Source organism: Centruroides vittatus, unplaced genomic scaffold, assembly GCF_030686945.1.
Source record: "Centruroides vittatus isolate TY-2023 unplaced genomic scaffold, ASM3068694v2 contig_711, whole genome shotgun sequence".
NCBI classification, from domain to species: Eukaryota; Metazoa; Arthropoda; class Arachnida; order Scorpiones; family Buthidae; genus Centruroides; species Centruroides vittatus.
Window position 1 is genome coordinate 330,950 of NW_027122451.1, and position 72,089 is coordinate 403,038.

The window sequence follows — 72,089 nt, forward strand, 5'->3', positions numbered from 1 at the left end:
CTAATGTAACATTGTTTACGGATTCATTATACGAGATAAAATTGCCTTCTCGTAAAAGTAATTTTATCTCTTGTAATGAATCCGTAAACAATATTACATTAGTAATTAACTAATGTTTAATCAGTACACATACATTTAAAGAAAAGCATTTTATTGTAATGTGATTTTACTAATTGAGTAAACAAATCTAATTACGTCTTATAGCTTTCTCAGCATTGGTACATGTACTGTACAACGATATGCCTTCTATTGATAGAAAATTACGTATATACAGTAATCTTCCTCTGTAGGTGTCCTCCTGTCAGGAGGCTTCTCTTGAGCACTCTTCATACGTTAAGTATATCCAATTCCTGATGTTGAACGGTAATCTTACAATGTCCGATATCAAGACAGAGTTTTGCTCGTAGATTAATAATTTTAGGAGAAAAAGACAGGATATTTGCCATTTAAATCCAACAGATATTTAACTAATACTCTGAACAATGAAGAATTTTAAAATGTTAAAACTCAAGGAAGAGAATGACTCAGAACATTAAAACAGAAAGAAGGATCAATGAATAAATCATCCATATTGTAAGTTATAAAACATTAATTACTTATAATAATTTTTAATAGAGTAGAAACATAATACAGAAAAAAAATTTAAGATTTTTACACAGTCTTCTAAAGCAGAAAGATGAAGTATTGTGTATCATATATATTTAGACCTATAATCTGTAGCATAAAAGTATATGGATTAGATTTCATCGATTCGTGCCAATGTGTGGAGCAACAGAATAATTCAAGAAAAAAATATTTCAAATTTTATGCGAATTTAGTTGAAGCGTATCTTTGGTTAAATAGTCTGGCACTTATGTTACAAGTTTTAATACCGGATTTTTATTGCGTTCAAGTTATGAAGGTGTTTAAAGAGCATTCGAATGTAGCTTCGTTGATTTTTCTATTCATTTCTGTATATATTTCTCTACAATTTAGCATCTTAAAAAGAAACAAGATAAATTTACATTACTCGAAATATAATTACGAAGAAGAATACAAAATTGCAAATCGTATAGAAATGTATTTAGTTGCTTATTTAACTTTCGTACTCTTGACTTTGCTGCTAATGTCCTTAATAACCTCTGTAATATTTTACTCGGAGATAAAGAAACAAAATGGAAGCGATTTCGAAGCAATGACGTGTTCTATTAACACTGAAATATGGCTGACGTATGTAGCAGGACAAATTCAATCTCTCTTATTTGGATTTGGTTTAGCCCTATTTGTGTTTTCAAAACGATTTGTAAAATTATCCGAAGAATTAGAAGAGACAGACACTGGAATGGGCATGTTGACTGACCGCTTACAAAACATCATAGAAAAACACACAGAATTATGGAAAGTTTATCAAATGATTAATGAAACTTTTTATTGGCTGATTCCTTTAATTTACACTTGTCTCCTTTACATCACTTGTTTCTTTACTTACGGAGCTATTTTTGGACAGATAAATTTCAATATTCGAATAATTATGATAATCATTTCTTTAACACTTGATTTTGGATTCATTATTTCATCTTGGTTCCTTTCAAATTCAATGGTAAAGGTAAGTATTAATGATTTTTGTATTTCAAGAATAATATAATTTGTCAATTTTTAAGAAAAATTTTTGTGTAAGAGACAGAAGTATTCATTTGTAGGCAGAGATCTGAAGATAGTCTGTAAGGAATGTCTCCAATGTCCCACAAAATGTATATTCATTTGTAATTCTGTTTGATAATTTGGAAGTCCACGAACATTATCGTTACACGATGATAATAGTATTTAATTATGAATTTATAGTGATTAAAATTTCTCTACGTTATCATTTTCAGAACGAATGAAAAGTTCCTAACGCCATTAGTATTATTTACCGAGAAAAATGTATTAAAGATTAATCGTTATAGAAATTAATACTTTTAGAAAAAGAAATTGTGCAAAAGTAATGCACCAAAGAATGCTTCTAAGCACAGTAAGTTTGTCCCACAGTAACCCACAAGTTTGTCAAGTTAAGCCACTTGTTGCAGGTTTATTTTTATTTTTATCAGGGAATAACCATTGTTCAGGGAACACCACCACTTGGCTATTGGTGAAACGAAACATATTGGTAGTTTAGAGATTGTTACTATCGTTTCAATATGAAAATTCTCACTTACTTACCTTTTATATAATGTTAATATTTCTCTAATTACTTACGTTTGTTATTTATGAGTATTTCTAATTTTTCGCGAAAAATATATTTAATATTTCTACATTATCTTTAAAATTTCAGATACACGACGATTTCAGTTCAGTTTGTAAAATGTATTCCGCTAATATACAACCAGAATTCAAGTTCAAGGTTAGATTTTAATTTATATTTCGTGGGGTATACATCAAGTAATTTACAATTGTTTTAAAATTTTGCGTAGATAATTGATTTTATGAAAAGATTTAAAGGATTGCCAATGGGAATTTCTGTTGCCGATTTCTTTTTCATAAAGAGAAACTTCCTGATAAGAGTAAGTTAGAAATATTATTTTTAGTTTGTTAAAAGTAATTTCTTCCTATTTCTGGCAGGTGGTGAGCGCTCTTTATTCCACTTTCTCTTCTATGGTGCAACTGAGCGGTGTTTTGGACAAAAATACCAAATGCTCAAGAAGCTTTTTACGAAGTAATAATACTTACAATTAATTTAAATTTACGTATCGATATACTTGAAATAAACACTGAATTTAACAATGAATTAATTGAAAGTATGAAAAATCTATGAAAAATATAATTATTCTGAATAGAGATTCATAGCATTACAATGTTGGATGCTAAGTAATATCACCATACAGAGAAAGAACCAAATATAGACAATATTTTGTGCAATTGTGTGTAAATTTACCCTATTGTGCGCTCCTGTAGACAATGACTGCATTCAGCAGACTCAATTCCGGATCTGTTGGGTATTTTTCTGCTGAACGCCGTCTACAGTAGCGCTGTTTTAAAACATGTTTAGTGTTTAGAGGTCACATTTACACTGTCTGTCGCTAGCTGCAACTGACCAATGATGGCTGCTTCGTGTTCTAACGCATACGCCACTCATCGTTCAGCAGGTGTAACTACGTAACAGCTATCTATTGAAATACCTTTGCTCAGTTACAACTGTTGACTCTGCTGAACGCAGCCAATGCGAGGAACAACGAGAAAGCAAACATATCCGAAAAGAAGTACTGTACCAACCACTAAGTACTAAACGCCATGTACCGGAGGCCAATTGGAAACAGAACTTCGAAACAGAAATAAACCAATTGTCTAATCATCAAGACAAATCCTAAAAATGGCTGCATCACACGGCTGGTGACTCAACCTGGTAAAGTACCAATGGGAATGTCTGTTGCTGATTTGTTTTTTATAATGCAAAACTTGTAAATAAAAGTAAGTACAGATATTATAATGATTTTATAAATTTCACTACTCATTTTTCTACTTGTTACAGATGGCCAGGGCACCAAATTCTATCTTGCACAATGTTTCAATTAGGCTAAGTGATGGAATGAAACAGAAATATTCGAGCAGTCCTGCACTATTTAATCATAATAACAATTAGATTTGTCGATAAACTGTTAAAATTAACAATATTTGATGTGAATATGCACCTTACAGGAAAGTTTAATAAATCGCATTATTTTGGATTTAGATTAACAGTGTTATATTATATGATCCAACACGCAGAACTGAAAAATATTATTTACTCTCAATTCATTCTATACGTATGTTTTGACGAAGGGGGCGGGAGAGAAGTCAACTTATGACTAAATCCGACTCCTCTCTAACCACCTTTCCCACCACTTTGGTCTTTTCAACACCATTCTTCCTTTGTTTTAAAATTTTACAATAAAAACTTTTATTGTTTAATCGAGACCCTTAATTTTCTCCTTTCGTGTTGTAAATAGAAATTTTTTAGATCTCGTTAATATTTTCGTTCGGACGTCCAAGTAGACCCCCATTGGGGTCCCTACATGCCTATTAAGGTTTCTGTTTAAAATTCTAATGGAGTTTTTGGTTTAGTAAGTTATATTGTATTGACACGATTATATTAAACTATAAAATATGAATGTGTATACTCAGGTAAACGTTTTATAAAGTTCGTATTTTTTTTAGCTAATTACGTGTACATCATCCAAAAAAAAGGCTTTATGAATTTGCATTTTTATATTCTGTAAACGCAAATCATTAATCTTATAATATAATTGAGATGGGTTGATAATAATAATAATAATAAAATCAGCAAGTGCACGGAACCCGCCCAGGAAATAAGGCATCTGTGGAGGATGGATAGGGTGCTTATTGTACCTGTTGTTCTCTCCTGTAAAGGTGTAATCCGCACACACTACACAAAAGCCTGGGAACATTACAATTGAATAGTAATACATGCATCACACTACGGAAGGCCACTGTATTGAATACATGCCATATTGTTAGGATATTCCTGAATACAGACACACCCACTGACACACACATTTAATTTTATTTTTGTTTCGGTTGCTATGCCTTGACTTTTGTCCGGCATAGTACACAGCCATCGGTGTCAACCAAGCATAACTCACAAAACCCATAATGATAATAATAAGCGCAGAGCCCAAACGGTTAGGAGTTGAAAATTGAAATTTGGTACACAGGGTACGTCACGAGAATGTGCACTAAGAATGGATTTTTCGAAATCCCCCCGCGGGGAGAGGGAGAGGATTAAGGTCTATCCTAAAAAACTCAGCTTATACTGTACTATTTTAGATGCGATTTTTTATTTTTAACTGCGTTTTTGTAGGGTACACCATGAAATGCACATTAAGAAGGGATTTTTGAAAATTCAACCCTCTGAGGGAGAAGAGAATTAGTTTTAGTCAGTATAAAGTGTAAATAATAAAGAAAGAAAGTAAATAGTGGTACATATAGCATACATTTTGGAAATTAACTCTTTCCAGCCTGTGGGCACTTAGAGGACCTCTTATAACAAGCCCATTATGGGTTCGGCCAGGCCCACAATGGAGCGGCCGGGTGGTGAGGGACGAAGACCGACATATCCGGATGCACCCCCCCTTCCGAAAAATTCCTGGGGATTTTTCGACCCGTCCAGATTCGATCCCAGGTCCCCAAGGGCAGCTAACCTAGACCGCTCGGCCATCCTGTTTGTTTATTAGTAAGATGAATCTGAAAAAGTTACACTGTACTATTAATGACAGCAATAGTCATTTCGGTTAATGTTACCTATGGTTCCAAGATGGCGGCTTATCTGATTCCAGCAAGGAAACAGTAGGGACGCACGTTCCTACTTTCTAACCTGTTCTAATAATTTTGTTGGTAATAATTATGGTAATTTATTAGAATAGGTTATGTTAGGTTAGAACGTGCGTCCCCACTGTTTCCCTTCTTCTATTTGCTGGAATCAGAAACGAGCCGCCATCTTGGAACCATAGGTAACATTAACTATAATTTCTAATAATAATCACAAAGTAAAAAATAATACTTTATTTATTTCTATACCAAACTAGATATAGTTTAGCAAATATTACTCTTAAACCTGACACCTGCAATTATATTGCGTCGTTTGTTTTATGCGATTTATTGTCTTATATCTTGAAAGTTGATGCGAGAACGAATTTTTAGGTCTAAATCACAACCACGTGACCGCACGAACGTTAAATCGCGTGATCTTCACGCACTATCTGGCCCCACCGATTAATTTATTTAGCCGCCAAAATGATCGCTAAAGTCGAAAAATTTCCCTGTAAAAAATATTTTAGGTTTGTCTGCACCGCCAGGAGAAAGGCGGTTTGTACGAAATTTTGTTAACGTTATTAGGCTAAACGGGATTTGATACGATAAAGATTTACTTGTATACGAAGCATGCAAATTTAATAAGTACAACATCTAAATTAAATTATAAAATGATTCGGATACGAAATAATAGAACGAATAAACAATGCAAACAATTTGAATTATAGAATAATAATATTTAGTCAATTGTTAGAAAACCGCCAAAAATTCCAACAAGAAAACCTCTGTTTGTACGAAAACCCTTCGATACGACTGTGCCAAAAGAAGATCGCACCAAACGGACTCTTAAAGCGCTTGAAAAACGAGAAGAAGAGTGAACGTTCGTTGATCTGTCCGAAGTGCGTTTTGAAAAAATGCGACTAAATCGACATCGTCACATCATTTAAAATTTCAATGAATAATTTTGAATACAAATAACGCTTCGTTTCGGAAAATTAAATTGAAAAATTTCTGAGTTTTGAATCATTAAAATTTGATTTTATTATTTACGAATAATTTCTTTATTTACGGCAAATATATGTACGCACATTATACTCATATTTAAATCCTTTGTACATCTGTTCGTAATAACAACTTTTTATAATTCAACGGGCGATTATTTATCGTGACACAATGCCGGGCTGCAATTTTTAATCGTATTTTTAATTTATTTAATTTAAAATATATGCTCTCCACCTCAAATTAGTAGTAATTCGCCCCGTACATTGTACTTTTTCTATTATCGATTAAGTTATGCTCCTTTCAAAGGAAAGTTTTGAATTGAAATAACGTGACTTCCGATTTGTACCGTAAATTCTTATATACTCAATCGGAGCCTTCTGCCAGTACGGATTCCACGACAGTCTCGAATTCCGTCTTTCTAACCCCGTTCTCAAAATTCCGGAACGACAGACAGACAGACAGTGGGAATTCATAGGTGTACAATTTTTTAAAATTGTAGCCTAACAACAATTTCGCGGGAATACAAAATAATTTCTCGATTCGGATAGTAACACGAGAGCGGGAGAATTTATCGCTTCGTTGGGTTGGAAAACGAAAAGGGACACCATTTTAGAAGTTCAAGAAATTGTTTTCTTTTTCTTACAATCTTATTTTATTTTATAGTAAAAGATTGGAACCGTGGTAAAGGAAAAACAAAGCGTGCCATAACTACCGGGAAGGATGTCTTCAGGAGAGTACTTTCATAGGAAACCAGTTCCCATTTGGAATAAAACCAGAAAAACACAAGACTAAAAGAAAACTAATCAATCTTCCATGCAAAAAATGCGATAAGAGACAAATTTCCAGATTAGAATAAAATAAAATTCTGTAAATGCCTTTGAAGCCACCAACGCGCTCAAATAAAGTCGCACATTCGTATCGGTGTTTGGCAACACTTGTCAAACCGAAAGACGAAATACACAATATCTCATTAGAAACAGGAATTAGTAGACGAACATTTGCTATCGACTTGGATAGCGAAAACCAACGAGTTAGAATATACTACATAGAGTGGCTGTAACGTTGGTTACAGCGCTCTTCGTGGGAATGACAGGTACTATTGACAAGTTAGAATATTCTAACCTATACACAGGAGCGAGTGCAAAATTGGGTAAACAGTTGTCATTATGAAAAAAAAACGTACAGGGAAAAAATAGGAAGAAAAAACATTTAATTTTATGTACAAATTAAAATCACAGGTAAGGAATACGAACTAATAAAAGATAATAAACATAATAATAATGAACACCAAACATTTGTATTTCTCAGATTCTCAACTGTATAAATACTTTTGCACTTCCCTGTAAATAAATGAGAATGATTGTTTGTTTGTTCGCTATACACTCCTAGGCTGTTCGACTAATTGCTACGAAACTCGGCAGTTAGGTTCAGATACTTCTAACTTAGATATTGTCGTACATCACATTCCAAAATATTGATTAGATTTTTATAAATTAATTAATTTTTATCTACATTCGATTTGCTGAGATGCACCTAGCTCCATCTATTGGCCAAAAACTTAATATAATAATAATCTAAAAATAATTCTTACAAATTTACGACCACCCTGCATTTGCTGAGAGAAAAATTTTAATTACTAACGTTCCCGGCCTACTCCTGTAGACTATCATCAATTTTTGAAAATCGTTTTTAAAAATTGCTCCACAAACAGAACCTTTAATTTAAATTTTAACCTTTGAAGAATTCAAAATAAATATTTAAATATAAACGAGTGAACTAAATAACTTATGAATAATATAAAATCATCTTTAAAAAAATATAGGCCTAAATATACAGAAAAAACTATGAGAATATAACACACAAGCTAAATATGATTATAGGGAGGCTCATAACAAAGGAATTTATAATTCTTACAAAAATATATATATATATATATATATATATTATTCACTTAATCACTGCAACAATGATATAGCGGAAAATATATGTTATACTATTACAGACAGATTACAGATAGAACATAACACTTGCCTGCGTGGATTCAAAAGTATTTAAGCCTGTGAAAAGCTTATAAGTATTTAATTTTCCACATTTAACAACTCGAGTTTTTTATTTCTGGTCGGTACTTTTTTAATTCTAATAAGTACTCTCCAGTAACCGAGTGGATAAAACTCCTGTAGTTAGTTTGTCGTGAATTCGGGCACGGCCAACTGGCTGATCACGTAAGGTTTTCCGGGCTTTTTTCACGTTAATAAAATCTAAATAGGGTCCAGTTTACCATAAAAGTCTTCCCGGGATGAATCCCTTTCGGGTTATTGCTCAAAAGTCGCGTTGCCGTAACTAAATAAACCAAACTAATACTAACAAGTGATTATTTATTGTGACATCGTCACAATGCCGGGCTACAACGTTTCGTCACAGTTCTCATAGTGGTGGTCTTGCCCCTGTACATCATGCTTTCCCTGTTAGCTAGATGACCAACACGACTTTATTGCTAACTTCTTTCAGGTAGAATTTTGAATTAAAGTGACGTGACTTTCGGTTCATACCAGAAGTTCTTACAATTGACCTAGGTTTCCTGCCCATATTCTTTCCACATCTGGTCTCGACATTCAACACCCTAATTTCTTTCTCGAATTACTCCAACTCCCTTCTGCAACAGTGTCTTTTGTTATCGGACCAGCAGTATGATGGCATTCGAATTAAAAAAATTACGTGATAGAAGGTACCATTGAGCACAAAATATGTTTCAAGTGGTTTTCTAGGGTACAGAATTTAAATATTTGGTCCGTTTTTACAAAATTTGATTGGTTGACAGCTTACCATTTGACATTCGGCTATGAATGGAACAGTTTCGTAGAGTTAATATTAGGAAAAAATATATCTGAAAAACTTTAAAATATCGAATTTTCAATTGGTGTCTACCTTCTTAATGAAATTGTGCCATTTCGTACCGTCTGAGCATCACGATAAATGTGACAATGACAGGCTAATCTCACCAAACTGTTTATATGGTTTTTGTTTTACTGTTTGCTATATTATAGTATTTGATTTAAATAACCGCAATTTTAATAACCGTGTAAAATAACCGGGGTAAAATAACAGGGGTAAACCCCGTGTAAAACCGGGTTCATCTGCTAGTATTGATATATGATAAACATAATCATATATACTATATGATAATGCTTATCATATAAGCATTATCATATAGTATCTTTATATATAAGCATTATCATTTATCAATATATACTATTAATAAATGATTCGTTATCGTTTCTTATTTTTCCGGAGAGGAGGAGAAGGCGGCGGCGGCGTCGCCGATCGGCCATTGCAACGACGCTATTTTTTTTTCTAAGTAACATTATCAAAGCAAACAATTCGTAATACGTTATTAGAAAAGCCTTACTGTCCTTAAAATTTGTTATTATTTATAGTCGTCTACGTGGACGTTATTTATTAATAGGACATTATACTGGTGTTTAAGGATTGGCACAGTAATGAGAGTTAATTCAGGAAAAATTTCTTTATTATATCACCTGTAGTAGCTATATTGCTACTACAGGTGATATAATAAAGAAATTTTTCCTGAATTAACTCTCATTACTGTGCCAATCCTTAAACACCAGTATAATGTCCTATTAATAAATAACGTCCACGTAGACGACTATAAATAATTAGTAATACGACTTAACAAGAATAAGAATTGTCATATTTAAAAATGAAATAGAAATATGAAATACAGTAGAGACTCGTTAATCGGAACCCCGGTAATCGGAATCGCCGGTAATCGGAACGATTTCCAGTCGGACTGTGTCGTGCTGAATCGAACGTTTTTGATACTAAATTTACTTCTAAAGTATAATTTTAATGTTTTTATATTCTTCAATATATTTATTTTGTTTGTACAAAATCCAGAAATAATTTTTAACGATACGATAGCCTCGATTATTATTATAAAAATTTTCGTTAGGCTTAAAATCGACGAAAATTCAACACGAAGCGACGCGCAACGGAGAAAAATTCAACACGAAGCGACATGCAACGGAGAACAATTTGAACATCGGACAGGTTAATGTGTTTTTTCGTACACAATCGGAAATCGGAACAAATTACTAATCTGAACAACCCCAGTCCCCAATTGATTCCGATTTTCGGTTCTCTACTGTATAAAAAAAAGACAATGAATAAATTACACGAAAGTAAAATTTTTTATAAAAGTCTTTTTTTTTATATTTTCTTATGACTCAACTCATCTCCTTAATTTCCTCTAATAAAGAGAAAGAAAACGATAAATTTGTATCCTTATATAATATTTATATGATGAAACAATATATATTTAGTAGATTTTTCAGAAATTGTGGATTTATTTCATCAGGAACCATTTATACAGGCCAAATATACATTGATAAGTACTGCATATATGATGACGTGGAATAAAAACCTCATAAATCATCAACATCACCTACCGGCTAAAACAGTACGTAAAGTTCGCCCATTAAAATCCGAAAATACACATAATTAACACTACGATATTATTAAAGTTTACGTGTCTAAATCAAATTTTTGTGTGTTTATTTCTTCTCTGAAATTATGTAAATTTGGCGTTACAAATTATTCATTCTAGACCATCGATACATAAAATTAAATTAATATTTTAGAATAGAATATACGTAGTTGATAATTCGATATAATGGAAACTTTGTTAATAACTTAAGTGTCGAGTGACGCAACTAATTCGTGTCCAAATATTTCAACCGCTTTTGATTTAGTTTCTTTCCTGTATTTTTTCAAATTTCTTACGACTTTACCGATTTCTTTAATCTGCTCAGTTTCTGATCCTCGGTGGATATCGATAGAAGTTGTAACCAAATCGACTAAACCCCATATTACAAATACGGCATTCAAAACACTAAGACCTATTCTTACTGCCAGCCCCGCCTCTTTCAAAGCAAGCATGAATAATCTTCCTGTTTCTGAAATCGATTTTACGATCCGATCAGCAGAAACTGCTGTTTTAGCGATATTTGCAAGAGGTCCTGCTTGTAGTACATTCCTTGACGGTGTAGCTTTGATTATATTCACCATATTATTATCGTTCATAACATATTTGACTAATTGAATAATGAGAGGTACTTTCAACATAATTTCTTTATTCGGCGCCATTTCTTCTAGTTTTGAAAGAGTTGGACACCAATCATCTAACGATTTCTGTGTGCTCGTATTCACATTTTGTATACAATCGTCTAATAAAAATTTCAGTATTTGGTAATGTTCTTCGTCTAATTCTTCTAACAGATTTTGGAATCGTGTCAAAAGTTGACTGTATTCATTTGCTGTACTCTCTACTTCTTTTGTAAAACTGATATGTGTATTAAATATTTCATTGACTTTTTCATATAAGTTTTTAGAAAGAACATAATTGGTGACGGTGGATCCAGCTGAAACGACTCCTCCCGTTGTGGCAGTAGCAATTCCCCCAATTGTAAGAGCCAGAGAAGTTCCTGCAGTGACTGGCATGAGAGCAATTCCCACAATGCTGGCAATTGAACCCAAGATAGTAGCAGAGGCACCTGTCAAATTCGCACAGTTTGATCCGAACGAATGCTTTCTCAATTCGTCACGAATATTAAGTAAACTGAGGATAATTTCCCAGGTTTTCTTGTGCCATAATGTATACTTTTGAAAAAGTGTATTCTTCCTATTGACAATTATTTCCGCTATTTCAATCAAGTTTGTGAACAATTCTTCTTGTACGTCTGTAAATAAAACACAATGTTCTAAATACAAAGTATGACAATAAAATTCGATGAATGGAAATGTTATTGTTAAGCTGAATGATATTGAAAAGTGAAACTATAAGGTGGAGGGTGGTTATAATTAAAGTCGCCTTACTCAGACCTGTATAGAGCCTGTTCTCGTTGACGTATTTTAATGAAACTGTGTATATACGTTATAGAGGCCACGGGGAAAAGGAAAATGCAAACAAAATTAAGTTCAATTTTCTACCACTAGATGAAAAAATAGCGCAGGAAGAACAAGAAATAAAAAGTGGAAACACACAAAAGGTTTTTATTCACATTTGTTCAATGTCAATCCATCTGCGTCAATCACATGTTCAAAGCGCTTTATAGCGTGTTCAACAATAGCCGGATATGTTTCTTGAGGAATTACAGCTACATAGTGTGTTATGCTTGCTTTCAATTCAAGCAGAGTCTGTATGCCTTCTCTATAGACACGCTCTTTCAGATATCTCCACAACCAAAAGTCACAGGTGTTTTTTTATGCTATTATTTCACCTAGTAAAAAAAAATTGAACTAAATATCCTTTTTGCATTTTCCTTTTCCCCATGGTCCATATAACATATATACCGAGTTTCATCAAAATACGTCCACGAGAACGGGCTCTACACAGGTCTGAGTAACACAACTTTAATTATAACCACCATGTATTTATACCATACCCTAAAACCGGTAAAACTAGTGTCATGCCCGAGCAGGAGAACACACAATGAAAAACCTATTAAAATATATATGTATACCTATATATAGTAATATAATATATATGTTACAGTCAAAACCCGTTTTTAGTTAGAACGCGTTTTAACTAGTTGAAACTAGTTTATACTGGACGTCTTTGTTAAAACCCGTTTTGTCTAGTTAAAACTAGTTTTAACTCAAATTTATGCAATTATATTTGTTATCTTACCCTAATGACATTTGGCATCTCACCCGGATACTTAGGGTGAGATGCCTAAAATGCCAGACAGTAAAAAAGTCGACATTGCAAACACAATATACAAATATTTTTCATACACTCCAAAGTTTTATTTGAATAACATGCTCAAGAATATGATATTTTCGTTAGAGGCCTTCAAAACCCAAATTATCGTTATAATTTCCTTCATAAGCATAATGTTAGGCATCTTCCCCCAATCACTATACATAACTTTATTTATTTTCCCCAAACATATTTATGTAGCTAAAATTAACTAAAATCAAAACATTTACAGCAGTAAATTAACTAGACAAAACCCATTTTGTCCAGTTAAAACTAGAATTTACTGCTAGTCAAAAATGAATTTGAGTTAAAACTAGTTTTAACTAGACAAAACGGGTTTTAACAAAGACGTCCAGTATAAACTAGTTTCAACTAGTTAAAACGCGTTCTAACTAAAAACGGGTTTTGACTGTAACATATATATATATATATATATATATATATATATACTACAAAACTCATTAAAGCTAAGTTAAAAACCAATGTAAACTTTTAAAACCCAATATAACTATTTATATGTATCTAAGATAAAATTTATATCTAACTTAACTAAGTTAAAACGTGACCTTACATCAAACTATATGCAATATATCTATAAAAGCATAATACCAATTATATACGCTTTACCAAGAAACTAATATAAATAAAGAACTTAATCACCAATTCTTATATTCATTCTACCCTTTAGCATATTGCTTAATAGCATTATATACATATTTAGTGTGCAGTAAATTGGTTCATACTTGATCAAATGCTACCCTATCTTCTCTATGTCATTAATAAAATAGTTGCAGTCAGACATAAAGTGTTCGACATAATAGCTACGTCTATCCCACACACACTAAAATCCATACATACAGAAAATACCCGTTTTTTTTTTTTTTTTTTTGTTTTACATTTCTCTACGTTTTATGTTAAAAATGTAAAAATCTTGAGGTGTGATTTTTTGACCGATCGCCATGTTTTCTTTCCCTCTGTTATATATAACAGAGGGAAAGAAAATATGGCGATCGGTAAGAGCCGAAAAGGTAATAGTTAATTAACCTCACCTGTGTTATTCCCGACATATGTCGGGGTCGTGACCTTTGACCCGCAAGGTTAAACCCGATATATCTCGTTACAGTATCTGTACGTGTTTGATACTAGATGTGGCTATGCGTCATAATTTTTATATTAAAACGAACTTCCGAAATATAATTTTTTTTTTGTTTTTATATAATTTACTTACGAAACTGTGGAGTCTGTGAGACGTTCTCTAAAAAATCCTCCATAATTATGTACGGCACAGTACTGTCCTTTCAGTAAGTGTAACCTCCGATGAGTAGAGATTGAGTCACTTATGTAAATACAGTAGTATAAAATATAAATGATTATAATTATCAGATAAGACAACTTTATTTATATTTAAAACGAAACTATTATTTAATATATTAATCTTATCAGTTGTTATCGATTAAAATGAAAAAATATATAAAATGTCAGAACTGAAGGTCACAACTTGAATATTTATAACACGTTGACTTATTATAGCTTGAATGAACTTATAATATTATTGCATGAATATGATAGAAACAAAGTAAAAAATTATCACGAAAAAATAAAGTAAGAAATATAAAGCATTAACTAAGGATAATCTGACTGGGTGTCATGATGAGTTTAGTCAGCCTTTTAGTTATGGGAGATAAAGATCTCTCTCAGGAACTGTCTGTCAACACAGGATACATCTCTTCCTTGTTCTCTTTGATTGATAAAACTTTCGATTTATTACATTAAATTTTAACAAATTTTCTATTAATTTTCTAGAGTATTTTCTTTAAAATTCCCGACTCTCACACATTGTGTACAGTAGAAGAATATAGAATTTTTAAAATGTGTCAGATTGATCACTTTGTGTGATAACCTCTATCTTACGTAAGCGTTTATCTTACATAAATATAAATCAAATATTGTAATATAACGAACATTAAAACAAAAACCACGCGAAGAATTTGGTTATTTTAGACTGCTATTATCACATTTATTGCGATACTCAGACGATACGAAATGGCACTATATCACCGGTCCCATAGAAAGAAGGGAATGTTGTAGAAGAGGGCTGGAGTGATTCGACCAAAAGTAGCAGTTGATCTCCTCCCGGAAGAGATGATAGTCAACGACTACTAATTAATACCAGTCTAATATTAATACTTGTAAAATAATCCGTGTTGAATAGGTTGTGATGGCGTTGCAAGTGATCGAAGTTGCTAACCTTAACGTCTGAAAGACTTCATATAACTTGTTTAAATAAAAAATCTTATAAAAATTTTAGAGTATTTGATTTTATGTGATGATAAAATGTTTATATTTTTGCAATAGACGGTCATCCCCTATATGTCTGTCCGTCTTTCTTTAATCTCGAAAAAGAAGTTAGATAAGTAAATGACGAAACCAGATCCGAAAAGAATATGGGCATGAGACCCAGGTTAACTGTAGGTATTTCCGGTTTAGACCGGAAGTCACGTTACTTTGATTTAAAATTTTACCAAAAAAGTTAGCTGGATCACCGACGACTCTATTGCTAACAGGGAAAGTATGATGTACAGGGGCAAGACCACTACTATGAGAACAGAAAATTCTGACGAAAAGTTCAGCCCGGCATTATGATAGTGTCACGATAAATAATCGCACATTAGAACTAGTTTGGTTTATTTGGTTATGGCAACGCGACACGTCGGCGATCTGCCGAAAGGGATACATCCCGAGAAGACTTATATGAGAAGCGGGACCCTATTAGGATATTAATAACGTGAAGAAATCCAGGAAATCTCTACGTGGCTAGCCCGTTGGCGGTGCCCGAACTCACGACAAACTAACTACCAGTGTTCGGTAGTTTTATCCACACGGTTACTAAAGGGTCCTTGTTAGAATTAAGAAAACACCTTTTAGAAATAAAAAACCCGTGTTGATAAATGTGAAATATTAAATACTTATAGGCTTTTCACAGGCTTAAACACTTTTGAATCCACGCAGGCAAGTGCTATGTTCTACCTGTCTCAGTATGGTATAGTGCATGTGTTTTCCTCTATATCATAGTCACAGTAATCAATTGAATAATATATTTGAAATTATATTATTTTTTTGTAAGAATTATAAAAAAGTACCCAAAATTGTTGTTGTTGGGCTACAATTTGAAAGAATTGTATTTAGTTTATTATTACGTTGAATTTTTGGCCAATATATGGAACTAGGTGCATCTCAGCATATCGAATGTAGATAAAAATTAATAGATATTTTTGACTGGTATGTTGTACATTATTTATGTTAGCAGCATCTGAACGTAACTGCCCAGTTTCGTAGCAATTAGTCAGACGGTCTAGGAGTGTATAGAGAACAAACAAACAAACATTCTCATTTATATATATAGACTAGAATATTTAAACTCGTCGATAATACCCGACGTTGCCACAATAGCTGTGTAACCAAGGTCACAGCCACTCTATGTACAATATTATAGCTCGTTGGTTTTCGGGTGAAAGTCGATTATAAATGTTCATCCACTAATTCCCGTCTCTAACGATATTTTACGTATTTCGTCTATTCGAGCGGATAAATGTTGCCGAATTCTGCTACGGATGCGGGAGGCTGCAATTTTATTTTATTCTGGTCTGGAAATTTGTCTGTTATCGCGTTATTTGCACGGAAGATTAATTACTTTCATTCGAACGACAGCCAAGTCTGGGGTTTTCGTAGTTTTCTTCCAAATGGGGTACCGGTTTCCCCTGGAGACATCGCTCTCGACAGTTTTACTTTTTCTTCTGCCTTTCCTACAGATCCAATCCTTCGCCTATTTTACTATAAAATAAGATAAGATTATAAGAAAACACAATTTTTGTAACTTCTAAAATGACTTCCCTTTTTGTTTTGCAATACAACAAACCAATAAATCCACCCGACGTCGTGTTTCTATCCGAAACGATAAATTTTGTATTCCTGCGAAATTGTTGCTGGACTACACTTTGAAAAAAAAATTGTACACCTATGAATTCCCACTGTCTGCTTATCTTTCCTTAATTTCGAAAACGGGTAAGATAGACGAAAATCGAGACGAGATATGAAAACCATTCGTGTAGGAGGGTCCAATTAACTATATAAACATTTCTGGTACAAATCGGAAGCCACGTTATTTCAATGCAAAAATTCCCTCCCTCCCCAGAAAGGAGCTAGGCTTCAACGAACGTTCACTCTTCTCGTTTTTCAAGCGCTTTAAGAGTCCGTTTGGTGCGATCTTCTTTTGGCACATTGCACATCGAATGATTTTTGTACAAGCAGAGGTTTCCTTGTTGGAATTTTTGGCGGCCTCTTCGCATACTGTCATGTGCTTACGTAGTCCGAACAGGGGTCTCGTTCACCACACGGATGCAGATGGCGTGTGTGGCCATGAATTTCTTCGTTTCATTGATTCGACTGCCTCTCTTTTTAATTTTGCGTATCGGAGATTGACACATCAGACAGATTTTTCAGATTTTTCTGACACTTTCGATACATGTCTTGCAGTAGAGATGGCCGCATGGAAGGAAAACCGGTTCGATGTAAACATCCAGACAAACAGGACATTTGACGTGTAAAATATCGAATTCTTCTTCCGCCATTCTCGATGTGGTTTTCTAACAATTGACCGAATATTATTATTCTATAATACAAATTGTTTGGATTGTTTATTCGTTCAATTATTTCGTATCCCAATCATTATATAATTTAATTTAGATGTTGTAATTGTTAAATTTACATGCTTCGTATACAAGTAATGCTTTATCGTGTCGAAGGGTTGTCCTATTAAATCCCGTTTAGCCTAATAACGCTAACAAAATTTCGTACAAATCGCCTTTCTTCCTGGCGGTACAGATAAACATAAACATAACAGACAAACATCACAAAATTTTGTGATGTTTGTCTGTTATGTTTATGTTGTGATGTTTGATCATTTTGTGAAAATTATAAAAGAAAAATATGTAATAAAATTAAACTAAAACTGGGAAATTAAAAGGTTGATAAAAGAAAAAAAAATAATGCTCATTCAACTGTCAAAAAGCGGTGTAACAATTACTGTATGACAAACAACACTGCATGGATTAGTTACGCTTCTTTTTAACAGTAAAGCCTGGACTCCACATTAACTGAAAACAGAAACTCAGAAACAGAACTGAAACACACAGCGTTTTCATTTCAGTTCTGTTTTCGTTTTACCTCGACGCTTACGTTGAAATGCGCCATCTGTTGATCAGTTGTGTAATTGTCGTAAAGAGTCAAACATGGACGACGCTGCGGATTATGCCATGCTTTCTCTGCATTTATTGATAATCTTTGAATTATTTACATATTTTGTCGTACAGACATCTGTATTTTCTAACTTCTTCGATGAATAATTCCAAATCTATTTCTTTCTTCGTCCATTTCGCTACGCTTTCCGCCATTACGACAATCAAACTACACGCGACTAGGCGTCACAAATCCTTGCGTTTTTATTGACTGCAGCACGACAGAAGTGCGGAACGAAAACGGAAAAGTTAAATAATTTTTAATTCTGCTTTCAGTCTTGTTTCTGTCCAACTAAACGTTCCAAAACTGAAAGTTTCGTCAGTTTGGCTTTCAGTTTTACGATTACGTCGCGGATTCCGGTAATGTGGAGTCCAGGCTTAACTGTCAATCAACAAGAAACGATATTTATCTGACATACACCAGTCCTCGGGGTGCCTATTGTTTAATAGTTTAAAGACTGATAACAGTTAATTGTTTCGCCAAGACAAGAGTTTAATATCAGACAAAAAGTACAATTTTTACTGCGTTAACATAATATACAGGACGTCCCAAAAGTTTCCATAAACACAAAGGTGAAATGTAATTTTAATCACAAAACATTAAAATGTCAGCATTAAGATTTGTGTCAGTGAATTGGTGGAGTAAGGCAACAAAAAACATAGATGATCTGCCAATAGTGTAACTTCTAGCAGGACTTCCTACGTAGAAACTGCATTCTGTTTAGGTGTTAGAAACCCAGAACATTGGTGCGTGGTGGCCAGTCCATTAGTCAGGTACGAACCAATGACCAACTGCCAGTACTCAATGGTTTTACTTATTCGGCCACTGGTGGGCTTAGTTTTCGTCACTGTATGGAGACTTTTAAGACACCCTGTATATAGCTAAAACAGCACTACATCGTTTTTTTATCTGTTTTCACAGAGCTTAGTTTCCTGTTTTAATAAGTATTGATAACGGCGATTAGTTTCTTCGACTATCAAATTTACAGTTTCTTCCGTAAATAATAACTCGATTATCGCCAATTAGGTGGAATTTTCATATATAGGAGTCGAAGTTGTTCCCGAACCGCTTCTATCAATTACTTAATATTAAAACGAATTATTTAATTTTTTTTTACTAATTTTTTCATCTTGTTTCAGAAAACATTAAATTCACGACATTACAAATTTTAAAATTAATGAATTGTATCGGATTTCATTAAGTACGAGTAGAATTTTCTGCATGTTTTTCAATACTGAGTATGAAGTAGTACACTATATCAAAAGAGAATACAAAAATACTTGTTGGAAAACAGCATAAATCGTACGAATTTTCAACACAATAGATTTTGGCATACAATAAACATTATCAAAGCAAATATAGGGTAAATTATTAATACGAATAATAATAATTGTGTTATTTGAAAACGAAACCAAACTTTCTCTTGTAATTCATTCATTGCTTTCTCCTGTTATTTCTTATCACGCAAATCTCTTCGTAGTTTTCATTCACGAATAGAAGAAAGACGATTAATATCTGTTTTTATATCATATTTAAATCATGAAACAGTAAACATCATAATTATTTTTCTTCAGGTGTATACCTTTATTCATCAGGTATCACATACGTAAGCCGTAGATATGTAGTGATATATAGTGCATATATAATTGAATAGAGTGAAAACGTCATAAATCATGAAATTACATAATGAAAACTTTGTTAGTAACTTAAGTGTCGAGTGACGTAACTAATTCGTGTCCAAATATTTCAACCGCTTTTGATTTAGTTTCTTTCCTGTACTTTTTCAAATCTTTAACGACTTTACCGATTTCTTTAATCTGCTCAGTTTCTGATCCTCGGTGGATATCGATAGAAGTTGTAACCAAATCGACTAAACCCCATATTACAAATACGGCATTCAAAACACTAAGACCTATTCTTACTGCCAGCCCTGCCTCTTTCAAACCAAGCATGAATAATCTTCCTGTTTCTGAAATCGATTTTACGATCCGATCAGCAGAAACTGCTGTTTTAGCGATATTTGCAAGAGGTCCTGCTTGTAGTACATTCCTTGACGGTGTAGCTTTGATTATATTCACCATATTATTATCGTTCATAACATATTTGACTAATTGAATAATGAGAGGTACTTTCAACATAATTTCTTTATTCGGCGCCATTTCTTCCAGTTTTGAAAGAGTTGGACACCAATCATCTAACGATTTCTGTGTGCTCGTATTCACATTTAGTATGTAATCGTCTAATAAAAATTTCAGTATTTGGTAATGTTCTTCGTCTAATTCTTCTAACAGATTTTGGAATCGTGTGAAAAGTTGACTGTATTCACTTGCTGTACTCTCTACTTCTTTTGTAAAACTGATATGTGTATTAAATATTTCATTGACTTTTTCATATAAGTTTTTAGAAAGAACATAATTGGCGACGGTGGATCCAGCTGAAACGGCTCCTCCCGTTGTGGCAGTAGCAATTCCCCCAATTGTAAGAGCCAGAGAAGTTCCTGCAGTGATTGGCATAAGAACAATTCCCGCAATGCTGGCAATTGAACCCAAGATAGTAGCAGAGGCACCTGTCAAATTTGCACAGTTTGATCTGAACGAATGCTTTCTCAATTCGTCACGAATACTAAGTAAACTGAAGATAATTTCCCCGGTTTTCTTGTGCCATAATGTATACTTCTGAAAAAGTGTATTCTTCGTATTGACAATTCTTTCCGCTATTTCAATCAAGTTCTTGAACAATTCTTCTTCTACATCTGTAAATAAAATACAATGTTCTAACTGAAATTTAACATGAGGTTAAACCTATATATTGATATCTTATTTATATTTAAGGTGTTCTTTAATGAGTATTCGTGTTATTTGAATGAAATTTATGGCAATTTTGTTTAACTCATAAAGTGCACTCTAGGTTTTAATCTACATAAAAACAATCGATTTTACTACACTAAAATAAAGTGCATGGTTTTCTTTTCGCTGAGAATTACATCTTTTACTTTTAAGGTTATGTCTAACTGTAATCACATAACGAACGTGCTTACGAATATCGGAGTGGACAAAACCACTGAACAGTGATAGTTTGTGAGGTGTTCACGCCTCACCAACGGGCTGGTAGAGCGGAGTTTTCCGTGTTTCTCTCACGTGTTTAATGCTAAAAACGGGCCAGTTTCCCATAGTTCTCTCCGGAGATATTTTCTTTGCATATCATTCATGTGTTACGTTGCCTTGTGCCATCTAAACCGAATCTTATCATACGACTCATTGACTACATCAATTTCATAAGACACAGGCTACACATTGGTTTGCTTAGCCTACTTAGCTGCTTGTAATATAAGTTATATTGTACTTCCGTTATTATAAAATTGCTTTTAAGTTTAAAATTCTCTTATAAAACTTTATTAAAATATATTCACAATTGAAAACATTTCATGTGAAACAAGAAGTATAAAAGGGTTTCTAATGCGTCAAAAAAAGCTATTAAACCCCTCGATTTTATTATTCATTGTGATTGGAAAACTTTATTCTTCACTTTTGTTATTATATAACATATTATTATATGAACATAGAAAGAAATTTTGAGTTTAAATTAATAGGATTAGGGACGAGGTCAATGTACCGGACAGGCCAGGGCGCGGTCAAAAGTAACCGACTTAGTGCTTCTAGATCATACCTATATAGCATTCTTTGGTGCTATAGTAAATATTACTTGAATTTAGTTGACATTCAATCATGTTTACTGTAGTGGCCAAAAGTGAAGCGACCATTGACATATGTATTCAAAATGCGATCTCTATTTTGTTCAACACCTCCTACATAATTAATATTGTAGTAGTTGAAAAGAACACAAAAGAAATGTCAAAATACTCAATTAACTCAAACAGATTTTGTGTTAAATCTGATTTAGAAAAGAAAAACGAAGTTTTTATATTTTACACTGTGTCAAAAGTAGAGCTACCAAAGGAAGTATGCAGATTTGTCCAGTATTTTTAGGACAAAATATTAGTATTTTGTGGCGTAATCAGAGCTTCTGATTGCTGCATCACATCTCTGTTCCATTGAATCAACTAAGTTGTCAAGCATGTATTTGGGAGTCTCATATCATGCGTTTTGAATGGTAGACCACAATTCATCCGGATTCGAATATGTATGCTGGCGTATACGGCGTTCAACTTCATCCCAAAGATTTTCTATTAGGTCTGGCCATGGAGCCATGTCTTAAGATTTACCCTTTTCCGTAAAAGCCATTGCTTTACCAAATTTGGTCTGTGTTTTGGGTCGTTGTCTTGTTGGAAGATCCATTTCCTTGGCATTGAACGACGTGCATGAGGAAGCATTTGGTTCTGAAATATGTCCCGATAAACGGTTCGATCCATTATTCCATAAATTTTACCAATTGGACCGATTCCCTTTGCAGAGAAACATCCTCATAGCATTATGCAGCCTCCACATGCTTTATTATAGGAATTATGTATTTTGGATCATATCACTGGTCGTCTGACATATCGTATACCATCACTAGAGAAGACATTGAATTTATATTCATCACTCCACAACACCTTGGACCCAAATATATGCTTGACAACTTAGTTGATTCAATAGAACAGAGATGCAGTGGCGTGCCGTCATTGGAAGCTGTGGAAGCTCCGCTTCCCTTGTATTTTCTAGAATATAAATCCACATTGCGCGATTATTTTCATATTTGAACGTACTTTGAATTACTTGGAATTAATATTTTATTATAACCGCATTATGTATTTATTACAGATTTCTATATGAAATCTGTAATAAAACACATAATGCGGTTATAATAATAATAAAATATCTGTAATAAAATATATGTGAAAAACAACGATAAGATGGCTATTGTACGCCGTGTGTCGACGCGCAAAAAAAAAGCAGTTTCTCGTCTATTGTGCCAACCTGTAACCAGTACCACTTCGGATTTATGTCCTAAACCATGTCCCTGACGCCAACGGACGAAGTTTCCCTTACAGACTTGTCAACGCCACTGTCCCGGGGCCACCTTCGATCGACGATCGAAGAACCACGTCAACGCCCAGGACGTCCGAACGGCTGATTGTCCTAAAGCAAACTATTTTGTACATAGTGTATGTTTATTTTAGATTAAAATAAACGGTTGTTGTCAGATACTTGTCGTCTTTGTTTCCTCTGCCACCACGCACGTACGAATGGACCCTAGACCATCACTGACGCTCAATTAACTGATTGCTCCTGGAAGTCGGCTTCTTATAGAAATCAGCTTCCGTATCATCAAATGTCACGGCACGCCACTGCAGAGATGTGATGCAGCAATTAGAAGCTCTGATTACGCCACAAAATACAGTCAAACCTGTTTTTGTGCGGTCTTTTTTGTGCGATTTGTTTTGTGCGGTTTTTTTTGTGCGGTATATGAAAATTTCAATCAAATTGGAACATAATTGACTCCTGTAAAATTTTTAAAAAACTCTATTGGTTGTTTTCTATGACATCAGCAGGTTTTTTCATTTTTTATTCAGAAAAATTTTTTTCTCGTACGTTTATTTCGGTCCCCTCTTATTTTAATAGCATAAAAACCTTAAATATTATGTTATATTTGAACAGATGCGGTAAGTTAGCTCCCCTCCAGCTTTAGACTGCGGGTGTGAAATTTCACCCCTTGTTAAATGAAATAACACTTCCTGCAGCTATATTTATCAAATAAAATCATTATTTAACGATTATTTTTAACTTTTTAATGTTAGATTCGTATTTAAGTAGAAATAATTAATTAATATAAAAATTAAAATTCTTAGAGGATTTTTTCTCCATTAGGTGTTGCAGAAAAAGGCCCAAGGAGTTAAAAAAGCAATTCCTAGTTATTTCGTACGGTTTCGAGTTATTTTCTACGTGAGACTTTTTTTATGCGGTCCCTATTCACCGCATAAAAAAAAATAGTTTTTTTATTGTGTTGCGAAAACTATTTTTTATAGCCACTCGTGAAGTTTCGCGCGATTTTTTTTATGCATTTTCTTTTATGCGGTCCCTATCCCCCGCACAAAAACAGGTTTGACTGTACTAATATTTTGTCCTAAAAATCCTGGACAAATCTGCATACTTCCTTTGATGGCTCTACTTTTGCCACAGTGTAAAATATAAAAACTTCGTTTTTTCTTTTGTAAATCAGATTTAAAATAAAATCTGTTTGAGTTAATTGAGTATTTTGACTCGTTTTTTTTTGTGTTCTTTTCAACTACTACAAAATTAATTATGTAGAAGGTGGTGAACAAAATAGAGGTCTCATTGTTTTAAACATATGTGAAGGGTAGCTCTACTTTTGGCCACTATTGTACAGTACATCAAAAGAGGAAACAAAAACAAACTGTATTGTGTATTGCAAATCGTCTAAATCCCTTTAACACATTAGTTTTAAACAAATCCTAAAAATTTGATTTGTCGCCAAACATATTTAAATACTCGCGACACATTATTTCCACAACTACAACATATATGAAAACCCCAATCACTACGAATATATTTACACAACGGAATGACTTTACCTCGGTATAACACAATTTAGCCAGGTTTTAAACACACTAACGCTTTATTTTCTCCCATTCATATTATTAAATGCCCTCCTTCCTTATTTTCAACAATATCAGCAGTCTTTCTTTTCAGAAAATTTTCCTTCTTTTCATAATGTTTCATTTGGCTTACCAGACAAAATAGTATGTTATATAAATCATTGCCAGATATTTGAAACTCTATGAAAACAAACTAATATTAAATTATTCAAATTCTGCATTAAAATACAGAATCTGCACATGACAGGACGAGGGTCCTGGGAAGTGGAAACGTCACTCGATGTGGCTAAAGGGGCTCTAGTACACAAATACTTTTTCTACATTAAGATCCTCCCATGCATAAGTTCTTTGTATGTTACTATTATCAATAGAATAGTTACATTGTTCAGATAATTATATACGTAAACATATAAATATGCAAATAAATATAACGTTTATCGTAGTAAATGTGCTTTGCAACATTTTCCAGTTCTTTAAAATAGTCTCCTGCGTTCTTAATTATCCGCAATTAACAGAGACCAAGATTTAAACAATTCACTCTATTCGCCTATTTAATTTGGTTCCAATCCCCTTTCAGACTCACAGCTCCAGTATCCAAGGTTGTTGTATCTTTCTACCCAACTTCACATTTGCGACACTTTTAATGATTCTGCAAATGTGATCCACGTGAGTCAAAGAATGACCCCCGAGATTTTCATATTTTTAGACTCGGGGGCCTTCAAACGTCGTTAAATGCAAAAAAGTAGGGTTTGTATGTAGGTAGGATGTTAATGTATGAAGCTTAATAACACCCATGCTTTTTTTCGAAAATTTTGCAAAGATATTCGTGAATTAAAGGATTGATGCTATTAAATTTCCGTGGTTAAAGGTCGAAGAATGGGAGATAAAATGGGATCGTGTGTCATATCTCGAACTGGCATTCTCTATCTGTATCTCGTATCGATTATTAAGGAGGTTATTGCGTGATCGCTAAAGCTTTTTTGCTTCACCATACGAAATTACTCGCGAAGAGCTGAAAAGAATGCTTTCCGAGAGGTCTTTTAAGGATAACTGGCCGCTATTCAGGCGTTAGAGACGTGGAGAGAACCCGAAAATTTACTGGCTATTAGCGTTTACAATTTGTTTTTTAAAATTGTATCCACCTTCATAATTAAGCATTTTGCCATTTTATAATACTATATGAACCCTGAGATGCAAAATAGTGAGAAAAGAATGAATATAAAATGCAATTATAGCTGAAGACCTTTCGCTTCGGTTCTAATGTGTTAGAATAGCCTACACGACAGCCAATATCTAGGATAAAGAGCTAAAGTGACGTTAATGTTAAAAACCAACAAGGGTCAAACTAAATTTGTAAGTAAATTTATTAGTTTTGTTTTAAATAATATATAATAATTATATTTCCGTATCAGCTATTTCTGTTACCGCCCACGTGTGTGTAGGGAATTCTAGAAGTGACATCACGCTCGACATGTTCCTCGCCGGTCAGGGAAATTTCCCTACGTCAGTTGTCGTATGAACTAATGTTCCCGCGCTAACGATGCCATTTTAGCATTTCTAATGTCGGTTCTTTTCTCGTAGATGGAATGTATTATGGTGAATTAAAGTAATTCACTTTAATTCACCACTTCGATCAAAGAAGAGTTAATATCGACGAGTGCTTGCATGTTTCTTAACCCAAAGTTCTATTCAGTGCCGTAATTAAAGCGGTACCGGCGGTGCCCAGACACAGGGTTCAGACCCGGGAAGGGGGGCGTAGAAATGACCTGGACCAAGTTTTGGGGGGTAGTTACAGAAGCTCGCACCGAACGCATAAAAGGCTAGTTACGGCGCTGGTTCTATTATCAATTTATTTCGTCGACAATCGTCAATGCTTTAGAGTGTTGGCAATTATACTATATACAATCATTTGCTTATATTTTTCTTAATGATGAGAATGAGAATTATACTAATCTACGTATTCTAGCTTACATTTTAATCGATATTTATAAAGTAATTTAATATATAATGCATCTACTTACGAACGTTCTCTAAGGAAACCGCCATTATTATCTACACTCCTTCCGGGAAGTGTACGTTCCTTTGGGAAAAATATCCGGTTACATGTAAACTCTGGAGTAAAAAAAAAAGGATTTTCTAAGTTTATATTATTAATTAAAACTGTAAAATATTACCGTAAATATTCAAATACATCACGATTTTTTCGATCCAATACACTATCTCTATAGATAGGGACCAAAAAAAAATGGTAAAAAACATAAACTTCTATTGGGTATAAAATTACGAAACTTGCTGAGATCATAAACAACATCCAATAGAATGAAAATATGCATTGTTTGAGTTATTTCGAAATGTTACGTCTCATTTTACACGGTTACGGTTTGCACGATTTTTCTATGAACGTAAATCGAGGGATGAGCGTATTTTCATATAATAAGAAACACAGGCATAAATAACACTCCTCTCGAGACGAGAGTAAATGTTTTTTTATATAGATTCTATATTCACCACTAGTAGGTTTATGTGCCTTAATTATTTAAAATATCTTTCGTTTTTATATACTGTACAGTGCGTGAGTATACAAAGTTAAATAAAGTTACACACAATAGTATATTTATAATAATACAGCTATAAATAAAAACACACACAATAACACAGTTATCATTTATATTTATGGCGATTCTTGTGTCACTAATATCGTAATAAACTAATTATAGTATATTTTTAATTGAATAACATAAACGTTTAATATTCACATGGCTGAAATAAAGTATTATATTTTCTGCAATGAGTCTAGGAATTCTTTGTAACGGGGGATTATGTGGGACACAACCACTTACATGAACATTCGAGATTAAACAGGGTTCATTAAAATTTTCGAAGAGTAGCAAACGGTTTTGATACAGTGAATCTGAAACGACGGTAGCTATGCATGTAAGGATGCGTATTATAATTTCACTAGAGGTATCGATAAGACGGCCGGATGGCCGAGCGTAAAGTGGCAGCCCTACCGCTCTGGGGACCCGGGATCGAATCCGAACGGGTCGAATAATCCCCAGGAATTTTTCCGGGGGTGGTCCGTTCGGATATGTCGGGCCCCGTCCCTCACCACCCGGTCGCTCCATTGTGGGCCTGGCCGAACCCATAATGGGCCTACTAAAAGAGGCCCTCTTAGTGCCCACAGGACGGAAAGAGTTAAAAAAAAAAAAGAGGTATCGATAAAATAATGAAGTGTATTTACGTATAATCAATACTGACTGTCGTCAAGGTGATTACAATGACTGTTAGAAACTATTCTTGTAAATACCAAGAAATTTTCTATAAAAGTGAAACTTATTCTCTAAAACATGAAATATTGTTACTTAATAAACATAGTTAAAATCGTACCATCAAAATTTGAGAACGAACTCAATACCATAAGCCATACAAAATACGTGCTAGCGACCTTGGGCCATAGCGCGACATGGCTTTGTCGCGCACGCTCTTGATACGACCTTATATCTCGAAAACGAAGTCATGGACCCCATTTTTTATTATATTTTTGGATTCCTCATCGCAATTAATGGAAATGGCAAAGTTTAATTAAAATCGATCGAACAGATTTTGAGAACGAACACAATTCTGTAAGCCACATAGAAGAGGCTTCGTTAACGCTCCGCATCAATAAAAGATAGGTTTGGGGCTCCTATTGGCGGGGCACCCAGGGTCGTGCCGTGCTATGAAACAGAGAGGCAGCGGCATCAGAGGGCACTGTAAGGGGACTACATAAGCATCAATTAAGTGGCGGCATTTCGAAGACTTGCATCATACTGAGAAAGCCCTGGGACACTAGGCAATTTCAGACTAACGCGCCACTGACTGAATACCCCTAAAAATTAAAACAGTTTCCCCCTAAGTTTTGCTCATTATGCAGTGCATAAAAAAATATATATATATATATATATATATATATATATACATACATATACCGGTATATTGATATATTATATTAGACTTTTATACATCCATAGAAACGCAAACTTATAATTTAGGGCTTAGGCGGCGTGGGAACAGCTAAGCAAAAGCATGACGTGATGAAGCGGCCTGGATCTAGCTACGAAATTCTAAAAGTCACTTGACTCGTGACTTTTAGAAGATCCCATTCGTCGCCGAAACTCCGCTAACCAATATGGAAAGACGTTACATTTTTCCCCTAAATTTCTTTCCACTTTGACGATTTTTCCTAGATTTAAGTGGAAAACGCTTCATTCCCCACAGGAAGCATCTTAAAAAATTTCCTGGATGTTCGAGTCAGTTCAGCTAATTATAAAATCGCAGATTGAAAATAATTTTTAAAAAACGAGCCACTAGTTAAGTGTTGCCACCTGTGCGATTGTACAGGTGGCAACCTGAAGGAAAGTAACGTCACAGTGTCGCGCATGTCGACGAGAAAGGCGGTCGTTTGCAAACAATGGAACGTCCGTGATTTCGCTGGTGTTTATTTTCTCATCGTTAACTTAAGGAAATAGACAGAAGCAGGATGATTAATTGACATCGTTGATTGATTAGCAAGATTTTATATCAAAGTTTTCTAAGCATTTCGATTGCAGCATAAAGAAATTTGATACAGTATTTCTGTGTTCAAAATGGCCGGTAAGTGTCACTTTATTTTACCATTTTTATTTAAATTTAAAAGAAAAATGAAATTCTTAACTTTTATTAAATTTTAATATGCAAGGAATCGACTGGGAAAGTGTGAGGATCAAGCAGGAAATTAAGGAAGAAGTTGTAAATGATCCATTTCAGGATGACGTGAGAGACAGTAAAGTGGGGATCTATACGGGTCTGGAATTAACCGAAGATATCAAGGATATCAAAATCAAAAAGGAGTTTGAGATGAAATACAAATATCCCCTAAAGCAGGTTAAAATTGAGATTAAGAAATGTGACTTTGAAGAGGAGCAGGTGAGTTGAGATGTTATTGTCGTTTTATAAGTTTCTAAGGCTCGCCAGTGGCCAAGCAGTTCCATTCCCTGAATGCTGGGAGTTCGGTTGTAGGTTTGTGCCTGGTCACTTGGAGTTTTCCAGGTTTTCTCCGCGTCTGTAATGCCGAAATGGGGGCCGGTTACCCTTAAAAGACGTCTCGGAAGGCATCCTCTAGGCAGATGGCTCGAGTGTTATGCCCGTTACTTAATGAAACAAACAAACATAAGTTTCTAAATTTGACGGGCCTTGCTGACAAGTTTTGTCGAGTGTTTCCATTAAACGGTCTGATGTCGTGTTTTGTATAAGAAAAAAATGCTTGCGTAAATGCATATGATACGTGTGTCATTCGTTAATCCATCTATATTAAGGCAACGGTGAATCCGCAAAATTTACTTGTTTTTTTGAAAATCGTGATGTTGGTTTGTTGAACATGCTGGTCGTGGAGATCACTGAACTCGACGGTCTAGTTAGAGACGTTGCTTTTTTGTGATTGATTCGATCATCAAATATACAAATGTACCAATTGTCTGTATTCGCAATCCAGGATCGAGAGTTATGAATTACCATAGAAGTTATCCGATACACATTCACATACATATCTGCATATCACACTGGGATAACACTAAAATAAGACTCTCTACAACCAATGACTAATACATTTTTGTTATTATAAGTGTTATTAAACACTTATTATCAATAGCCGTACTTTGGACTGGTTATTGATTATAGAGTCCTATTTTAACTTTCACATACTAAAAGTAAAGTGAATGATAATTGGTTATAACTTCTAACTCAAACTTTTGGTCCACAGTTGTGAATACAGCCTTATATGATTAATTTTTTCCTTCTCTGAAATTGCATTATTTATTCTGTTATTGGGTTTAAATAAGAATAAAGAGTACTTTAAAAATACAACTTAAACATAAATTACTTCATGATTTTGGAATTTTGACTCACTATCATTTTGTGTTAACAAAGATATGAACTTAATCTCTTCAAACGAGTCACTTTTATCAATTTAATAAAGATTCTTTAATATTTAACTTAAGTCTAACACAACTTATCTTTGGTTCCACAAGGTTAATGGTGCTTAATGTTTCCTGAGATTAAACAAAAGTAAGTACAGAGTAGTTAATCATATTAGTACAAATTGTAAAGGTGAGAATGGCATTTCTCACTTTTTGCTTGTGTGAGCCAGTATATTTGTGGTGGTTGTGTGATCCAAATGCTTATAATATAAAATTAAAAAAAAAAAACTTAGTGCTGGGGTAACACTATATAATGAATTAAATTATTCATTATTGATGATAACTTCTACCTGTGAAATGTGTTTTGCCATTGCTGTTACAAACATGATGTCAGTTCAAGAATTAATATTGCGGACTACTACTAAAACATGAGACAAGTTTCGGCACTTAATCATTGATGTCGTGTTAATGTAGATTCAAAGAAAACTTATTTTTGCAATTGAACATGAGTGTAGTTTTTATGAATAGGCTCAAGAACTGTTGCAATAATTACTTTATTTTTCACACCACTTAAATGACTGGTTCTGAGTAACATTGTATGTAACATTCTGTGTGTACCGTCCTTGTAATCCAAATAATGATTCTGGTAGACGATCATACAGCAATGGTAAGTAAAGTCTTTGATGACTAATGAGGGTCTTTGATGTTCCTAATGAGGGTCAATATGAGTAAAGACTAGCAATGGTAAGTAAAGTCTTTGATGACTAATGAGGGTGAAGATGAGTAAAGACTAGTCTTTACTCATATTGACCCTCTAATGAGTGTCCCTAATGAGGGTCAATATGAGTAAAGACTAGTCATTACTCATATTGACCCTCATTAGGGACACTCATTAGGAATATACAAACACAAAAACAGTTCTATCTTTTGAAAAATTTCTAACTCTCCAATATAGCTGTGTTCAAACTGTTAAATATTTAAACGATGTTCAATACAAATATTGTTATATTTACAACATATAAATTAATTATTAAATAAAGTCATTATTATTATATTATATGGTTAGTCCAATATTTTAACCTATAAATGATGTTTCTTGAGGAAATTGTTTTCCTTTACATTGCAGAAAGGTGTATACATAATTACACATGAAAAAATTATCATTGTGCTTTGTGGCATTGTAAATAATACTTTCACAATTGTGGAGCTGGAATATAGTCGGAGTTAATGCAACCTCCCTTCATCCCCTCTATATAAATCTCGAGATCCTCCAACGAATGTTCGATATAAATATTTAAGCGATGTATGTATCGAACATCGTTTAAATATTTAAAAATTGGAACACAGCTATATTCGACAGTTAGAAATTTTTCAAAAGATAGAACGGTTTTTCTGTTTCATATATTCCTGAAGAGTGCATCTGAAAGACTGCCGAAAACATTAGAGCATTAAAGTTTTTGTTCATTTTATGCTGGAAGTATCGTTTAGGTGTCAAGTTGATTGAATATTTAATATATCATTTCTTTATACCTTGGTATCACTTAGGTTGTTACCGATGGTTAATTTCAATATTACTTTTCCTAGTTAAATTCCCTTTAGTTAAGAACAATGTCAGAATTCAGTATTGGATGTCAGAGATCACATGTTGCATTGGGATGTAAAAAGTAAAACTAAATTTCAAATAACGCCATCAATACTGAGGATAATGTGTTGTCGTCTTTGTAGTTGATAGTTGTGTTGTTTCTGCCGACTTTGTAAATTTCTAGCATTTCTTTGTATTTAAGTTATAGAGGCTCCTGTGTTGGTGAATAAGACATGCTTTGTCAATGCTCACTTGCATGTCATTATCCAAGGTATATGTGACTAATGCTGTAGTAGTTTATTAATTGTATTGAGATATTCTTTTAAACAATGTTTCAGTTGACATATCGAGGCCCCAATGTGTAGGTGCTGGTGGTCTCCATTGACCTTAAGGGTATGGATCAGCATTATTCTCAGTGTGGAGAGCATTATTTGAAATTTAATCTTACTTTTTACATCCCTATGCAACGTGTGACCATCTACAATATATCAAATCAGACATTGTTCTTTCTATTATTTAAATTATAACATCCAATCTTTGATTCCTTTCCAAATCAGTTGTTTTAATTTGGAGATGGTTGCTTAAGGCAAATGAAAATGTTTGTTTTCCTTCAACATATTGTTTTAGGACCTAGAGTTTTGATTTTGTAAGTGATATCTAATATGAATTGTTTTTAGCTAATAGTGTGCCTATTATTGATTGGCCCACTCTATCTCCTGATCTTAATCGGTTGGAAAATCTTTGGATTCTGGCTTAGATTTATATATGCAAATGGACAGCAATATAATAGTGTGGATGAACTAAAACAAGCCATAATTCATCACTTGGAAGAAATAAGTGCATCTGTCCTCCAAAAACACATATGGTACAATCAATGCCAGACCATATTCATAAAGTTATTTTATATTGTTGCGATACTTTTCACGCCAAATACTGTATAAACGTTGCAAAAAGTTCACTGAGTTCAGCATTATATCCACATTTGCTTGTTGCAAGTACTTTCGGCGAACCTTACTGTCGTCGTCGTCAGGCAAGTGCATAAATTTGCCGATAAAACTTTAATTGGAACTAATCCGATGTAGAATAGAATGGATAAAGCTTTGCCAAAGCCGTTAAGAACGCAAAAAACAAAAATTCAAAACGTTCGAAAGCCGATCGAGCATCTGGCTCCGCAGCTAGCGAGGCTGCGCATGCGCAGACCTGAGCTCATGCTATACGTACATTAGACAACGCTAAAATGTGCTCAAACGCTTGTACAGCGTGACCCGAACATTGGGCAGATCAAGAGTGGTGGTAAGGAGGGATTCCCTGATGAAAACAATTTTTCTATCTTTGCAGCTCTTGTGCATAACCGCTTGCGACCATAGCGGATTGTAACCCTGTTCGAGTACCTTTCTTGTAAGCTCTGAGGTGTGCCTACCCCTCGCCACATCATCTTGGTGCTTGGCAAGGTGGCTGGCAAGCATTCTGGTGGTGCCCCGGCTTTGGCAAAGCTTTATCCGTTCTATTCTACATTGGATTAGTTCCATTTAAAGTTTTTTCGGCAAATTTATGCACTCGCCTGATGACGACGACAGTAAGGTTCGTCGAAAGTACTTGCGACAAGCAAATGTGGATATAACACTGAACTCAGTGAACTTTTTGCAACGTTTAAAGTTATTTTAACTAAAGGAAGCTTTATTGGATATTACAGGTTACTGTTAAATATAATTTATTAATGTGTCATTAATTGTTTCAGTTAATTTTGTTATTAAATTTAAATTTGAATTAAATTTGTTTAGTAGCTGTATTTATGTTTAATAGGTGGTTGTCTCTTTAATCCGAAAATATTCGGTAGACTAACTTACAGCTAAACAGGCTTAAAACTTTTTTATCGGTTCTTCATCAAATGCATTTCGGACCAGTTTTATGAGTCCTGGTCCCTCATCAGTGCTACAGGAAATCAAAGGTTTTTTATTAACATGGGTGACGCGAGTACGTACATAATAAGATTTACAAAAATTCTTTAAAAAACATTTTAAACTAAATACAATTTTTATACCTTTTTAGTTCTTCGTATACTCCTTATTAACAATACATTGCTTACTGGTATCTGTTTTCATATTCGTTTTTAATTCCTATTTTCCCGTGTACTTACAGTAGTACTATAATTATAAAGTTTTCTTATATAAAATTTTTTACAAAGATCTGTGTAACTAATATAGAGTTTTCTAAAAGTAAATACGTACTTACTATTTTTCCGGATGTATTTCAAACATTTTACAGCAAATTTTGGTTCTATAAATATACACTTAAGGTTGTTCGAAAAGCATTGCGCTTTTTTCAATACTAGAACGTTTTCGCAGTAGGGTGCCACACACAAAACTATTAGTCTGTTGCGCCCTCTATTACATAATACCACTGTTGGTCGATTTGCATTCCATTTGACAGATTTACTAAGTTACTATTATTGCTATGTTTTTTTATTTCTATGTGTTCTTTAAACTTACGTTTATATATATTTTTCTCGGAATGTAAAATTTTGGTAATTTTGTTATATTCCTTCATATTTTTGAGACAGTCAAATTGATTGTAATTCTTTAAAATTGTTGATTGTTATTTTCTGCTCCAATAAAAAGTTATTGTTTTTTATATATGCTAAGTTCAAGCAAGCTAAAAATAAATTATTTTTGCAAAGTTTGCAGCGTGAATAATTTTATACAGAAATCATACAGGTGCATCATACATACATATACACATATAGTATATACATGCATACATGTTCTTAATTCAAAAAGAGTAGTCAGCAGGCCGAAAAGAGACTATAACCTACAAAACATTCATTTTGCAACTTTTTTCACACCTTCTAGCACACTCTCACATTCTCTTTTTGACTCATGTTCTTGAAGATACTAATGCACTTATTCCAACTGAGACTTTCTTAACCTTCCCCTACCATACTTCCCATCTCCCTTTCTCATGTGTACTCTCTTCAACAATTCTTCTTCTTCCATTCATTCAACATGGTCAATTCATTGTAAGACTGATTTACAAACCTTTTCAACCATATTCTCTTTTACTGCACACTTATTCAATGCTTGTTTATTTCTTACATAGTCTCTCCTTGTTATGCCACACACAAGTTTTACTACGATACATGAGCACAGGAACCATAACCTCTCATACGTAGCTATTCATGCATCTTTGGACATACTTTTATCCCTTGCAAATTGCTCCATCTGAGCTCCAGCATTCACTCTTTTGTAGCCTTCTATTCCTGTCATGCTTCCCAAATATACAAACTCATTCATTTGTTCTAGTTGTTCACCATCCAGATGAATCATGAAATCCATTTGCTCACCTTCGCATTCAAATACGAGCATTTTAGTTTTACTCACGTTCACTTGAAACATATATTCTTTATATGCTTATTGAAGACTAGACACAAGTGTCTAAATCTCTTCCTTACTCTCCTCTAATAGCAGTGTCATTTGTTGTATGCAGACTAATTCATTTCTAATTCTCATTCCACACTCGGGTACTTCGTATCTTCTCATGCATTCATCCATGAAAATATTAAACCACCATGAGGACGGGCATAACATATTTTTGTATTGGGTTGTTTGGAATGTAATTTCGTTTTTTTATTACTAGAGGAATTAGATGTACTTTTACCAGCCAATTTTATTTTAAACCACATCTTCATTATGTACTTTGACAGTTGACATTTTAAGGCTTATTTGTAAAAAATTTTGTTCGATTCTGTACAATTGTTTTTTTTCGATGACCCATCAAATATGGAAAATCGAAAGCATCATTTTCGGCATATTTTACTTTTTCATAACTAAAAAATCAAAATGCTGTTCAAACAAGAAAAAAATTGTGGTACATGTTTGGAGATGTGTTGAGAGAAAGACAGTGCCAAAACTGGTTTACAAAATTGCGTTCTGGCAATTTTAATATCGAAGATACACCACATTCTGGATGGCCATTTGAAGCCAATGAAAACAAAATAAAGGTACCGATTGAAGCAATCTGCCACATAACAACACGTGAAATCAATAAGAGATTAAATCTGTTAAATTGAACCATTTATTACTACTTAAAACAAATTGGTTTCGTTTCAAAGCTCGATATATGGGTTCCACACGTTATTAACGAGAGATGCTCTCTATGGTGGGATTTTAAAGAAATGTTTTTTTGAGCTTTTACCAGACATTTTAACAATTGATTCGAAAGTGTACTGCCATCGAGTAAACAAATTGAATAATATCAAACACAGTTTGTGTTTGATATACAAGTAAATGTCTTACAGTTTTTAACTGTAAGACATTTACTTGAAATGACAATGTCAAAAATCACTTGGATCAGTTTTTGTAAACAACGATCAAAATTTTTATGAATGTGAAATCATGCTACTACCAGAAACAATGACAACAGGTATTTGACCAAAATGGTCAATATATAATTCAATAAAATATTTATTTATTATAAGAGTATTGCATTTATTTTTCTATTGAAAAAACGAAATTACTTTCCAAACAACCCAATACATCCTCCTCAATTGTGAATGACAAAGTAAACTGAAAATATGAAATTACAGTAGAGTGTCGTTTATCCGAAAGCCGATGAACCAAAACGTCGGTTAACCGAAAGCTTTCCAATTGGACTGTGTCGTGCTGAATGAAACATTTTTGATACTAGATTAACTTCTAAAGTATAATTTTTTTTGTTTTTATATTTTTCAATATATTTATTTTGTTTGTACAGAATAAAGAAATAATTTTTAACAGTACAATAGCCACGATTATTATTATAAAAATTTTTGTTAGGCTTAAAATCGACGAAAATTCAACGCGAAGCGACACACAACGGAGAAAAATTTCAACATGGGACAGGTTAATATATTTTTTCGTACTTAATCGGTTATCCGAACAACCCGAGTCCCCAATTGATTTGGATAAACGACGCTCTACTGTATTTATAACATTATTTACAGAGTATTATATATAAAGTCATTGAATTTCAGTAAAGAATTATTTGTACTTTTAGAGTTTTTCTCGTAAAATTATATATTGATGTACTATATATTAGTAACATAGATTTGTATTTTTGTTCTTTCAGTTGGAAAATGTAGAATGTATGGTAAATTTAAATAATGAAGAGAATGTCGATGATTGTGTAGCTGATATCTCTAGCCAAAATGATGAGAGCAATATAGAATATTTAAATTGTGATTATGATACACCTTCTACTTCAATGCAAACTACTATCAACAATATTAAAATTGAAATTATTAGAGGTAAGTACTTAGAGTTTATTTGAAATAATTAATAAAATAATAATACAAGGCATATTCAGAAAGTAAAGATATAAGACCAGTAGAAATCCGAGGTAGATTATTTTTTTGCAGTTTGCTGCACTATCATGTCTGTTAGGGTCTGCATCGTACGACAGAACTCATTCGACTTTAATTGCATCATTGTTATGCTTGCATTGTGTGTTAAAATGGCCACATCAATTTGTAATCTCGCTAACTGTGAGATTCATTCAGTGATTAGATTCCTTTATGCTAAAGGAGAAATTGCTGCTGAAATTCATGGGCAGCTTGTTTCCATTTTATGGCAAAAATGTGACAAAATGGTATCCTACTGCATAATAATGCCCATCTGCATCATGCTCACATGACGCAAGATTTGTTGCAGACATTCAAGTGACAAAGTTTAGGAACATCCCTTACACATTCCGAATCTTGCACAAAGTGATTATCACTTGTCTTCAAAGTTGAAGGAACATTTTTCTGGAAAGATGTTTGATGACAAGATGAGATTCAAGATGCAGTGATGACGTGGTTACTGAGAGAAGGTGGGCGACTTTATATATCCAGGCTTATCAAACGTATCGAGGTGTATGGGTGACTATTAGGAAAAGTAAACAATCATATGTTCGAAAGACAGTTAATCTAAAATTAAAATGCTTTAGAAATATTTTCTGGGTTTTGTGTCTCTATGAATATGCCTTGTTATTAAAATATATATATATATAATGTTTTATTGTTTGTTCTGGATGTTTTTAAAAAATTATAACAATTTTTAGTTTTGTTATTAGATTAAATGTGTGCACATCTATCTTTTACATCCTTCAAAGGAAAACTGTTAAAAACTTCTAAATATTTTCATGTATCTTCAAACTAGTATTTGTACTTACTTATTTATTTGTTATATATGTTTTTTCTGGAAAGTCCTCTAACCTGGCAGGCTTGAAATTCTTGGCAGAGACTGGGGTTATTATATTTATTTATTTATTTAGAGTAAAGTTTAAGAGAGCTGTCTGTCTTGCTGACAGACTTAGCCCTAAAGAAATGAAAGGAACGAAGAATGAAAGTCGGAGAGTAAGGGAAGGATAGAAGGTGAAGTCAGAGGGGATCACACGAGTCGCCTAAACCCGGCGATATTTAAAAAAAAAAAACAAAACAAAATAAGAATACAAAAAACATAAAAGACTGGGGTTATTCAATTATGACAGTGTTGAAGTCTTGAAGATGATCTTTCCAATAGCTCATCAATAAAAATATAACTAAAAATATGCTAGAGTGAATTTGGTACAACACTCAAAAACACTGCATGTCAAGTAACAAATACAGTAAGGATATACAGAAGAACAGATTTTTAAGGAAGAAATCATAGTGTCCTTTTGTGTTATTTGTTTGATGATTTAAATACACGTTTTGTGACAGTGTAAGAGGAAGAATAACTGGTTACACTGATTGAACCATTTGAGGAGTGAGAAAAAATCATTGTTTGCAGTTTCCATAATATGTCAAACTTTATAAGCCCATTCACAATGCCGAATATATTTTAAGGAAGAAATTGTATTTAATTCTTGTATTTAGTTAGTAAAACAAATAAATCTAATGTCGAAAGAGTACAATTTTTCCTTATATATTTGGCATTGTAACTGAACTTATAAAGTTTTTTCAATTATAAGATAGATGATTTGTTGTAACAATGGAGTCTATTGTATGTTTGAAAGTGCATATAAAAATGAAATGCAAAAAACTCTGTAATATGCACTACAAAGTGCATTTAGAATCGCTAACAAATTGAGCAAAAGTAGAAACATCTCTGTCATCTGGCATTTTCATCACTTCAGCATCACACCGGTGTGGAATTATTGCCAGCACCCATGCTTTCTGGGTTAGAGAACTTTACATTATGTGAAATATAATAGAAGTGTTACATCTATTCTACTGATGTAAAACAAAAAATAACTTATGTCAATGATCTAGCAAAGTAAAATAAGAATAAACAAAGAGTTCTTACAAGTAGAAACTTCTTACAAGTTAGTAATTCTGTATTTAGAGCAGTGGTGTTCCGTAAGCACCTCCCAAGTGTTCCGCAGATTTAGTTGCAAATTGGAAAGTGTACAATTGTATTCGAGCCGCCGAATATCAAAAAATTAAAATCATAAAATTTTCATAAACTTAAATATATATGTACTGTACAACTCATACTTATGGAGTGTACTACTGTTTCGAATAAGATAAAGGCAACGATAAAAACTGAATGAAATATGTAAAAAACATCAGGCACAAGTTTCCCATTAAAGTTATTTATGTATATTTTTTCCTGTCTTAGAATTGGCGTTAATAATATGAGTAGAGATTTTGAATTATAACTGCTCAATTCTAATAAAATAACTGATGACAAGCTTATGTATTTCATATTAACTTAAGTAAGTGTTCCGCTAAAGAAAATTGCTTACAAAAGTGTTCCGCATCCTAGAAAAGGTTGGGAACCACTGATTTAGAGCAATTAACTGATCAATAGTTTTCATGTAGAGTAGTCTGAAAGCTTAGATATAACTCAATTATTTAATTTTTTAATTGTAAACAGCTTTTGTTATCTGTCTGTATAAGACATATATCTAGAACAATACTTGAACCTATATTTTTCTATATTATCAAAATGATAATCATTCTTGATGACAAATTTGTAAAAGCAGTAAAAGCATACTGTCTTTCAGTGTTAGGTTATTTTAATTTAAAAAACGACATGCAGGTACTTTCAACAGTGCATTAATGTCATTCTCAGGCAGAACAGAATGTATTTGGAATACAAACAAAATTTGAGTTGATACGTCAACATATTCAAAAAAAGGAGTTCCAAAAGTCACTTTCTTAATAATTTTTGAACAAATTCACAAAATTTTTAGATTGAATTCAAATGAAAACAACGTTTTGAATACATAAAACAATGTAATACAGTCAACTTGCATTAACGCAGATCGCTAGGGGACCTGGAAGTCTTTCTATGAATTATAAACCCCCTCCTTTCTCCTTACATCATACACCCCTTCCCCCTACACACCTGTTCGGCAGTCCTGCGTGTGTTCTCAGCAGTTTGTTGCCTGACGATGCCCGTTTAACACAGGCGAAAATGTTCGGACTTTGTGCATAATTTTCTTGCCTGTTTGTTAGCTTTTTGCAGTGTTTATTTTTGTCTATTATTAATCAGTTGTAAAATAGCAGTTGTTAGTTAACTTAGAATGGTATTTATTTTGTTCGTATTGAAAATTTATGTTAATAATTTTTAGAGTCAAGATCAAGGTGGTATAATTTAGGAAATTAAGGCTTAATAGGTGATCAAAATCTCTAAATGAGGAGGAGATAGTGTTACCATTTAAGTGTTTAGCAGCATATCAGAGTGGTTAACCACAGCCTTTTTTACTATTCTTCTAATGTTTTCAGTTATTTTTAATAACTGAAAACATTAGAAGAATAGTAAAAAACGGCTGTGGTTAAAAGGTTTTTAAGAGTGTTTATTTATGTGTTTACATAACGCAGTCATAGAAGAATTTAAAGGTTAGAATACATTTTATTACAGTACCACTTTTTATTGTTCATGTCAAAAAGTTTAAAAAGCAACCATTATTGGAAATGGGGTTATTTCTTGGAGGTTTGAAAGTAATTTACAGTTCGGTTTAATTCTGGTTAAAAGTGTTCTAATTATAAATTACAGATTTAAAATTGTATCAACAGCTTTCTGCTATGTATATATTTATGATTTTAATTTATTGTATGTTACATATGAAATCTTCATTAGTTCGAAATTCAAGAGACAAAGTAATCATGAATTTGAATTATTGAGTTTTGAATTATCAGAGATTTATATATTTCTAATATGCCAAATGCCATGTAAGTGATGTAATTTATTAAGCAAACAAAATGCAGGTAAACAGCATGTGTCCAGTGAGAACCTCACATGTTGCCAGATAGGTTTAGTAAACAGTAAATCAGAATGCAGACCCTTTTCCTTTTAGCCCCTTTGGGGACTATGGCCTTGCAGCCTAAAAACTGCACGCCAACATCAAACATAGAGGGTTCTGTAGCCATATGTACACCGTTCAGAGGGATCCTACCTTTCTCTACTGTCTATCTCCTCTCCCTCCTTCTTTCCCCCTTTCCCTTACCCTCTTTTCTGCCGGCTAAACACTTCGTGTACGGCTAATGTCTTTCTTGTATGTATGTGGTATGACAGACTTGTGTTTTTTGTTTTTAAAAATTCAAAAAATTTGAAAATTAGTTGGTTCTTCTCTACACGAGTACAGGATGTTCAAAAAGTTACTGTGCAGTGTAAAAGGTTTATGTAAAGTTCCAATAAAAGTGAACATATGAGATAAAAATCTGGGGAGTGAGGCGTGGAGATCGAGAAAGCTAGAGTCCATGCGAGATTACGTGAATTTCCCATTTCACAATAACTTCTTGGACACTGTATTATTTTTAATCTATTATCATAATTATTGAATATGTTGTAGATTGTAACAAATAATATAAAACACCTAAAAAAAAAAACACAAATATTTAATTCTACGATAGTTTTCTCTCGTCTACAAGAAACATTGTTGGGTAATTCTAAAAAGATAACCGACGGAACACGTTTTTCTAAAACGAATCAAACATTTTTAAAACGACAAATCTCTTGGAAAAGCTTTCTAAAAAAGATATAAATAAACGATATAACTTCAATGATACTTGAAAATTTGTTTTAAAGAATAGGTTCTGTCAGTTATCATCCTTAAATTACCTGATGGTATTCATTTTAGACAAAAGAAAATGTTTGTAGAATTAAATATTTGTATTCTTTACTGGGTTTTTAAATATTTTGTGATATTTGTTGCATATACAACCAGTTTGGAGTTGCGGTTAGTTGTCAATTGTTTTCTCGAAGGGGACATTAATTATAAGTGTAAATTCTAAAAGTCTGAAAATTAAATGTTACAATAGAAAATATATTACAATATCTAATGATAGTTCAGTATTGGTAATGAAATATTAAAGAAATTTGCTAAATGTATGAACATCAAATGTCTCTGATACTTCAATTACTTACATTCTTCCACAAGTAAGCTGTTAAACTGTTTTGTAATTAATCACAGTAATGTGTATGTGTTCTATATTCTGTGTGCTATTTTGATGTATATTCTGTTGTTGTTTTCATTATCTGAATGCATAACTGTTAAATATATTATATATCCGCATTGCATATCTATAAGTATGTAATATTGACTGTCGTAATATACTTTATATTTTATATATTTGCAGAAAATAAAAGAGGAGATTGTCATAACAAAAAGGAAAAATCAAACGGCAAAAATGATTTCAAATCCTTACATACGTCAAGTTTGAAAATGTGTAAAGATAAGTTTTGTAAAGAAATATTCAAAACAAAATCTTATACAAAACAGTATTTAATTCATCCCAAGAGGAATTTTCAATGTGAAATTTGCAACAAAAAGTATTTTAATGCCTTTGTTTACAAGACTCACATTGCTTCCCATACTGGTAAAAACTTGTTTAATTGTGACATTTGTAAGAAGGGATTTCTATTGAAGATATCGATGCTTCGGCATAGAAAAGTGCACGGTGATGTGAATGATGCCATCAAAAGGACTTATAAATGCGAAACGTGTAATATGAAATTTTTAAGTTATAAAACATTAAAATATCACGAACCGGCTCACATTAAGAGAAAGATTTACTTTCGAAAATCTAAGAAAGTTTCAAAAGATCAGTTGAAAAGTCTTTTGAAACAACCTGCCAACAGAGGAACATCGACGCAATATCGGTTAAGACCTTTAAAACGATCTGCAGTAAAGTCTCCGCCGAAACAAAATTTAAATCATAAAGTTTCTTGCAAAAGCAATGATTTGAGATTTCGTAAAGAAAATTGTGAACAGATAGCACATTCTCATGAGAAACTATTTGATTGTCACATATGTCAGAAAACTTTTACGAGGAAAGACAATTTGAGAACACATATTAAACTTCATTTGAACATTTGGCCATTCCAGTGTCATGTTTGTAAGGAACGTTTCAAGTTGAAATCGTACTTATTGCGACACACTAGAAGATATTGTAAAGATGGCCTACGTTCCATCCAAAATGACAGGGTAGAATCACTTTCAGAAAGGAACAAATTGACATTTGAACAAAGAAGAAATTCCAGTAATATGTTGAAACTGCAGGCAAAAGAGATGATACGTTCAAGTAAAGTAGTGTTTAAATGCCGCGTATGTAAGAAAAGCTTTCAGAATGAATCACAATTGAAAGCTCACCAAGCAGGGCATGCGAGATTAAGACCTTATAAATGTAGTAAATGTATCAGTACTTTTAAGTGGAGATACATGTTACATCTTCACGAAAATAAACATTACCCGACAAACGGACTTTGTTGCGAAATTTGTAATACCACCTGTAAAAATGCATACCAATTGAGAAGTCATCTAGTGTCACATTCTGATGAGAGACCATTTACCTGTAACGTATGTGGAAGAGGTTTTAAGTGGCAACACGATTTAAAAAGGCATATGAACCTTCATTCCAATATTTGGCCATTTCAGTGTCGTATTTGTAAGAAAGACTTTAAGATTAGAGCATATTTATTGCGTCACGAAAGATTGCACGTTCAAACTAGTCTATATCACATCCAGAGTAGCACAGCACAATTATTTTCAGCAAAAAGTAACTTTAAACCCGTACAAAAGAAATCTTCCTCTCAGGTCTGCGTTACGACAGTAAAGAGCAAATGGAAACCACCACAAAAAGAAGCGCTTCATTCAAATAAAAAGGCTTTTACTTGTAATTTGTGCAAGAAATATTTCGAGAGTGAATTACAATTAAGTCGTCATCAAGTAATACACATGAAAGCCAGGCCCTTTAAATGTAGTAAATGTAACAGGTCTTTTAAATTGCAATGTGTGTTAAAACGACACGAAGAGAGAGATCATAAGGGAAGCTCCTTCTATTGTCGCAAATGTGGAAAAGCTTTCAAACTGTTTTTATATTTGAGAAGGCACGAAAGAAAACACGACGATAAGCCATTTTTTTGTGAAATCTGTAAGAAAAATTTTACGTCAAGAATAACATTTCAGATGCACGAAAAGCTGCACGACAAAAACAGACCTTACAAATGTGACGTTTGTAACATTGGCTTTGCTAGAAAATACCATTTTGTTCGACATAAATACGTGCACTCAAAAGATCATCATTTTCCATGCGATATATGTAAGAAAAAATTTAAATCCTCTAATCATTTGTACTCCCATAAAGCAGCAGTGCATTATCGTCGACAAATCGGTCCTTTGACGTGCCACATCTGCCGAAAGACTTTCAAGGCGAAACAGTATTTAAACAGTCATAAACTCCACCATGTAAACTTTCCTTTTTATTGTAAGATTTGTAAATGCAGTTATAAGACCGAATCGGATTTAAGCTCGCATAGAAAAACTCATTTCTCCAACAAATACTTCAGATGTCAAATTTGTAAAAAAACCTTTCATAAGAGTTTCAACCTAAAACGTCACGAACTCACGCATCGGTGAATCGATTACGATATTGTATCTTATAGGAAAAAGTAGAATAACTTTGCAATTATTATTAATGCTAAAATTAATTTGATATTTACGAGATTATCTCCAACGGATTTTAGACTTAAGGGGTAATTGTCAATAACGGAGCAGAAATTATATCTTTTAATGAGTTTCTCCAGAGCAAAAAAAAAAAATGAAATGTCGATTACTTCATTACGATTAATTTGTTTCGATTTCCTAAAAAATTAAAAGCTGCTTACGTACGCAAGGTACGTTACGATAATTGTCAACTATGTAATGTTGCGGGGGAATTTATAAGAACGAAAACATTTTAGTTACTTTTATAATGGAGAAAATATTTTTATTGCAGTATGGTAGCATTTATGATTTTTATGAAATTGTTGTATAAATTGGCATTTATATTTCGGTAAACTATAACTATTAATATGCAAATATGCACTGCAAGTAATCAAAGTTCCTACGTTTTGCTGTGTTCTTGCCAAGTAAACACAATTATATAATATATATATATATATATATATATATGGTGTTTAATATTATAATAATGTGATTATAAATATTTAATGTGTATTTATCAATTTTTTTAAATATTTTATTAAATTTAAACTTAATGTTAGAGTGAAATACAGTTACATGTCAATTAGAAATTTGTGGAAAAATGATTTTAAGAAGCTTTTATTTGTGTATTGTAATTTTATTTGACTCTAATAGCTATTAAATTTGATAATATAAAGTCAAATTTTGTAGATTAATTAACTTTATTACTATTTATAGAAGTGAGATTCTTCTTACTTTGTTCGTACAGGATGATTTAAAATAAAATGATTGTATTTATATGGAAGTATTGTTTCAAATGGAAACAGAATGGGTAATATACCATAAATTGATGTATATCTCTAGCTTCAATAAATTCAATTTTTGTTATAATTTCAAATCGCAGTGTATTTTACATATACTTAGTGAGTTTTATCTGACTGAAAATGTTTTACTTTGAAATTTATGTAGCAGCTAACAAAGAGAATGTAAATAAAGAATGAATTTACATCCAAACTACGATTTTGATGTTAATTTACTACTGTTTATTATCTGTGGTATTTTACTTGTATAAACTTTATACACAAGGTGTCCCAAAAGTCTTCATAAATTGACACAAATCAAGCCCCCCAATAGCCAAATAAAACGATTGAACACTGGTAGTTGGTCGTTGGTTCGTGCCTGACCACCATGCAGTGTTCTGGGTTTTCATGTGTCTAACACCTAAACAGAATCCAGTTTCCACATAGGAAGTCCTGCTAGAAGTTACCCCATTGACAGATCACTCTTGTGTTCTGTTGTCTTACTTTCTGTCAATCCACTGATATTTTAATGGTTTTTGTGAATAAAGCTATATTTTACCTTTGTATGTATGGAAACTTTTGGAACATCCTGTAAATACAAGAAACACAAAATTACAAGATGTTATTTTTCTTGAAATCTTATACTTTAATAATTCATGTAAATGGAAATATAACTCAGCTTGTATACATCTATTTTATTCAGCAAATGAATGGAACTGACATATTTAGTTTTATAACTGATCTACATAAAATTTAGTATAATTAATAAAATTAATTATTCAAAAGGCAATTTTTTTTATTTTAAATTTATCTATTTTTACATTTAGGGTTCCTAATCACACCTGGAAAGACAAAGACTTTCATTAGTGTTTGAAAAAGTCGGGGAATTTGCCTCGGCTGGTTGATCAAGTATACGTAGCTGTCAGCAGGTAACAAGAAGTAATGTGGTGTAACATAACTTATGAAAAGGGGTGCAGAATATTTTCAGGATCCAAAATTTCCCCAAACTTATTGCACACAAAATAAAACCATAGTAAAATCCATCTTAAAAAACAATCTCACTAACCTTATGGTTTTCTCTAATAGAATTCCACCTGAAGAAGGTCGTAAGGTGGACCGAAAACGTTTGTGGTACGTTAAAACTTTTGCAAAGCTTCATAAAGTTAGTGAGATATATATAAAACCGTAGTTCCTCAGCCAATTAATAATTATTATTACATAGTTTGAAAAATTAAATCAAATCATACGTATAATTAAATAGGCAACACTAAACTGATAAGTTAATACAAAAATGTTTTAGATTAAAAGATTGCCGTAGTTTAAGGACGTGTTGTAATCATAGGATAGCATATACAATTATAAATTTGACACAATATGTTGATTAATAGAAACAAAAAGTCTGTGCTGTGAATGATAATTTTTATTTTTAGCATAGACAGTAGATAATGGTCCTTTTGACATCCAAGAAATGCAAAATTTATAAAACAGCACGAGCTGGGTCTGGGCTCCTTACATGCTTAGCCCGTCAATAGCTGATTGGATAAAACACTGGTAGTCGGTTGCAGGTTTGCATCTTACTAACGGGGTTTTTTCACGTATCTAACACAGGCATGACCAACATACAGCCCAGTGTGCTTTGCTAGAAATATAATACTAATATACTTAAACATTTATTTACTTAAATGAATCTGTTTTGTATTTAATATTTCGTTCGGCCCGTGAAAAAAATTTTATTTCCAATTTGGCTAGTGGGCAAAAACTCGGCCATGCCTGATCTAACACCTATACAGGGTGTTTCCTATAGAAAGTCCCCTCTCTCCTTGGCAGAATGTCCAAGTGTTGAATTGCCTTCTCCCATCAATCTGTCCATTCTGAGATACTTAACTGATATCTGATATTGTGAGCATCATCTGAAAACACTGAAAATTTTTGCACAATGTGTACTGAACAGTAGAAATTTTTATATCAGATATTTGAGATAATGCAAATGTCAGATTTATCAACAGCATGTGGTTTACAGATTCCTATGGATCTGCAAATGTATTGATGGGGATCCTTGAGTTTATAGAAGCATATTGTGCAAATTAATAAAAATGTTTCTTGTAATATTCTCTTTATTAAAACACACATTAAACATTAAGTTTTTTTTTTTCCATAATTTAAGTAAAGATACAGTTGATAATAAGGATATTAAGTCAACATTTTACTGTAATAGTTTTAATGTGTGTGAGGGTATGTATAATGTAAAGAATACACAAATGCTATTCATCAATGTTTGTTATTACAAATAAGACTTATTATTCTATTGCATTGTAAGATTATTTTTAAATCACTCAAAATCAGACTTATAAATTTTTATCACTATTTTTTATTTTGATTAATTGGCCAAATGCTAGTGTGTGCACCCCCTAAACACTAGCATTTATACATACTTCTTTTACTGATAGTGCAGATTAATTTTAAAAACTAGCCTAATATTATGTGAAGAGTTTTTATAAAATGAAACAGGGAAGAGCTATGTGCATAGTCAAATTGTCTTTTTTATTTTGTAATGTGCCATAAGGTAAAACACGTGTTGGTCGGGGAAAGTCATGGAAATTAAAACAAAAATTTGAGTAGAAACCCTGAATATAGTTCATAAAAATCACTAAATGGGGACAGAGTTTATCGCTAAAATTGTGACAGGACTATACGGTAAGGTAGTCTACAGTGTAATGCTGAGCAAGGTACACAGAGAAGTTGATAAGGCAATGCGATGAAAGAATTCAATTGACAATCAAGAAAAATAAATGTCTTTACTTGGTACATCTACACAAATAAAGAGAACAGTACGATAGCATCGTGCACTAAATCATTATAGTAAATGATTCAACTGTTTGTTTATTTAAAAATCAAGGAGTTGCTTAACTTTCCCGGCAACGTATGAAACTGCGTGTGCCGTCTGTTATCAGATTTTATTTTAAAAACTTTTATATTTTTAATTATAAAATAGCAAAAAGCTCAATTTTGAAGGTAGAGATGGTTTGGTAAAGGGGTCGCGTGTCTTATCTATAAATTTTTTTATCTCCCACCCTCTCGATCTTCGAAATTTAATAGCATCAATGCCCGTAATACACAAACCTGCAAACTTTCAGAAATTTTCGACAAAAGGCACGAGTTATTAAGCTTCAAACAGGGTGAAGAAAATCATGCCTCCCACACACTAGCATCCATACATACAGGGGAAAAAAAAGAAACATGAATTTGGTTGCATTTCTCGTACTAAATATTTTTCATTTTTAAATTAATCTAGTTAATTTTAAAAATTGAACCACTGTTTACTTACTTTCCCGGCTCTGTTACATATAACGGGGAAGTATAGCGATCGGTCAAAAATGATCCCCCTCAAAATTTATATTTTTGGACTCGGGGACCTTCAAACGTCGCTGTAATTTCGTGTGGATAATCCGCGAATTAAATCCCCGTGAATTGTAAATTGTAATTAACAATTCATCGAACAAAATTTCTTTTGTGTGTAGTCACTAAGAGCATCTTTGGAAACATGAGTGTAGAAATGAGGATTTTTCTCTTTGTTTCGAAACAGAAATGAAGAGAAGAATGTCATCTTAAAGCTATTTATGAAATGTTTTAAAAATTTGTTAACATGTCTGGAAAATAAACAATACACGCGCATGAATCATAGTGAATGCTGAATTTGTGCAATAAAATGTCTATTAACTTGTTAGCAGGTTTCTCAGTGTTAACACAGCAATAGACATGCATTGTATCGTCTCCAGAGCGTGAATAATTTATCGGAAGAATACAGTAGCATGCACTAGCACGAAATATACAACAGTAATCGCGTTCAGTTTGGAGCATTGATGTGCACCGACCTACAACAGGTGCAGATTAGTGCACTCGAGGTGTGCACCGACCGCTTATTATGGCTGTCTCAAAATGGAATAATCCGAACACGCGCCAGTTTTCGAATTTCCAAATAGCTTGCTCCAACCTGAATGCGACTAATAACTGCAACGTTCAGACTGTGTATAACATGGAATTTAGCGAAAAAATATACAAACGTTCGGTAATCTGGTCCCGTAGGTACCGGATTAACGAACTTTTACTGTATCGTACATTATGAATGAATAGGTAAAATAATACGCACTATTTTAACTGCCTTCGATTAAAATTTCAATAGTAGAAACGGCCAATTCGTGTGTAAATATACACGAAAAACTAAATTATTTTTGCAAACTGCGTTGTTATATTTTAGAAAGTAGACGGTATTTCTGGTTTTCACTGTAACCCACGCACAATTAGTCATGCATTAAAACAAGTTTTACGTAGGGTGATTACTTTTGTTGGAAAATTACTTTACAAAACTTAAAATAATTTCCAAGTAAATATTTTAAAGTCAGAAAAAATAATTTTTAAATTTTATAAAGAATTAAGCCTGGACTCCACATTACCTGAAAACAGAAACAGAATTCAAACATACAGAGTTTTCGTTTTAACTTGACTCCACTAGCACGTTACGTGGAACTGCGCCATCTGTTGATCAGTTTTGCAATTGTCGTAGAGTCAAAGATGGACGACGCTACGGATTTTGCCTTGCTTTCTCTGCATTTATTAACAATGAAATTGTTAATAATCTTTCAATTATTTACATTTTTTGTCGTATTTTCTAACTTCTTCAATGAATAATTCCAAATCTATTTGTTTCCTCGTCCTTTTCGCTACACTTTCCGCCATTACTACAATCAAAGTACACGTGACTACGCGTCACAAATCCTTGCGTTTTTATTGGTTGCAGTACGACAGAAGCGCGGAACGAAAACGGAAAAGTTAAATAATTTTTAACTCTGCTTTCAGTCTTGTTTCTGTCCAACTGAACGTTCCAAAACTGAAAGTTTCGTCAGTTTGGCTTCCAGTTTTACGATTACGTCGCGGATTCCGGTAATGTGGAGTCCAGGCTTTATTGGTGAGAATTATGTACTGTACAGTACAGATTTATAGATATCGAGCGGTCAAAATGGCAGCCTACTGCACTGGGGGACCCGGGATCGAATCCGGGTGGGTCGAGAAATCCCCAGGAAGTTTTCAGGGGGTAGTCCGAAAACTTCCCCGTACCTCACCAGCCGGCCGCCCCATTGTGGGCCTGGCCGATCCCATAATGGGCTTGCTAAATGAAGCCCTCATAGTGCCCACAGGGAGGAGAGAGTTAAAAAAAAGTACAAATTTGTACTCTTATTTCCACATAAGTGAATTGATTAATCCCATTTTTAGCGCCGGACTTTCAGCGCCGCTTTCCTGTAAGCCTAGAAGTTTGACAATGGCGTTTGGAAAGTCAGTGGAATCGTGCTCGACGTTCCAAACACCATTGTCAAACTTCTAGGCTTACAGGAAAGTGGCGCTGAACGTCCGACGTTTTCGCGTTTAAAACTTCGGCCTCAACCTCACTATTGTTCGATTTTGGAAGTACTAAAATAAATTTATTCATATGATTAAACGTTATTACCAGTTGCAAATATCTGTTATTAGGAATAATATAAATCTAGAAGAAAACATTTAACAAAATATTTATGATATCAGATAGACCGACGACATAAGGATTCGATGGTAATTGAGTTTGGCACAGCTTTTCATTCTGGTTGGTTTAAATGTATCACGCGACTTTAAATCGATAACATAAATGGCGTAGGGAGTTTTTAGTCTCTATGTATCATTAATCTGTGCCTTTTTAAATATATATTTATAATATATAGTGAGGAGTGAGGATTAACACTTAAGATAATGAAGATCCGTAGTCCTTTCTGAACATAATAGTCGTTTCGCCATGTTCACTTTTCTGTGGGCGGCCATTTTTATTACTCTTAGCGATAACTTATCGACAATGGGTATAAAATATCGCATTGTATAATTAGACTTATTCAAATCGATATTACACCGGTTCCGAATCGCTTACAATAACGTCCTGTTTAAAAACGCTGAGTTTGATATTTAGTTAAATGGCTGTGTTTTTCTGAGTCGAGTCATAACTGTATGCATAGTGTTGCGTTTGCGCGTTGCGTTCGGTTACAAGTGTAACATATTAAGTCAAGACATCGCGAGCGATCGACTTGCTGGCCACCCCTGCCTGATATAGACATTTGTATGTCGTATTATTTATTATTCATTTACTGAGTTTGCGTGGCAAATTCTTACTCGCTGAAGTCTCCACACCAGAATTGTTAATATTAATCATAATTATACCATAAAATATATTTATAAGCATCGTCATTATTCTAAAGTTTTATTAATCAGGTTTATAAACGAATATTTAAAGCTATTCTATTGTATTACAGGAGAGCTCTCTGGAAAGGAATTATGCCAATATGGATTTTAGTACATTTGATAGAGATAACGATATTTCACGGTATACTAATTGCGCTCAATTGTTCGAAAGTGCTTGTTTATATAACTTGTGCCCCCATTTCAATTTAAACGGATTATATTTAAATTGAAACACGAACTGAAGGATAAAAACGTAATATGGAGCTGGTGGAGAAATTCATCTTATTCAATACCCATTGTTGAGATAAAGATTCGTCGCGTCTAACTATATACTGAGTTTATATGGTAACAAATATATAAAAATAATAATAAAGCAGAGGAAAAATGACTTTGGGGCCCCCTGTTGATGGAGATCTCAGGCAATTGCCCATAAAATAACACGCAACTAAATGCAGATAAATAGTTAATAAGATTTTATGAAGCAAGAGGGGCCCCGATTAACTGTGCAGGAACTTTCGGTACTAATCGGAAGTTACGTTATATCAATTATAAGCTTTTCCCCTGAAAGCAGTTAATATATGACCGGCACGACTCTATTGTTAAAGGAAAAGTATGATGTACAGGAGGAAGCCACAACTACTGAGGTGAATAGCATAAAAGTTTAATTATATTTTTAATTTAGTTACATTAAAATATATGCTCTCCACTGAAATTTGTGATGTTTTGTCTCTGTATATTTCTCATACTTTTTCTGTGAACAATAGAGTTGTGCCGATCATGTATCTAACTCCTTTCAGGAAGAAATTTTAAATTAAAATAACGTGACTTTCAGTGCAAACTAGACATTTGCATATCGTTAACGGGGCCTTTTCTCCTTAAGCTTTCGATATCTTGTCACGACTTTCATCTATGTTATTCCGTTCTCGACATTAAGGAAATACACACACACGGAGAACAGTGGAAATTTATAGGTCTACAGTCTTTTCAAATTGCAACCCAATTACAAATGAAATGACAAACAAAATTTAAACATTTCTACCTTTTACGACGTATAATACATTTGTATAAAATATAGGTATTGTATTTAAATAGTTTAGAAGTATTTCACACAGGAAATTCTATTGTGAAAAATGACTTCGCACCTGAAGTTCAAAAGTAATAAACCAACAGAATTTCTTAACGCTTAAATCGGTATTTCTTTTCATACGTTTATTTAAATCAGAGTTTGAAATTCGAATTTTGACGTAAATTTCTTCTTACAAACGTCACAATGGAAGTGTATCTGATTACTGTAAGCAAGTAGATGCAGCTAGAAAGCAAAATTATTTCTAAGTCTGTTTACTATGGTAAGGTAATTGTTGGGAATGTATTTCTAAACAAGAAAATTTTAAATGCAGTTTCAGTTTACTTTTTGTTTTAAATCTGTCTTTACAATGGAAGCATATATGATTTTTTTTTTTTGACGAACAGGTTGGTGCCTTAATAAGTGTGATTTATCGTAAAAACTCTTCTTACATACCTCACAAATGTAACGAAGATTGTCTTTATTGTGAAAACTTTGGTGATGTTTAAACTCACAATTTGATACAAAATGTCTGTTACATACCTTACAAAGATACAGTTTTAGGTCAAAATGAATTCTCTGATGAATGTTTAAAGCGTTTTTAGACGCTAACTCCTTTTTACAGGTATCACATTTTTGAATATGGATTTTCGAATGAGCTTTCAGCATATTTTTAGTTTCGAATGACTTACTACAATAAGCACAAACGAACATATTCTAATGTTGAGCAATGCAATGTCTGTCAACACTACTTTTGCAAGTAAACCCTGTTTTACATACATCACAAAAATACTTATCACCTCTATTTTTGTGAGTTCTTTCATGTCTTCTCAAATAGCATTTTCTTTTAAAATGCTTGTTACACATCAGACAATAATGAGATACCGGTTCATGTGTTCTGCGATGCTTCTCTAAATGGCCTTTTTTATTAAGTATCTTATCGGAAATGTCACATCGAATGGGTTTCTGCTTAGATACTTTACAACTTTTTGATGATGATAGCAAACAAAGTTTTGTATGATCAATTTTGCTTTGTTTTTCGGTGTTGTGTTCTTTCGTGTGTCTTCTCAATAGAAATTGCCAGGAAAATTTCTGATTGCAGGTTGTGCAGCTAAATGGTTTTTTCCGATATGAAAGTTCAAATGCGCTTGTAGTATTTCTTTGTTTACAAAAGTCTGTTGACATAAATCACATTTGTGACTTTGTTTATAGTGAGATGAATGCGTTACTCTGAAGTACTTTTTCTTAATCTATCCTTGGATTCTGTTGTATTTTCTAACTGAAGGAATGAATTTCATGTTGTTTGCATTACACTTATTCTCCTTTTGTCTTTTTGCATTGTGCTGAATATCGTATTGCTCACTCTCTTCTTCCTTCTTAACTGAAATTTAAAAGTTAAATACAATAATTACTTCGTTTACTTTAAATTATGTACTTATTGTGTTCACATAATTTGACACATAATAAACATTGCACAATTTGAATATTAAAATGTAAGTAGGTAAGAGAACTTGTGCATTTTTAAATACACAATATTCCCTATCTATTTAGAAGGTTTTCTTTATCTTATAACATAATCAAAATAGGTAAATAATAGTAATAATGATAATAATAAGCACAGCTGGTTAGGAGTTGAAATTTGATACACAGTTAGGGTATGCCATGAGAATGAACACTAAGAAGGGAGTTTTTGAAATTCTCCCCCATGGGGGAGAGGACAAGGGTTAAATATTACTCTGAAGCACTGGCTTCTACCGTACTATTTTAGATGCAATTTTTTGCGTTTTTTGCAGGAAATCGAGCATATTTTCAGACACGTCTAAAAATTCTCTAATTAGCCTTGGAATAGAAAGACCTAACTTTTGCATCCGGTGAAAACAGGTAAGATTGGCTATAATCTAATAATCTTAATCTTTGCTATCGTTACGTTTTGCCCCAGCAACGTTGGACTCATCTGCTAGTATTATATCATTAAGTTATTCTGTTCGTATGAAGTTTTTCACGATAAAGCACGTTAATACTGTAGCTTAATTTTTGGATCTGAAAATGAAATGCAGGTGATAAATTCTCGTAATAAAAAAACAAACAAACATTCCTTTGTTATGTACAGTACATGTGTAATATCATGCGTAAAATCAGAAATAATGAAGATTTTACTCGTTATTAGCATTTACAATTTTTTATAAACTTCGTCTCTGACCAAAAAAATTAAGCTTTTTTGCCATTCATTTCACAATATATAAATTTATATAAAAACTTTTTGAATAAAATATTATTGCGGATGATGCCACACACAATTTAAGAAGAGTTAAGGATAATTGAATTTATTTACATAGTAATATCAATAAATGTCCAAAAGTGTAGAACTTTGTAGCACATTGAAGATGTTTACATCTTTAGCTATGTCATTAAGGATACAGTTTTAAAACTACAAGCACATTTAATTATTTAACAGTTCAAACCAATTAATTACAAACTATATTATTGTTAACTATTTGGGTGACTGAAAGAAGAGAAAGTGGGGAGATAATGAAGGTAGGAATATCTCGCAAAATTTTAAATGTCACATAGAACTAATATTAGCCTATATGTAAAGTCTGATCTTCCAAAACACACTTTAACAAATAAACTTGTAACATGTTACTTACTTTGTACGTTCTTGTCATTTCTGTTAGAATTTCTGTCGGAATGAAGAATTCGTTCTTGACAGGCTAAAGAAAACACAAAAAACTATGTTATATATGAAAATAATTATGTAAATCATAAATGCCTTGTTGTGCATTAAAAAAGTGCCTTAAAACTAAATTATTTCTTACATATTTTGTAGAAATTAATTCCTTTTTTTCAGTTTGGTTTACGGTTGTATAAGGGAATGCACCATGTGGGCAATCTGCTGAAGGGGGATCTTCCTGGAAGTACTTTGTATGAGAAACCGACCCTATTTAGGCGTTACAGAAGTAAAAAAACTTGAAAAACTCTACTTGGGCAGCCCATTGATCAGAAACGAACCCACAGTCAACAGTGTTCAGTGATTTTATCCACTGGGCAACTTATTAGACCAGGAATTCCCAACTTGTGTTCAGCGGAACCCTAGGGTTCAGCTAATAAAAATTTGAGGTTCCACAATAAAATCTGTTGAGTGTACTGATATACAAATGTGACAATATATAAATAAAAATACAGTCATTAAATCTGTATATATATTAAAAACAAAACGTTCTTTTACAGAAACGTAAATTTAAAAATAAATTTCATTTACAGTTTGAAAATTTCAAAACAACGTGTAAACGGTTTTTAGAAACATTGTTTTAATTTTCAATTGAATGGATTTCAGTTTTAATTTATTTATTTCATTTTATTTTTAATTGTAATTTTTTTCGGTTTCGGTTTTACTGTAAAGTGGCTATTTAGTATGCTTTAATTTGCTGATATCTGCAGGGTTATAACATTTTTTATAGTAGGTTCCCAGTGTTGTTCGTTCCTCTTTCCTTAATCTCGAGAACATAGCTAAATAGATGAAATCCCAGACCAGATATGGCCTTGAGGCACCAAATAACTCTATATGAATTTCCGGTTAAGACTAAAAATCACGTAATTTTTTAAAATAACATATAATTAAAATTTGTCGGAATTGTGATGATGTCAATATAATTTCGAACCCCTCTCCTCTAAAATAATATGTTCCGAAACATATATTTTAATATGGAGGTTAAAAAATAAAGAACAATGTATAAAAAAGAAGTGAAGCCAATGTAAATAAATTAACTCCCCATCAGACTGAATCACATGTGTTATAATTTTATTTTTTATAAATGTCAAAAAGGAAAATTTAAATCTTCACGCTGGCGCTCGTAAACCAGTTAAAATTTGGAAAAAAAAAAAGGGAAAACAAGACATTTTAACAAGGGAAATTCTTAGATGGCATAAGAGAAAACATCATTGTCTACAATACAAGCAAAAATTTTAAACTTCAATCAACATTTTTTGATGAAAGTCGAGATTTGGTGTCAGTTGAATACCAAAAATCGATCTTACTAGCGGCCCAATCTGGTCTAATTTCACTTGGAGACAAGAGAATAACCAACAGGGAGAGAGTAATGTCTAATCGACATTAGGAAATCTGGGGATAAAATTCTTTAAAAACTCCAAATTTCGAGAACAAAGTAGAAATTCCCTCTTCCCACCTCACAGCTTTACTCTGTCCGACATCGTGGATTTAATGGAAAAGAAATTTATTCGTTCGAAAAGAAACACACTTTATAATACTCTGTAAGCATTCACATTGGCTCAAAATAAGAGAGTGAAATTGTTAAGATTTTCCGCCTCATTGTCCACTATCACCCACATGTCTCGTTTATATTGACAATAGACAACCAAAAGTTGTTAAAGCATTGTATCATAAAATTAAAAGATAGTGTCAAGAGTATTCTGACAGAAAACAATCAATTAAAAATAAGACTACAGAAACACACAGAAATTCTGAAAATACAGGAAGACATTAGAATTAATAACAACGTGTGACTGAAGCTATATGAGGGGTGGAATGACATCGTTTTTACATAACCTTAAAACAAATACTGAACAGATGTGAGAGTAAAGTCACTCACATTGTAAAATGAATTGTAACAAAGCATTTGGCTTCAATAATCTTATGGATTTGGAGTATTTGTTTTAAGGTATGAAAATCAATTATTTTTAATAATAATAAGTTCATTGTTAGTTTCCCACCCTTTTGGTTTTTAATATACTTAACTATATTTATTATTAATAGTGGAACAGTCTACCAGAATTTGGAAAAGTGGTAGAAATTGCTGTCCCAAATAATGTGATATATCAAATTATTATATAAAAAAGTTTTATGCTCGATACTTTTTAGTTCTTTAGTATATGGGTTGTGTTAAATGTTGTATATACAGTGCACTGTATATATCCAAAATTCCCTTTGTATTGGTTAAATATTGATGCTGTAATTATGTGTGTGCTAAGTTGGTACTATGTGTTTGTAAGCTTATGAGGGGTACTTGTACCCAGAATGCATTCTTCCTGAATTTGAAGGTGATTATTAAAGACTAATTTTTTTGTGAAAGATATGATCTATTTTTCGGTTAGCCTTGGTGTAATAAACCCTCCAAATTGTTAAAATCCTATTTATTAGGCTATCTAACTCTATCTAAATACATTGACTTCATTTCAATTGTCTATTTCCCTTTTGTCGACAACATCACAAATGGATGTTTCTATAATAAAAATGTTCACATTGTTATAAATTTAAATAATCGAACTGTTTACTATCCTTGGTCTTTCGATGAATCTCAAAAGTATAATTTTAGTCCCTTACAAATCCCAGGGCTGAATCAATTCAGTTGCGATTTTCATTTCAGGCCTGGTCTTTTCTGGCTCGACAAAACCCTGGATAAGTCTAAAGTGAACACTTAATGTTCCCACTCTTCAGACTTTCATCGTGGAAAAAAAAGCAGAAAGTGAAAAAAACCATAAAAATCTGACTGTTGTTTAATACAAAATTAGGGTTTCTCATTTTCCGGTCTTTTGCTTGTTCCCGAATTTCGGGAAAAGTGTGAACTGTATGTTGGGATAGAATTAATTATCCCAAAATCATATTAATAATGCTGTGTAAGATATATATTTAAAATTACCTTTGAACTACATAGAAATTTTCACAAATAGAAAAAATTTATTAAAGTTTGCTGGAAAGTGTATACAACACCAAAAATGCTTTGAACTTAGTTGAAAATTTAAAAAGATGAACTTAGATAAAACTTTTAACTTAAAATGTAATTAACATTTTTTACATAAAACCTAATACAAAATATTATTGTAAATTTTTATATGATTTTAAAAAACAAAGATGGTCAATGCTCCGATCAATCAATCTTATTCTTATTTTAGTAATGAAAACTCCCGCTACCGAGAATGCCCTTTCCAATTCAGTTGATGTGAGTGGAATCGTCTTTTAACGCATTTAAGAGAAAACAGATATGTGTTTTTTACCCATAGCCTGGAAGTTTTCTAGTTTGTTTTCGAGATTGTAGTACTTCTTTTTTCTCTAGTATTCTTGATTTGTCTACCTCGACTGCTTTAATAGCAACATGGAGCATATGGCTCAATAATTGGGCAGTTCGTTCGGCTTTAATAAATCAGGTTTGTGAAGAAAAACTTCATACTTGCAGACTTCGTACTCGTTTGTATCCTTGCCCAATTTGCCCAACCTGGCGTTACGCAGTTATTGAAGTTACTGGGCATGGTTAAAAATTAAGACAGCATAAGCACAATTATTCCAGATATTACAGGTTCTGACAAGTAAAGAATTTTCAGAGTCCTGTCACAAATAAGCTACATATTGATTGTTGAGCATTTATGACATGCCATAACGAACAAAAATTTAAAAAACTAATAAGTACGTTTAAAATTAATAAATATAAATGTATTCTGACAGGTTATGAGTTAATTATAGAATTTCCTCAACCTTAACACAAAATAAAAAAATAAAAAACGTGAACTTTTTACAAATTTGACGGATTTCTCAGAATGAAAAAATTACGTGTGATCCCATTTGAGAAATCCTATACAGAATACATCTAAATTTACAGTATAATTGTATAAAATTGGTAATATTTACTTTGCTTTCAATAATTTAAAAAAACTAATATACAAATTTAAGTTATAAAATGTGTAAAATATTTTGAAGTTTGTATTACTTACCATTAAATCTTCGTATTGATCTGCGAGATACACTCGTTGACAATCTTCAGTTTTGATTTTAAAATTCAATCTTTTCGAAACAACTCTACATTCTGATTTTATGCCGTGTTTAATGTCACGTTTGTTCTCTTTTATTTCCTCTTTCTTACAATCTCTATTGGAATTTACAAAGTATTTTTATTATAAAAAATTCTAAGCAAAGAATTGAAATAAATAAATATATAAAATTAAGTTTAGTTTTAATTATTTAGAAAAAATATTTCTTAACAAAACTGTGTAAAAATCTAAAAAAAAATGTGGATATTTAAGCTGAATTCTAAAAAAACTGTAGACCTATAAATTCCCACTGTCGTCTGTTAGGCTGTCTGCCTTTCCTTCCTTATTCTAGAGATTGTAGTTAGATAGATGAAACCAAAGACCAGATATGGGAACCAAAGGCGTCATAAGCACTGATTACCTATATACGAACTTCTGATGCAAAATTGAAGTCATGTCATTTAAATTCATATATTTGTCCTGAAAGATGTCACCTAGAAGACCAGCACAACTCTATTGTTAAAGGAAAAGTATGATGTACGTTTTTCCGTGATAGAAATAAGCTAGGCGCTTTGAAGTTTAGTGTAAAGAACAATAGAGAGGTTGCGGCCAAAGTTTTCAACGCAAAAATGTGTACTTCGGACATTCAGTGCCTCCTTCCTGTAAGCCTAGAAGTTTGACAATGGCGTTTGGAACGTCGAGCATGATTCCACTGATGTTAAAAACACCATCGTCAAATGTCTAGGCTTACGGGAAAGTGGTGCTGAATGTCCGACATACACGTTTTCGCATTGCAAACTTCGGCCTCAACCTCTCTAATAATGGATGTAAAAATCTTGCCAGTGAACATGATATTATGTAAGAAAAGTAAAATAGCTATACGGGGAAACCCCGTGTACTTTGACCCTTTGATCCGAAAATTTCATTAGCAACTCGTCCATAATAAGAAAGAATAAGTCTAAAATTTGAGCTTTTTAGACCCGGTAGTTTTTCCTCTAGGAGCATCTGCAGTGTCGCTTGGAAAAATACGACATTTTTGGCTATTTTTCTACTTTTTCGTTGCTTATATTTTGGCAACTGCTTAATAGAAAATCATTAAATTTTGCACATTAACTAAGAACACAAGTATCTTTTGAATGAGTTATTCAGACTAAATACAGGCACTTGGTAGACGAAAATATTGTCCCCCCAAAATTCAATAACTGTGATTCTTGTATAGTCATTCAATGGCATTTTTACTTGGCACAGAATCACTTCAGTGACTCTCAATTTGAATAACAGATTATTATTATTGTATGGCAAAGTTACATATTAGGACATGAATTTTATCGTTCATATTATTTTCAGGTTTATTTTTAGGATTAAATGATAAACTAATTTCCTCACGTAACATGCTATCACTTTTTTCATTAGGATAAATCAGGGTCAGATGGTGAACACGTGTCATTACTGTATAAATTTAGTGCCAAATCTAGAGCACATTGCTTTGAATATCCTAAGTTCAATGAAATTCTTAAATGCAGTTTTAAAAATTTTGAGCAAAAATGTGTAACATTTAATAGTTATTTTTAATCAATGCTTTTAAGAAATCTTATTTCACTATTGTAAATCCTAGGTATTTGACAATTCCGATATTTATGTGAAAACTTTTCTTATTGAGTAATGATAAATGTATATTTGAATTGTAAACTTGTTAATTTATATACTTGGAATTTAATGATATTAAAATTTACTCATTTGCACTTATTATTTGATTTGGTATTTTCCTATTTATTTAACTAGATTTATTGTAGTAATTTGTTTTCTGCTAACATTATTTAATATTAAATCTCAAATATTACTTCAATGGAAATTAATGCAAATGAAATCATAAATAGAGAGGCTAAATGAACATCAAACCTCTATAGCATTGTAGTATTGTACCAGTTTTTCACCATTGGCATTCCTAATATTAATATATTGTTCTATCAGGGATAGATCTGGATAAGAACAATAGGATGATGTCCATGCTATAACCACTTGTCATTTTATTTATTATAAAAATTACATTTTGAGATTTGGTTCTATCTGCCCTTATGGGATGGAAGAAGTGATTCAAGGTAAGATGGTAAGCAAGGGAAGATGCCTACTTTTTGATATTTTCAAACGGTGACGTCAGATATTGTCATGTGTTTGTATGATGAATCATTTGGCAAATATTGAGTGAGGAAAGCTGTAGTTGGCTACTGTTACCTCATTTTCTACGATAAAAGAATAAAAGCAAGATAAAAATGAAGTTTTTGTTGTGAAATGTTTCTAGAATCATTTTAAAACTAAAAGTTAAAATAGAATTTATTAAAAATTGCTAAATTAATATGTGATGTAGTTAAGGTTCTAAAGTTTCCATTGTCAGCTACCGCCGATCCCGATCGGACATGCTTGAACACGTACAACATAGGCATCTTACCCTGGCAAATGGAAAAGATGCCACATTTTTCATGGGGTAACATGCCTATTTTTTGTTAATTGAATTCCAATATGCCTATTTTTAATAAATTTTTGTTTTCTCGTTTTATTGCAGAATATGCATAGAAATTATATAAGGACTTCTCAAAAAGGTTTTTGGACTGAAAAAAAGCTTTCAGCTAGCTATAGAGAACGTTAGAACAAGCAGAAACTTAACAATACTTATACTGCGCTGTTATACTTACTATAAAGTACTTTGTACTACATATGCGATAAATTAAATCTGGTTAAAATATTCGAAAATTAATTTTATGCAATTATATTTGTTATCATACCCTAATGGCATTTGGCATCTCACCTGGATACTTAGAGTGAGATGCCTAAAATGCCAGACAGTAAAAAAGTCGTCATTGCAAACACAATATACAATTATTTTTCATATACTCCAAACTTTCATTTGGAAAACATGCTCAAGAATATGATATTTTCGTTAGAGGCCTCCAAAACCCAAGTTATCGCTATAATTTCCTTCATAAGCAAAATGTTAGGCATCTTCCCCCGAAACACTATACATAACTTTATTTCCCCCAAACATATTTATGTAGCTAAAATTAGTTTTAACTAATGTTAAAAGTTAAAACTAGTTTTATCTAAAATCAAAACATGTACAGCAGTAAATTAACTAGACAAAACCCGTTTTGTCTTGTTAAAACTAGAATTTACTGCTAGTCAAAAATGAATTTGAGTAAAAACTAGTTTTAACTAGACAAAACGGGTTTTAACAAAAACATATATTACTATATATGTCTTTAAACTAGTATAACTTATGTGTATGTTTTTAGTCTGGAGCGCAAAATAAATGGTGGTCTCTCTTGGGCAGACTTGTCTTCAATTTGATTAATAATAATCTCGCCATCGGTCGGAAAAATCGACAAAAAGAAAACTTAAAATACCGACGCCAGGGTGCAGCTTTAAAATTTGCATTTTCCAGCGCTTGTTCCAGCAGATAAAAAAGCGGAAACACCCACTGGCTGGATGGTTGAAGAGTAAGACGTCTGTGTGTCACCGACTCCTAGTTTTAACTGGATGTTTGTGTTTTTTAAAGGACTTTTTTACCTTTGGCGACATGAAGCCTAAAAAGGAAGGCCTGTCGCCATATGTGTATGTTTTTAGTCTGGAGCGCAAAATAAATGGTGGTCTCTCTTGGGCAGACTTGTCTTCAATTTGATTAGTATAAACTAGTTAAAACAGGTTTTGACTCTAACATATACACTTAGTGGGAAAATATCAAATTTTAAGTTTCCCTGTGTTTTATTTTATTCGTAATTCCATCTGATAATCCTAATATATTAATTTTTTATAGAATAATTCATTTGGGAGCGGTTTGTCCATTCATAAATTTATTTTATTTTGACTTTTAACTAATAATTTTACTCAAAACTGACAAAACCAGTTTCCGCCAGTGGTGCCTGATCGCCGTAGCGGCATAATTTAGAACTAAGACTTAGCAGACTGTAGATTCTTGTGAACCAGTCGGCCATAGCACGAGAGCTCTAACAAAGACAGGCAAGTAAACTCGGTGTTTTCGCGTTGTAGCAGTAAAAATTGGGTGCACAATCAAAGTAAATAGAAGAAAGTCAAGAGATAGCGCGTCAACAACTCACGTCATAGTTTGTAGCTACGAAACACACGTGATATATGGTAAACAAATGTTGATCCTAGAACCCACCTCGTTTTTATAACTCGTCTGGCAGCCACCGTTCTTACATCGTCAGTCCTTTTTCTTAGGTCTTCAGTTATTTTGTTCATCCACCTACTCCCCTTCATTAGGGGCATTGATGCTATTAAATATCGAAGATTTAAGGTGGACGGGGTGGAATCGTATGTATCTCCATCAAATCCATTTTCGTCGCGCAGCTGCACAACCACACAAGCGGCATTTCGGCGCCTGCGTACTGTATTCAAGATGGCGAACGATGCCGACACTGCCGTTATGCACGTGTTCACAAATTTTATTTTGTACGGTTCGCTTTATTTAACTACATTTTGGATGAGAGATATTTTCTTGGATAGAGAAGAACTGGCGTACAAAATATGCTTATTCCTCGATCAATATCTGTTGTTAAAGAATACTATTTGGAATAAGATTCGTTTGTTTTTCCTTTGAATTAAATTATATGTGATTATTTGTGTTAATTTTATTATCCTTTCCTCTTTCATCTAATGTCCGTTATTTCACTTAATTAATCGCATCGTTCTTTCTGCCATTAAAACACCACGTGATTTTATTTTCTCACGTGACTACCAAACAAACCGTTATTGGCTGATAGAAACGCGTCATGGCGAACTTAATGACGAATTTACTCGTTACTAGAATTCGTAAATTTTTATAAAACTCATCTCTACCCTGAAAATTAAGGATTTTCTATTTTATAATATTTAAAAATCAAATGTGATAACAAAAGGCGCTAGCAAAATTTCAAATGTTGCCGGAAGAGTTGAGTTACTGCTTGCTGGTTTATCCCAAGGTCAAGGACCTTGAGTTTATTTTACTATCGAATTTCTCTTTAGAATGGAGACAGAGGGAGAGAGAAAGTCCACATAATAACTTAAGTTCAATATACCTGTTAATGTTTTCACAATTGTTTTCTAAATCAGAGATATTTCTCTTCTTCGAATATTTTTCTATTTTTTCCTATGTGCGTTGGAGGTAAGTCTTTCTTTCACACAGACAACAAGTTTTACGCGGCAAACTCCAGGGAACTGTCCTGTGTGAGGGTGACCTCATTTTTAAGTGCAGAACTCCTCCAATTAGAACTGTTGAAACAAGATTTCTACTCTTCCGACACGTGTCGAAAGTTGGACTGTTTAGCGTAGCGTTTCCCAAAGTGGGCGCAATGCCCCACAGTGGGTGGATAGTAAATCTAAGGGGTGAAAAGAAGCAAATGGACAACAGGGAAGACAAGAAGTAGAGTATTTGCCTACTGTGACAGTAGGGAAAGGTTGCGATTACTGATAATCTTTTTCTTTCCTTTTTTTAAAACAGTTGTGAAGGAAGAATGCATTTAATGATTTCGAGATTTGGAGAAAAATGTATGGTAAGGACACAAAGTGAAAAGTTTAGAAATTTTTTGCTAAAAATATTTCCAAGTCTTTCTTACACAAGGAAAGGTTGGTTAGGGAGCGTTGGTATACATTAACCGAAAAGGAAGTTTATCCTCCAATTTCGTGTTTTACAAAAATGGGGGAAAATATCGAACAAATATAACAAACTATCTTAAAAGTAAATTATGAACTGAGGATCATCACGTAATATTAATTTTGCATTGAATTTCCTGCATTAATTATACTATTTTTAATTAATTGCAACTGTCGTTTCTTTCCATATAACTATTAAAAATGATTTTAGTGTTGTTTCGCACAAAAGATAATGAAATTTATATTCATCTTCATTTTTTTGTAGTTTTATTTATTTATTTTATAAATTTACCTGCTTTTTAATTTTATTTGTTAATAATAAGAGAGTTGTCATTGAACTATCAGGCTACCTATGTACTCAGGATCTACATACGGACTGATAAGACTCATGCCCTGGGCCCCCAAGTATCAAGGGCATACAGAAATTGAATGATTATCATAAATTTTAATACATTTTTATTAATATTTCATAAATAAATATATTTCAACGCTGATGGGTCGCTGAAGGATTTTTATTATTAAATTGGGGTTTAAAATTCATTTTAAACCCCAATTTAAAAATTTTTAACTATTAATCATATAACATGTGATTTTATAGCTGCAAGTATCACGTGTGCTGGAGACGTGTTACCACTGGAGTCTCTTCTGTTAACCTTGAGCGTGCACCCCTTGTTTACTTTTACAACGGGAACAATAGTAATGAGTTTATTGTCTTTCCTTATTCCTTGCTCTAAATTTCGAATGAACATTTATTAATTAATTAATTATTTTATTGAATACAGATTGTTGACATACGAGAAAATGAAGATAAAAGAAGAATTAGAAACAAAATATTTGGACTTCACAGTTGAACGAAACGAAGAGAAATTTGAAGTCGATTTAAAGAATTTCAAGAAAGAATTTAATACAGATGTGAAGTGTTATAAAACAATTAAATCGGAACCCTTAGAGGTGAGTGAAAAATATTTTTTTGTAAGATCTCGGTGTTGCTTTCATAACGAGAAACACAACTGAAATGCTAAAATATAAAGTGGGAAATAGAAAAATATATATTTTTCAATTGTATGTTTGTATAAATAATGCCCATCAATGTTAAACTGAGCTTCGTTATTTTCGATTTTAAGTAAAAGCTGTTTCAGCTGTTTACTATGAAATTTGATGTTTTGGCCGTGGTGTTCGTTCTAAAAAGGAACGAAATTTTACATGGTAGCTTGTATATAAGGGGCATTGATGCTAGTAAAGTTTGTTTCGTGGGGAAGGTCGAGAGGATGTAGAAATAGAGGGTGGTCGCGATGACATTTGTGATAGGGAAGCATTAAATTTTTTGCTATCTGTTGCATTAATTTACTCACCTCTAAAGGTGATGATAGGGAAGCGTATTTCACCATTTAAAGGTGATGATAGGGAAGCATAACCTGTTGCATTAACTCACTTCTAAAGGTTGTGATTTAATTGTTTTATAACCCTTCACATCTGTATTGAATTCTCTCTTGAAATTTTTAAAATCAACTTCAAATTTGTTTTCGTTTCTTTCAATTATAAAGTTCGAATGTTTCGTTTCTCACTCTTCTTTTATCTTCATTTTCTCGATTTACAATATTCTCGTATGTCAACAATCTGTATTCAATTAAAGAGTTAATTATAGTTAATTAAGAAATGTTCATTCGAAATTTAGAGCAAAGACGAATAAAGTCATGACTAATATTCCCATTAGTGTTGCCACCTTTACAAAATCGCTAACCTGGACGGCAGGTCAGGTTTGTTCGAACAGAAGTTCCTGACGCATGCGCAATATCATTTTACAATGCGATGAATAACATGCATGCTGGTTCTAAATCAGTTACAGTTAGGGATTGGGGACTTGCATATGAGTAACATACAAGCAAAAGATAATAATAATAATAATAATAAATAAAAAAAAATGGGTTGAGAGGCAGGTTGTGCGTCACACGTCAGCATAAACAGAGTAACATGGCGGAATGGCAGATGAATTTCAGTGAGTGTGAGGTCTTTCGTTGTTCAAATGGTGTAAATTTATAACAATATTTGCAAGAACTTTGTTTTATCATAATTTCACAATTTCTACAAAATTCCCAGACAAAATTAATAGTTTATCCGGGCAGTGAGTCAATTTCCGGACTGTACAGGTGAAAACCGGACAGATGGTAACACTAGTTCCCGTTGCTTTTCTATCATCAAATATGCCCAAGCATTTGTGCCCTATGCCCAAAAATTGAATTATTATCATAAATTTTAAAACATTTTTATTAATGTTTCATAAGTAAATATATCTCAACTCTGATTTTTATGTTATTAAATTGGGGTTTGAAATGAATTTTAAAATGAATTTTAAACCCCAATTTAAAAATTCTTAACTATTAACCATATAAGTGATTTTATGGTTAATAGTTAAGAATACATAATACATCACACACAAAGTCTGAGCACCCATTACACTCCATTAATTCTCACTTTGTGTCCTTACTATAAAATCACTGTACGATGTACTGAACAGTGCGTTACGTATCTGCGTGTCACTTTCACACACTTTGTTTCATATATAATACATAAATGTATATGCAATAAATACTTCTTTCGATGCAAGTAATATATAAGTACTAGCAGATAGGCCCGGCGTTGCACGGGCAAAAGTAACGGTAGCGAAGATTAAGATTATTACGTTATAGTCACAGAAGAAAAAGAGTAATTTCATCAACAAACTAAATATTTCTAAAGAAAGGTCAAATTTGAAAATTGAATATTATAATATTGTTTGATTTTTAATTAATATAAATACATATTATGTGATTATCTTCATATTTTAAAGTATTACAAATTTCTATAATATATCTGAAAAACAATGATAAGATTCGTAAGTAGTGTATATATACCGATTCTAGCTCACCTAAATACGAACGTCTCAAAATGTTAACGATTTCGAAATTGTATGGTTTTTAATGACTTTTAATCATAAAATTTAAAAAATCATAAAATTTTAAAATCAAATAACTTAAAAATCATAAAAAAATCATTAAAAATTAAACAATTTCAAAACCATTCACAATTTGAATTATTCACATGGCTCAAAACATTTAAAACTCAAAATTAGAAAATTTCAAAATCATTCAAAATGTGAATGAGAAAATAAAAAATACCCAAAAAATAATAGATTCAAAAATAGAAAAAACATCTATCAATATGTAAAAATATTTCTTGTGGTTTACATAAAAATCTTTTACGAGGTGTATCAAAATAATTCATCTTACGTGTACGCCTGCTTCTATTTTTATAAATATAATACGTCTCATCATTGTGAGTTGTTGCTAACTTAAGATCAGTCCTCGTTTATTTAGAAAAAAATTTATTTAATATAATTTCATTTATTACAAATTCTAGCTAACAACCAAACAACTATATTTTTATAATTATTTTCAATAAATTTGTCGTTTTTTTTAAATTAAAGGAAAAATTTTATAGTGGAAATATCCTTCTTCTATTGTTGTTAATATTCCTATGATTAAAGTTGGAGAATATAAATGTCGTAACAGCGAAATAATCTCTGACATTTCTACGTAGTCTTTAAAAATGAATATATAATAAAAAAGCGGGTGTACACATAGGATGAATTATTTTGATACACCTCGGGGAAGATTTTTATGTACACCACAAGGAAAATTTTTACATATTGATAGATAATTTTTTTATTTTTGAATCTATTGTTTTTTGGGTATTTTTTTATTTTCTCATTCACATTTTGAATAATTTTGAAATTTTCTAATTTTGAGTTTTAAACGTTTTGAACCATGTGAATAATTCAAATTGTGAACAGTTTTGAAATTGTTTAATTTTTAATGATTTTTAAGTTATTTGATTTTAACATTTTATGATTAAAAGTCATTAAAAATCATACAATTTCGAAATTGTTCACATCTTGAGGCATTCGTATTTAGGTGAGCTAGAATCGGTATATATACACTACTTTCATATATGCATATTTTCAATGGAAGTGCCGTATTGTCAAACACGCGACACCTTCCAGGGCGAAAATAACTCAATGGTGTAACGCATAGTTTTATGTCCCAGTTTAAATAATTTCTTCATTTGTTTTTCTATAAAGATGAGTCTGTTAAATAATATAACGTAATCTTTTCTTATTTTAGACAAATATTAAAAGAGAACCAATTTCCACATACAACACAAACGGATCCACTATTTGGGGTCATTCTGATTGTAAAATCAACAGAGGTAAGACGCTTAATACTTTCATAGTATTAAAAGTATTTTTCTAGTGATGAGAATAATACGTAATACATAAATTTATAATCATATCAATTGAATTGATAACATTTGAAAAACTTTGCAAATATGTTGTTTATAGTGAATAAGGATTTAAATAGAATTTAATATTATCAATTGCATTTAATTTAGTTGACAGATTTAAAACTGTCAATTCAATGGATCAGGATCTTATAATAGAGAAAATTCCAATTTAGATGTTTTAGATTTCAATGAAACGAGCAATTATTTATTATGGCATCGTCACAATGCTGGGTTGCAAGTTATAATCATATTTTTAATGTATTTAATTTAAAATAATGCTCTTTATCTCAAATTAATAGTGGGTTGCCTCTGTACATTATACTTTTCCTTTGACAATGGAGTTGTGCCGGTCATTTATTAACTGTTTTCGGGAGAAAAGATTTTAATTGAAATAACGTGACTTACAACGTTCATCAAAACTTCGTTCACAGTTAATCGGTGTCTAGTGCCCCCTAATCTTTTCATATTATCTGTTTATGGCATTAATGTTCGTCCATTCTCCATATTAAGGAAAGAACGCCACAAGACAGAGGACAGTGAGAATTTATAGGTCTCCAATCTTTTCAAATTACAGCCCAATTATATGATTAAATTCAATTTGTTTAAATAAATAGCAAAAAACGTCTGCTGGTAATTTATTTTATTGTTTGTATCAATATAGGTCTGTGATATTCTGAAAACAGTGGGTTCTCCACGACTGGGTGCTCAGATGGATGTACTGTTACTTCTCACAGGCCTTAAGTGTTTAAAGTACTAATCTTATGTATCTATAATTAAAACTCATTTCTACTTTCGAAATTCAGCCTTTTGCCATTTTATAATAATTAATAATATAAACCATTTTTAACATTTTTGCTGATAAAGTTACGAAACTCGTTGCCAGATTTTTGATTTTTAAATCAAACTTAAAATAATTATGTGCAATATCCTAGCATTACACATCTTTCCTTGCTTATGAGAGCCGTTACCGCAGTGAAAGTAAATTATCCATCATTAGCAAACTTGATACCTGAACATTCGCTCATAAGCTCCATTCAAGTTATTTTTTTTACTTCAATTACTAAATACTGGTGCATATAATAAATGAAGATTTTCATCCGATGGCTATAATTATAGTTAATAATTTGAAGACGTAGTTCTTCGTAAAAAAAAACCGCCATTTATTAGCTTTGTGTTCCAGACAATACATTCTTGGCCTTTCTTTTTAGGCTACTGGCTGCCAAAAAGTTAAAAAGTCCTTTAAAAAACACAAGAATACATACATCCAGTTAAAAATACAAACATTTTTAAAACAGGAACTGGTGATGTACGGTTGTCTTTTGTTTTCCATCATACCATCTTGGGGTTGTTTGGGCTTTTATCTACAACAAAAAAGCGCTTGTAAAATGTAGATTAGGAAAGCTATTCCCTGGTGACGATAGTTTAGAAATTTGTTCAAATATGGTGGTTCCTTTTTTGGAAAGGACTATGTCTTCAAATTATTAACATATAATAATTATTTTAGAATCAAGCAAAGCTGTAATAATCACGCACTAAGTGCTATCTGTTGACTTATATACAGTACCAAGCAATATGTACTTCTATAATGTGTGTTGGAATGCCATGAGGACCAGGATATTTCTTGACTTAGAACACACACGAAAATAAATCTTTGTACACAGTTTGACCATACTTATACATTACTTGCATTGAAAGAAATATTTATTGCATACACATTTACGTGTTATATATGACACGAAGTGTGAGGGTGTGACACGCAGATAAGTAATGCACTGTACAGTACATCATACATATGGTAAGCCATGCATTTATCATACATATGGTAAGCCATGCTTTGTCGTGTAAAAATGCATCCCCCGCTTAATGCGGGGGATGCATTTTTAGACGACAAAGCGCTAAGCAAAACAGCGTTAAACGAGGTCATTTTAAGATAGAGTA

General features: G+C 32.7%; 5 protein-coding genes across 6 annotated transcripts in view; 2 read left to right on the top strand and 3 right to left on the bottom strand.

The window, feature by feature from the left end:
- Window positions 1-10,957: 10,957 nt before the first annotated feature.
- LOC136980569 (apolipoprotein L4-like) lies at window positions 10,958-14,363 on the bottom strand. Its single transcript, XM_067276704.1, has 2 exons — window positions 14,271-14,363; window positions 10,958-12,020 (listed from the first exon to the last, which is right to left on the bottom strand). The coding sequence occupies exons 1-2, from the start codon at window positions 14,311-14,313 to the stop codon at window positions 10,975-10,977; spliced, it is 1,089 nt and encodes a 362-aa protein (XP_067132805.1). The 5' UTR covers window positions 14,314-14,363; the 3' UTR covers window positions 10,958-10,974.
- A 5,176-nt stretch (window positions 14,364-19,539) lies between these two features.
- LOC136980572 (apolipoprotein L4-like) lies at window positions 19,540-51,015 on the bottom strand. Of its 2 annotated transcripts, none has more exons than XM_067276709.1 (3): window positions 50,566-51,015; window positions 26,915-27,005; window positions 19,540-21,089 (listed from the first exon to the last, which is right to left on the bottom strand). In XM_067276709.1, exons 2-3 carry the CDS (start codon window positions 26,937-26,939, stop codon window positions 20,044-20,046), a joined length of 1,071 nt encoding a protein of 356 aa, XP_067132810.1. In that variant the 5' UTR covers window positions 26,940-27,005; window positions 50,566-51,015; the 3' UTR covers window positions 19,540-20,043. The 2 variants fall into 2 exon arrangements, with proteins under 2 accessions (XP_067132810.1, XP_067132811.1); XM_067276710.1 differs by lacking the exon at window positions 50,566-51,015 and adding an exon at window positions 50,262-50,388.
- LOC136980571 (zinc finger protein 91-like) lies at window positions 43,056-45,660 on the top strand. Its single transcript, XM_067276707.1, has one exon. It carries the CDS (start codon window positions 43,077-43,079, stop codon window positions 45,267-45,269), a length of 2,193 nt encoding a protein of 730 aa, XP_067132808.1. The 5' UTR covers window positions 43,056-43,076; the 3' UTR covers window positions 45,270-45,660.
- A 2,883-nt stretch (window positions 51,016-53,898) lies between the features above and the next one.
- Window positions 53,899-64,561, bottom strand: LOC136980575 (uncharacterized). Its single transcript, XM_067276715.1, has 4 exons — window positions 64,363-64,561; window positions 60,153-60,306; window positions 56,081-56,143; window positions 53,899-54,813 (listed from the first exon to the last, which is right to left on the bottom strand). The coding sequence occupies exons 1-4, from the start codon at window positions 64,467-64,469 to the stop codon at window positions 54,727-54,729; spliced, it is 411 nt and encodes a 136-aa protein (XP_067132816.1). The 5' UTR covers window positions 64,470-64,561; the 3' UTR covers window positions 53,899-54,726.
- A 1,872-nt stretch (window positions 64,562-66,433) lies between these two features.
- Window positions 66,434-72,089, top strand: part of LOC136980560 (uncharacterized) — an 88,773-nt gene continuing 83,117 nt past the window's right edge. Inside the window, 3 exon segments of the mRNA XM_067276692.1 lie at window positions 66,434-66,527; window positions 66,614-66,782; window positions 69,992-70,076. Coding sequence (XP_067132793.1) covers window positions 66,633-66,782; window positions 69,992-70,076 — 235 coding nt within the window. The 5' untranslated portion in view covers window positions 66,434-66,527; window positions 66,614-66,632.

Coding starts and splice junctions, on each gene's coding strand:
- LOC136980569 (XM_067276704.1), bottom strand. CDS start 14,313: ATGGAGGATTTTTTAGAGAACGTCTCACAGACTCCACAGTTTC. Junction 12,021..14,270: donor CTCACAGACTCCACAGTTTC/GTAAGTAAATTA, acceptor TTTTATTTACAG/ACGTACAAGAAGAATTGTTC.
- LOC136980572 (XM_067276709.1), bottom strand. CDS start 26,939: ATGGCGGTTTCCTTAGAGAACGTTC. Junction 21,090..26,914: donor GGTTTCCTTAGAGAACGTTC/GTAAGTAGATGC, acceptor TTTTATTTACAG/ATGTAGAAGAAGAATTGTTC.
- LOC136980571 (XM_067276707.1), top strand. CDS start 43,077: ATGTGTAAAGATAAGTTTTGTAAAGAAATATTCAAAACAAAATCTTAT.
- LOC136980575 (XM_067276715.1), bottom strand. CDS start 64,469: ATGCCCCTAATGAAGGGGAGTAGGTGGATGAACAAAATAACTGAAGAC. Junction 56,144..60,152: donor ATCAATACGAAGATTTAATG/GTAAGTAATACA, acceptor TGTTTTCTTTAG/CCTGTCAAGAACGAATTCTT. Junction 54,814..56,080: donor AAATGACAAGAACGTACAAA/GTAAGTAACATG, acceptor TTTAAATTTCAG/TTAAGAAGGAAGAAGAGAGT.